Source organism: Acomys minous, assembly GCF_964271855.1.
Source record: "Acomys minous genome assembly, chromosome: 16".
Taxonomy (NCBI): domain Eukaryota; kingdom Metazoa; phylum Chordata; class Mammalia; order Rodentia; family Muridae; genus Acomys; species Acomys minous.
Window position 1 is genome coordinate 80,259,830 of NC_140498.1, and position 69,488 is coordinate 80,329,317.

General features: G+C 47.9%; 2 protein-coding genes across 6 annotated transcripts; one reads left to right on the forward strand and one right to left on the reverse strand.

Annotated features, from left to right (window-relative positions):
* Positions 1-20,203: 20,203 nt before the first annotated feature.
* Positions 20,204-23,307, reverse strand: RAN (RAN, member RAS oncogene family). 2 transcript variants are annotated; one of them, XM_084763636.1, is made up of 7 exons: positions 23,165-23,307; positions 22,888-22,933; positions 22,679-22,763; positions 22,470-22,595; positions 21,182-21,369; positions 20,848-21,018; positions 20,204-20,592 (listed from the first exon to the last, which is right to left on the reverse strand). In XM_084763636.1, the coding sequence occupies exons 2-7, from the start codon at positions 22,921-22,923 to the stop codon at positions 20,548-20,550; spliced, it is 651 nt and encodes a 216-aa protein (XP_084619762.1). In that variant the 5' UTR covers positions 22,924-22,933; positions 23,165-23,307; the 3' UTR covers positions 20,204-20,547. The 2 variants fall into 2 exon arrangements, with proteins under 2 accessions (XP_084619762.1, XP_084619763.1); XM_084763637.1 differs by having other exon boundaries at positions 22,888-22,949; positions 23,165-23,278.
* A 9,277-nt stretch (positions 23,308-32,584) lies between these two features.
* On the forward strand, positions 32,585-59,913 carry STX2 (syntaxin 2). Of its 4 annotated transcripts, XM_084761317.1 has the most exons (12): positions 32,585-32,773; positions 44,148-44,225; positions 45,482-45,553; positions 47,400-47,499; positions 49,017-49,091; positions 50,118-50,191; positions 51,395-51,503; positions 53,025-53,098; positions 53,203-53,340; positions 55,451-55,561; positions 56,581-56,705; positions 58,067-59,913. In XM_084761317.1, exons 1-11 carry the CDS (start codon positions 32,744-32,746, stop codon positions 56,659-56,661), a joined length of 942 nt encoding a protein of 313 aa, XP_084617443.1. In that variant the 5' UTR covers positions 32,585-32,743; the 3' UTR covers positions 56,662-56,705; positions 58,067-59,913. The 4 variants fall into 4 exon arrangements, with proteins under 4 accessions (XP_084617443.1, XP_084617444.1, XP_084617445.1 ...); XM_084761318.1 differs by lacking the exon at positions 56,581-56,705; XM_084761319.1 differs by lacking the exon at positions 45,482-45,553.
* Positions 59,914-69,488: the final 9,575 nt, after the last annotated feature.

Genomic DNA, 69,488 nt, shown 5'->3' on the forward strand with positions numbered 1-69,488 from the left:
GGACAGACAGGCAAGCGGAGGGGACAGAGAAAGGAGCAGCAGGGTCAGACAGGGCTTGAGTGCATGTGGATCAGAAGGAGGCTCAGCGAACAAGCCAGACCAGCTCGCAGACCAGAGACACCTAGGGACCTGTCCTGTGGAACAGATACCGGAAGGTTCACTCTTTTTTTCCCTTTAACCTTTTTTCCCTCTTGTGTAAGCTAGTTGGGTTGTATAATAAAGTTTAATTGTTAAGAAACAAAGCCAACACCAAAACTTCCACAACAATCTTGCTAGTTCCACCTCCCAGATGCTGGGACTACTATAGGCACACACCACCAAATCCAGCTGAAACTGGTTGTTTTTAATCACATGTATTGTCTTTTATTAGCTTCCCCACCAATCCATATCAATAATGCATGTCTTCTGTGGAGAACTGAGTTTAGCCACTGTTACAGTCTGATAGCCTTATAGGTGTCTGTTTCATTTTCTTTCTAATCTCTGTGTGTGCGCACGCCCCTGTGCATGCGTGTGTGTGTGTGTGTGTGTGTGTGTGTGTGTATGTGTGTGTGTGTGTGTGTGTGTGTGTGTGTGAAGTTAAGACAACCTTGTCCTTGGTTAGAAAAAGTGTCTCTTCTGGGTGACAGTGGTGCACACCTTTAATCCCAGCACTTGGGAGGCAGAGGCAGGCAGATCTCTATGAATTTGAGGCCAGCCTGGTCTACTGAGTGAGATCTAGGTCATCCAGGGCCACACAGAGAAACTCTGTCTTGAAAAACCAGAATGAAGAAAAGAAAGGAAGGAAGGAAGGAAGGAAGGAAGGAAGGAAGGAAGGAAGGAAGGACATAAAAAAGAAGAGAGTCTTTGCCCGGTGTGGTGGCACACACCTGTAATTCGAGCAGAGGCAATTGGATGTGTGTGAGTTAGAGGCCAGCCTAGTCTACAAAGTGAGTCCAGGACCGCCAAGGCTACACAGAAAAACTTTGTCTTGAAAACCTAAGAAAGAGAGAGAAAGAGAGTCAGTCCATTTGTTGTTTTTCCACCCAGGCGAGCTGGTTCACGCACTTCAGAAGTTGTCCTGTCTCCACCTCCCATCTTACCGTAAAACAAGAAGAACAGACTGTCCTGTCCTGCCTGCCTTTTTACACGGGTTTGGGGGATTGAACTTAAGCCCTCCTGGTTGTGTGGCAAATTCTTTATCCACTGAGCCATCTCCCCAGCCTCCACCTCGTTGCAAAAGGTCAGTGTTTTATGTTTACCATGTTCCAAGGCATCTCACATCCTGGCCCAATCCATTGTTGTTGTGTTGTTTGCTTGAGCTTAATGGAAGAAAACAAAATAAAACTATCAGAACTTGGCTGTGGCTCAGTGGTAGAATGCTTGCCTAGCATTCTAGATTCAGTCCCCAAAATGACAAAAAAAGAAAGGAAAAAGAAAAGAAGGGGCAGGAGAAGGAAAGAGAGAAGAAGGAAGGAAAGTCTGGAACAGTATGTAATAGATATTTTAATTATACGAAACAAAGAAATAGGCTGTATATTCAGGTCATGAGGCTTGAGTATGGTCAGCATGTACTGTCTCCATGTGAGAGGGTCATGAAACCTATCATTTTACACAATTAAGTTAAATATGCTAATAAAAACAAGGGGAAGGCATGAGAACCCTTTGAAATAGACCACACACTAAAGACTGTATATTTGTGCCTGTGTGTGTATGTTATATGCACATGTGTGTTATACATGCATGTGTGTATGTGTTATCTGTAGGTTTGTGTGTATGTGTGTGTGTGTGTGTGTGTGTGTGCATGTGTATGCCCATGCCTGTGCACCAGAGAACACTGAGTGCCCTGCTTTCTCACTCTCCACTTTATTTTCTTGCAACAAGGTCTCTCAGTGAACCTGGAGAGGCTGTCAGCCAGTAAACCCAGTTATCCAGCGTCTCTGCTCTGCACGATGTTGGGGTTACGGACCCACAGCTATACCCTCCTCTTTATACGGGTTCTAGGTATTCAAACTTGAATCCTAATGCCTGTACAGCAAGTACTCTTACCCACTGAGCCTCACCAGCCTCACATTCGAGACTTTTTGAAAAAGATTTATTTATTTGCCTATATGAGTACTCTATTTGCATTTATGCCTGCATGAGAGAAGAGGGCATCAGATCTCATTATAGATGGCTGTGAGCCATCATGTGGTTGCTGAGAATTGAACTCAGGACCTCAGGAGTCTCTAATGTGCCTGGTGTGATGGCCCACATCTTTAATCCCAACACTCAGGAGGCAGAGGCAGGTGGATTGATGAGAGTTCAAGTCCAGCCTGGTCTTCAAAGTGAGTCCAGGACAACCAAGGCTACACAGAGAAACCTTATCTCAAAACAAAACAAAACAAAAACAAAAGAGCAAACAGCCAACAGTGCAGCTCAGTGAGGATGTGCTTGTTACACACATGCACAAGTCCCTGGTTTCAATCATCAGCAACAAACAGGGAGGGGTGGGAGGGCTGTGAATAGTCCTTGTTGGAGCTACAGCAGGAGGCAGGAGGCAGAGAGAGGGCTGGTGACATTCCTCCAAGTCCCTCCTGCTCTTCATGCCTGTCCCACCCAAACCATAGTTGGACATCTCAAGGCTTCGCTCCTCCTGGCCTCCCTGACAGAACTGTAAAGAGCAAGGACAGTGCAAAGCCAAGAAAAGCAATGATGCTTGAAAATTGGGGTAGAAAGCCATCCCAAAGCACCATCCCAGACCCATAGCATCATCCCAGACCAGAGGCAACTGGAGTTGGGAAACCATCTCCCGTAATCAGTGAACAGACTAACTCAAGCACTTCAGACAGAGGAAGGCCCTCGAGGAGACTGATGAGGCTTGCAAATATTTCTACTCGAATCTCTTTTGACGATTGTGCTGTGAAAATCAAGTGTCTGTTGAAGAATAAGCTGCGGTTCTTCCGAACAAGGGACAAGCATCCCAGATTCATGGCGGTTCGCTTTGGACTGGTTCCAGGAATCGGCACGTCGTTCCATTTAATTCCATTTAGCAGCTCGATGGCATTCAATATACAGAACTTGTCACATCTCCCCTCTGAAATGCCAGTCCTTGTTTAAGTAGACACGAGTGATTACTCCTATTCCCAATTACCCTCCCATAACGAGGCGCTGAAAAGCTTCTCACACTGCAATTCTGTTAGCCTTGAATATTGTCAAATATTGGCTGATTTCCTGTTAAAAGGATGATGAGCAGAAAAATCTGCATCTCTCACAACCCGGTGGGGTTAGTATTGCTGCTGCAACCCTCCTACTAAGTCCGCCCTCATCAGGCAAAAGTATGGCGTGCACAGGAAAACGAAAACAAGCACCTCAAGAAGATACCTTCCCTCCCCAGTAGGCCTCAAATGAGGGTGAGATTAAGATCTCCCAGCGCCTCTCCCTGCTCTCTGCCCAAAATTTAGCTGTGAGTCTCCGCCTCTGCTTTGATCCCTTGCTGGGTGGAGCCTTTGAGAGGATATCTGTGGTTGGCTCCTGTTGGGTTCCCTTTCTTGAACGGCTTCCGGTTCCTACTCTATTTGTCCTCCTGAATGAGAATTAAGCATCCTCCCTAGGGACCTCCTTGTTACTTAGCTTCTTTAGGTCTATGTACTGTAGTGTGGTTACCCTGTATTATGTGGCTAATATCCGCTCATAAGTGAGTATATACCATGAATGTCCTGTGGGGGATAAAAGGACCCCGAGGGGACAGGAGCTCTGAAAGAAGACCAAGAGAGCCAACAAATCTGGTTCAGGAAGGGGTGCGGGGGTGGGTGGGGGGCTTTGGAAACTGAAGCATCAACCAAGGACAATGCATGGAGAGGACCTAGGCCCCCTAGGGCAGATGTAGCTGATAAGCAGTTCAGTCTCTATGTGGGTCCCTTAGAAAGGGGAGCAGGGGCTATCTCAGCCATGGACTCCGTTGCCTGCTATTTGATCACTCCCCCCCCCCTCCCCGGTGGGACAGCCTTGCCAGGCCACAGAGGAAGAGGATGCAGGCAGTCCTGATGAGGCTTGGCAGGCTGGAGTCCGTTAGTAGGGGAGGGGAGGGGACGGGGGTTGGGAGAAGAGAGAAGGAGGCTGGGACCAGGAGGAGACAAGGAAGGGGGAGCTACGATCAAGATGTAAAGTGGATAAATTTGTAAAAATAAAAGACCTTCCAGGGGCTGGAGAGATGGCTCAGAGGTTAAGGGCACCTCCTGCTCTTCCAAAGGTCATGAGTTCAATTCCCAGCAACCACATGGTGGCTCACAACCATCTATAACGAGATCTGGTGTTTTCTTCTGGTGCAGAGACAAATGCTGTATACATAATAAATAAATCTTAAAAAAAAAAAAAAAAAAGACCTTCCAACCAGGCACAGTGGCTCACGCCTGTAATCCCAGCACTCAGGGAGGCAGAGGGAAGCGAATCTCTGTGAGTTGAAGGGCAGTCTGATCTACAAAGCTAGTACAGGACAGCCAGGGCTGTTACACAGAGAAACCCTGTCTCGGAGCAGGGGTGGGGTTGGGGGACGGTGGAGATGGCTATTTTTTGTTTGTTTGTTTTCGGTTTTTTATTTTCGTTTTTGTTTGTTTGTTTTGTTTTTGTTTGTTTGCTTGTATCTAGCTAGGGTGAAATGGTGGCATGGTGGCAACTCGATGTTCTTCCAAAGGACCCAAGTTCTGCTCTCAATGCCCATAAGGCAGTTTAAATAGTAACTGTAGTCGCAGGGCATCTGATCCTCTTTTCTGTCTTTTCTCTAGATTCTGTGGGTACAACATGCACATGGCAGACACACACTCGGGTGCATATACACGCACATAAATATTTTGAAAGCCATAATAAATATAAAAGTCCTGGAGAACTACACAGGAAACAGGACGTTGGTGCTGGGCTCTTGGCGTGCACACGTGCACGTTCACACACAGGCTCGCAGCCGCGGGGACTCATAGTCAAACACACTCGTGCTCTCACGAACAGCACAAGCACACTCGGAGCTCGGAGGCCTGTGGCTCCTCATTCACTGACAGCGCGTGTCTGAAAGTACAATGTACAGCTCCAGGCCTATTACAGACGACGCTTCACAGAGGATGCCTGTGATGAGGTAAAGCCTGCCCCAGTGAAAATAAACCGCAGCCACCACCTCCCAGAGGTTAGAAGAAGTAGCCCAGAGAATTGGTCCAATCATGGAGCGGGGAATGCGCATGCGCACGGAATGGGGCGTGTAATATGGCAAAGCTTCACATTCTTCAAAAAAGTCTACGTTTTTGTTGGAAGTGTGTGTGTGTGTGTGTGTGTGTGTGTGTGTGTGTGTGTTGTTGTTGTTGTTGTTGTTGTTGTTGTTGTTTTGTTGTTGTTTTGTTGAGACAGAATCTCTTTCTATAGCCCTGGCTGACCTGGAGCTTGCTGTGTAGCCCATGCCAACCTCAAACTCACAGCAGTTTTGCCTCGTCCTCTCAACCACTGAGATTAAAGCTATGTGCCATCAGGACCGGCTAGAATTGTACACCTTTTAAAAAATCAACAACAACAAACAAGCTTGTTATAGCATAAACAGATTGTATTGCTGGGGAGAATGGAAGTTGACAAGGACCTCAAATGAAGGAATCAGGAAGCAATAAAACGAATTAGGCCTTCGCCCTTTGACAAGATTGGGCACATTCAGAGTAATATGGCTGTAAACAGGCCTTAGCCCTTTGAATTCTTTTCCCCCAATATGCACTCATATACTTGAGGTTTTTAATCAAAGAGAGACTAGATCAACGGGTAGAAATGCCACATGCACGCTAGACCCCTCTCCACCATTTGGAAATAGGCCCCATTTCACACAGGGTCCTGCAGTGTTACATATAAAATGTTCCCCTGGGAGGCTATGCAAATGAGTTCAAAGGTCCTAGGATGGCCGTGGTGTGTTAAAGATGGGCTATCTCAAGGAATGTACAAGGTGATGCCTACCTTATAAGAAAGGGAAGCTATGCCTATGTTCTCTACGCACATACGCACAAACATGTGTGCTCACATTTTTTTTAAAGAAAGGGAAGCTATGCCTATGTTCTCTACGCACATACGTACAAACATGTGTGCTCACATTTTTTTTTTTTTGCCCCCATCTTCTCTTCTTTTCTTCCTTTGAGTTCAATCCTCAGAACCAATGCAAGGAAAAAAACTGGCTCCCACAAGTTGTTCTCACATATGTACATACACAGCATATGCACATGTGGTTCTCAAGCTGTGGGTCATGACCCCTTTGGAAGTCAAAGGACCCTTTCACAGGGGTCACCTAAGACCATCAGAAAACACAGATATTAAAATTCGATTCACCACAGCAGTAAAATTACAGTTATGAAGTAGCAACAAAAATAATTATATAGTTGGGGGATATATATATATATATATATATATATATATATATATATATATATAGTAAAGAATTGTAAACATGTATATATAACTATAACCTCAAAAACATTAAGACCTGTGCATTCTTAATTTTCAGTTGGCAGTGGAGGATTAATTTTCCCTTTTAGAAAACAATACCCACTCATCTCTCTCAGTCAAGCAGGCTAGTAGCAGAGACAAACCAGGAACAAACACCCCTAGCACCGCAGGCTTCCTCCTCCATCTAAGCTGACACCAACTGTCTCTAACAAGGTCTGGAACCAGAGATGAAGACGATATCTGTCATGCCCGGAGGCAATATATATATATTTAAAGGGGGAAAGGGCCAGAGTGAAACGGCACAGGAACTAATTTGACAAGTCCCTGGTGGCTCAGGATAGAGCATTTGGCCATGGAAGAAGAAAATAATGACTTCGTTATATCAGAACACAAGCAATATGTAAGGATCTGTGCACCTCTAATGATGCCATAATGGAAAATGAGGCTCACTGGTCATCCTGGAAACTGAGTACCAAGTCATTCTTCTCACGATTGACATATTAGTGACTTCTGGCTGTGGTGACAAAATACCCAGCAGAGGCAACTTAAGGAATGTGGGGTTTATTTCAGTCATGATCTGAGTATGTTGTCCATGATGGTGGAGAAGGCTGACTGACCACATACTATCTACAGTCAGGAAGCAGAGAGATGCACGCCTGGAGCTCGGCTCACTGTCTCCTTTGTATTCCCTCCAATCTATGAGATGATGCCAACTACATCCTGGGTGATCTTCCCTCCTCAGTTAAACCTCTCTGGAGACACTGTCACAGGTGTGTCTCCCATATGACTCCAAACCCAGTCCAGTGAAGATGAGCCATCGCTATTGGTTGAGAAGGGACCGGTATCAACTATGCCTGTCCTATATGGGTTTGTGTCAGGGTTACCGAGTGGCTAGGGAGGAAAGCTGTTCTTTAGGAGAGTCACAGTTAACAAGCTCAAGAACCATAGACTCAGGAAATCACCACTGCGCCGTTGGGATTGAAGTGCTGGGTTTAAAAGCCATCTATGACTGTGAAAGCTGTCAGGAAAGACGGATGTGGGAATAAACAGATTTCTTACTGAAGTGTCCATACTTAAGAAAAGTAGACCTCAAAAAAAAATCTATCACACAGAAAAGTATAAATCTCGAGACTCATTAGTCAAGTGCCCTTTAAAAAAAAATATGCACCAAATACTTCCCTTAGGCTGTTACAATCAGGATGCTCTGCCCTCCTTCCAAGTGTGTGAGCACTAAGGTCACCCTTGTCCTTTCTTGTTTCACTCCAGACTGTTTTGTTGTGCTTCCGGAATTCTGGCTCTGACAGATGTGAAGGAGAGATTAAATCTGTTTTTTATGATCCCAACCGTCTTGTGAGAGAACAGGTGAGGTTAACCCACTAGAAGACCAACCACCTACTGCGGGAGCTTGATTGTTGCCAGCTGAAAAGATCCCGTGACCAGACTCTGGGAGAAGAGATATATAAATGAGCCCAGAACTGGAGGCGGGGCCTTTGGAAGACTTTGGATAGTTTCGGCTGTTCATTGATGCACTTCGAGATGCTCCTGAGAGAACCGCTTGAGGGAAGGCTTTGGGGCTCCGAGCTCCTGCTGAGGTTCTGGGTTCTGGTTACTCGAGGTGCCAACAGAAGAAATCCTGCTGATTACGCCAGAAGAATCATTCCTCAGAACCGATATCCTTATGGGTTTGCTGTTGTGTTCCTTAATCCTCGCTTCCTATTGTTTTGGTTAGTCGGGCTATAAGTGACGTATGCTCAGTTAATAAGTTGTAATAAAATATATTGGTTAAGAAAACTGAGACTACATGGATGCAGTTCAACGAGTCCTCAGACCCCGGGTGTCTATGAAGCCTGGGTGTCTAGGAAGTGGAAATTAAATGTGGGGATTGCTTAGAGTCAAATTCTACTGTCCAGCCAACATTAGAATTGCTGCTGAGCAATGTCAAATGTTGCCCAGAGGTTGAAGAGGTGGAGTTTGGGTGCTGACACCTCCTGGATACAGGAACCAACAAGCTGTGGAAGACTGATGTCTGTGTCCCCTACCTCTGTGTGCTGAGGTCCCAGCATACAGGGCTGGCTGTGTTTGGAGCGGGGAGAGGAGGGGGTCAGTAAGGTTAAACAAAGGTGGTCACAAGGCCAGGACCTGACTCGGCAAATTCACATAAGAGAAACTTGAATGTTTATCCTCTCAAACACCAAGGAATAAGCCACATAAGTCTGAGGCATTGGAGTGTCAGTGTCAGGTCGCCTGGAGAGCATCAGCACAGAATGGATGAGCCCAGCAGTGACCCGCACATATTTTGTCAGTCGATTTTTGACAAGGTGTCAAGGTAATACACTGCACAAAAGAACTTCAGCTAATCAATTGGCAGGCTATCTACAATGGAAGAAAAAAAAAAGACTCTTGCACTTGACCCTGTGTAAATTTAATCCAAAATACAGCACAGAGGGGCTGTATAAAAATCTAAAGTCCTCTAGAACAACGAAAAAAGAAAAAACCCACTGGAGGGTTTGAACTGTAAAAGACGAAAAGTTAGCTGGACTTCATATGAAAATGGCCTCTCCTTCAAATAACTTGCTGTGATGGTTCACCTTCACTGCCCCCTTGATGGGACTTGAAGCCACTGAGGAGACACATCTCTGGGCAGGTCTGTGAGGGCGGCAATGAGGTTTCACTGAAGAGGGAAGAGCTACCCTGAGTGTAGGTGGCACCATCCCATGGACTGGGGTCTGAATAAGAAGGAGACAATGAGCTGAGCCCCAGCATTCATCTCTCTCTGCTTCCTGACTGTGGTTACAATGTGAGCAGCTGCCTTGTGCTCCTACCGCCATGCCTTCCCCGCAGTGATGGATTGCACCCGCAAAGCAAGAGACCAAAGGAACCCTTTCTTCACAGGCCTGGAAAGACAGCTGATCAGTTAAGAGCACTCTTGCTCTTCCAGGGGACCCAGATCCGATTGCCAGCAACGATTTGTGACTCTGGTTCTAAGAAGTTCTACAACTAATCTCCTCTAATACCAGGCACACACACGGTGCACAGACATAAGTGATGATAAAGCATCCATATACGTAAGATAAAAATAAATAAACCTTAAATAGTAATAAGAAACAACAGGAAAGGGCCAGCAAGATGGCTCAGCAATAGTTGGCCGGTGGTGGCGCACACCTTTAGACCCAGCACTTGGGAGGCAGAGGCAGGTGAATCACTGTGAGTTCGAGGCCAGCCTGGTCTACAAAGCAAGTCCAGGACAGCCAAGGCTACACAGAGAAACCCTGTCTCAAAAAATGGAAGAAAAAAAAAAAGAAAAAGAAAACAACAACAATAACAAAGATGGCTCCACAAGTGAAGTGCTAAGCCTGACAGCCTCGGTTTAATACCCAGAACCCCCATATGATGGAAGGAGGGAATAGCTCCTGCAATTTGTCCTCTGATCTCTACGTGTATGCATTCACACACACACACACACACACACACACACACACACACTTTTTGATGAAATAATAGTAATTAGGTATGGAATTTACATAAGAAACAACCATCCCATCCCTATAGATATATATTTGTTTGTTTGTTTGTTTGTTTGTTTGTTTTTTGAAGTTTCTCTATGTAACCTTAGCTATCCTGGAACTCTGTAGACCAGGCTGGCCTCAAACTCAGAGATCCACCTGCCTCTGCCCCCCAGTTCTGGGACTAAAGGTGTGGGTGGGCCACAACCACCCAGCATCCTACCCAAATATCTTGAAGAATTTATAAGAGATTTTTTTTAAAAACAAACAACCCTCATATGAATGTTTGCAAATCACAGAGCCAACAGGTGGAAGCGGCCCAAAATGTCTCCCAGGTGATGAACGGATACAGTATCATTTAGCCACACAAGGGGATAGTATTCAGACATAAAAAGAAAAAAAAATTACCACAAGCCTTGGAAATGTAGCCAAGGAAAGACAGCAGACTCAAGGACATCCCCTGGGGTGGTTCCATGGTGACAAAGCACCCAGAAAAGGAGGGCCCCAGAGGCGTCAGGAGGAGAGGGTGACAGGGAGTAGTGACTTTGGGTAGAGGGATGTGTTTTGGGGTTGTCAGCTGTGCTTGCACAGTATGAGTTTACCACATGCCACTTTAGGGTGCGCTCTCTATATTGGCTCATTTCTAACAATATGCAGTAAATTTTGTTGACCCAGGCATCAACCATCCGTGCACCCCGAGGTAGCATGGCCTAGTAGCCCTCCCCTCAGGTGTTTGCCATAAACGTGTCTTTGCTTTTCACAAGTCAGTCTCTCTCTCTCTCTCTCTCTCTCTCTCTGTGTGTGTGTGTGTGTGTGTGTGTGTGTGTGTGTGTGTGTGTGTGTGTTCAGGCTAGAAGACGACCTCAGGCATCATTCTTCAGAAGCTGTCCACCTTGTTTGTTTCAATTGCATTTATGTATTTAGTGTGTGTGGAGGGGGTGCTGTGGGTATGGGGGAGGACACTGTGCACTGATGTACGTTCAGAGGTCAGGGGGCAACTGACCAGATTCGATTCTCTCTTCCCATCACAGGGATTCAACTCAGATTGTCAGTCTCTGCAGCAAGTGCTTTCATCTTCTAAAGCTATCTCTTTGGGCCCATTTTGTTTTTAAAGATTTACAATTATTGCCGGGCGTGGTGGCGCACGCCTTTAATCCCAGCACTTGGGAGGCAGAGGCAGGCAGATCCCTGTGAGTTCGAGGCCAGCCTGGTCTACAAAGCGAGTCCAGGACAGCCAAGGCTACACAGAGAGACCCTGTCTTGAAAAAAAAAAAAGATTTACAATTATTTTCATTTCTGTGTGTGTGTGTGTGTGTGTGTGTGTGTGTGTGTGTGTGTGTGTGTGAGTGCATGCATGCCACATGAGTGCAGTACCTGGGAAGGCCAGAAGAGGGAGTTGGAGTCCTTGGAGTTGGAGTTACAGGTACTTGTGAAAACCTGATGTGGGTGCTGGGATGAGACCTCCAGTTCTTTAGAAGCACAGAAAGTGTTCTTTAATGCTGAGAGATCTTTCCAGCATTATTATTGTTGTTATTTTTAATTTAATTTATTTACTATATTATTACAATATATATTATATAATATTATTATTGAGTCTCATGTAATCCAAGCTGCTTTTGGACTTCTGATCCTCATGCCTATGCCCTGATATATCATTATATGTTGTATAATATATATATTATCATATCATTATTGATTCTCATGTAGTCCAGGCTGCTTTTCAACTTCTACTTCTCCTGCCTATCTCCTGAGGCCTGGAATTGCACACATGCACCTGCACACCTGATATATGCCATACTGGGACTCAAACCCCGGGCCCTATGCACATGGACAAGCATTCTTACTGACTGAGCTATATTCCCAGGACCCCACACATATACTTTGTGTTCTGAGAGAAGCTCTCTCATCGGCTTGAAGCCCTACCAAGTTGCCTTTAATCTGGATGGCCGGTGAGCCTCTTGTATCCACCCTCCCACAACCAGGATTACAAATGTGTACACGACACTGGGCTGTTATACATGGGTTCTGGGGATCAGGCTAAGGCCCTCATGCTGGTGTGGCAAACACTTTGCCAACCAAACCATCTCCCCAGCCAGATTTCTTTTCTTCCAAGGGAGTGAACCAACACTTCTGCTCTCTCTTAATGAGAAATATGTCTTTCATGATCAACTAAGCTACCAGGTGCATCACCCTGCCTTCAGTCCTCTGCTGTAAATAGGTCCCTAAGCTCAGGAGAAAGCCCTGGACACCACCAGTATCACATTGCATAAGTTATAGCTCTCTCTCTCTCTCTCTCTCTCTCTCTCTCTCTCTCTCTCCCTCCCTCCCTCCCTCCCTCTCTCTCTCTCCCTCCTTTTCTTCTTTTCTTTTTTGTTTGTCTTTCAAGACAGGGTTTCTCTGTGGCCCTGGCTATCCTAGAACTCGCTCTGTAGACCAGGCTGGCCTCGAACTCAGAGATCTACTGGCCTCTGCCTCCTGAGTGCTAAGATTAAAAGCCTGTGCCACAACTGCCCAGCATTTAAAGTGTTCTTTATTGGGGCTGGAGGGATGGCTCAGAGGTTAAGAGCACTAGCTGTTCTTCCAAAGGTCCTAAGTTCAATTCCCGGCAACCAATCTCTATACATGCGATCCGGCGTCCTCTTCTGACATTCAGGCAGAATACTGAATAAATATAAATAATTTTTTTAAAAAAAGAAGTGCTCTTTGGTTCTTCTTAAAAAATATTTATTTTTAAAATATATTTTATTAATTTATTCATATTACATCTCAATTGTTATCCCATCCCTTGTATCCTCCCATTCCTCCCTCCCTCCCATTTTCCCCTTACTCCCCTCCCCTATGACTGTGACTGAGGGGGTCCTCTTCCCCCTGTGTATGCTCATAGGATATCAAGTCTTTTTTGGTAGCCTCCTATCCTTCCTCTGAGTGCCACCAAATATTTATTTTTAAAAGGTTTATTTATCATGTATTTTTGTACATGAGTGTTCTGTCTTCATAAGTACCAGAAGAGGAAATCAGTCACATTACAGATGGTTATAAACCACCATGTGGTTGCATTGAACTGGGAATTGAACTCAGGACCTCTGGAAGAGCAGCCAGTGCTCTTAACCACTAAGCCATCTTTCCAGCCCTGTCATTTATTTATTTTCACTTATGTCTATATGTCCACATGTGAGTTGCTATGTGAGTGCCCGGAATTTAGGGTCCTCTGGAAGAGCAACCAGTTTTCTCCACCCCTGCGCTATTGCTCCAGTGCCACCCAGAAGCATTTTCAAACTGCCTAAATTAATGCCCAAAAAGTGTTTAAAAAGGTGAGCTCCCCACCGGGTCTGGTAGCACACGCTGATAATGCCAACACTGGGGAGGATTTTGAGTCCAGTACCAGCCAACCCTGCTTCCCCTAATCTACCTTCTAAGGTCTTAGCTCTGAATCGAAACGCTGAGGCGTCCGGCTACTTCATCGGGACTCAGAACGTTTAACTATGCATGCTAGCGCTCAGATAATTGCTTCTGAGATGACCTGAACAAGCTTCAAAGAACCAATTTTGCAAGTCAATTTTACTAACAAATTGTTCAATAAAAGACGCTCGACTCTTTTCCATTGACAGTTGTCTCAGCAATAAATGTGCATTTAAAACTGCTTTATTATCTGGGATAGGCTTTATTTTTAGTAGAGTCTTGGGGGTCACAGGAAAACTGTGTGCAGAATACAGTACTCCTGCGTGCCCTGGCTTCCCACTACCGTGTGCACATCCATCGGCACCCCTCTCTCACAGGCACACTTGTTACATTGGCTGAACCTCCAGGGACGTTTCATCCTGCCCCTGTGTGCTCTGTGGTATGAGGGGACGTGGTCAACATGACAGCTTCCTACAGAGTTGTCCCCTGCCCCTGGGGTTCCTCTGTGTTCCACATGCTCACTCCTGACCTCCCTGACAGCTGCTCACACTTCCACTGTCTCTACAAAGCCTGCTGTTTCAGAGCATCGTTATGGGTGGAATGTGGCAGGGTTGGAATCAGATTCTTCACATTCGTTTCTTTTTCTTAGTAATGTCCACTCAAGGTTCCTTCCTGCTTTTTATGGCTTGATTGTTGAGTGGCTTTTGGTGTGTGTGTGTGTGTGTGTGTGTGTGTGTGTGTGTGTGTGTGTGTGTGGTGCATATATCTCTGCAAAGACTCAGAGGTCAGGGGAGGACAATGAGAGGCCTGCTGTATCACTCTCTCTACCTTGTTCTAGAGACAGGCTCCCTGAACCTGGACACATCGTTTTTCTACTGGCCACCTGTGAGCCCCAGAAATCTCTGTGTCTTGGCCCCACTGCACAGCCATCCCCAGATTTCTCTGTGGGAGCTTGGGATTTGAACTCATGTCCTCATGCTTGCACAGAAATTGTTCTTACCCCTGAGCAGTCGGTCCAACCCAGTTGCTCAGTTCTTTGCTTTGCTTACTAATATTGTATTTCCTAGGTAAACCACAGATTATCCTTTCATCTACTAAAGGACAGCTCAGTTTTTTATGTACTTGGACAGTTACAAGAAAGTTCCAGCAACCACATGGTGGCTCACAACCATCTGTAATGTAACATGATGCCCTCTTCTGGCCTGCAGATGTGCATGTAGACTACTGTATAAATAATAAATAAATCTTTTTGTAAAAAAGTTCCTAAAGCCAGGCATGGTGGCACATGCCTTTAATCCCAGCATTCGGGAGGCAGAGGCAGGAGGATATCTCTAAATTTGAGACCAGCCTGGTCTACAAAGTGAATCCAGGACAGCCAAGATTACACAGAGAAACCCTGTCTCAAAAAAACCAATTTTTTAAAAAGTTCCTATAAATATACACATGGAAGATTGTTTTTTAAAGAAAGAAGTAATTCCAACTCATTGGGGGTAAATACAAAGAAACATGACCGCTGAATCCATACAGTAAGACTATGCCTAGTTTAATGAGAAACCACTGAATTCTATTCCAAGTGATGAACGAGAATTCCTATTGCCTGCATCCTCTTTGGCATTTGACGTTGTCAGGGTTCTGGGCTCACACTACTCCAGTAAGCATATAGAGGAGTCTCTTTTTAACTTTTATTTAACTTATGTGTATGTGTGGCTGTGTGTATGCCACATGAGTGCAACACCTATAGAGGCCAGAAGAGGGCATCAGATCTTCCAGAGCTGGAGTGGAGGTGGTTGTGAGCCATCATGAGAAGGCTGGCAATCGAACGCAGATTCTCTGCAAGAGCAGCAAGCGCTCTTAACCACCAAGCCATCCATCTCTCCAGGCCCCTGATAGTCCCATGTGAAGAATGTTAACAGGAGTAGAACATTCTCTGGCCTAAATGTGGGCAAAGGGCAAAGAGGTCTGAACTGTCTCAAGGCTGCCCTAAATTAGCAAGTGGCCTCTGAAGAAAATACCCGAAAGTTTAGTTACCTGATTTTTTTTTTTTTTTAACTTTAGACAGTGGCTGGAGAGATGGCTCAGCACTTACCAACACTTACTGCCCTTGCAGAGGACCTTGGTTGGGTTCCAGTGGCTCATAAGCACATGTAACTTCAGCTCCAGGGGATCCGATACCCTCTTCTGGTTTCTGTGAGTATTGCATTCACACATGCACACACCACACACATACATGAAATCTTCCCCCCTCCCCCCATTTTTCAAGAGAGTCTCTCTGTATTAGCAGCCTTGGCTGTCCTGGACTCCCTTTGTAGACCAGGCTGGCCTCGAACTCACAGTGATCCACCTCCTCTGCCTCCTGAGTGCTAGGATTAAAGGGGTGCACTACCACATCCGGCTAGACCAAATCAGCTCTTAGAAGGGCAAGCCCTTAATTGGGGCTGGCTTACAGTTTCAGAGGTTTAGTCCCTTTTTCATGGCGGGGCCATGGCCGTGTGCAGGTAGACATGGTGATGGAGGAGTGAGAATTCTACATCTTGATCCTCAGGCAGTAGCAGGAAACTGTCTTCCACAGCCAGCTGGGAGGAGACTAGATTCCACAGTGGGCAGAGCTTGAATGTAGGAGACATCCCCACAGTGACACACTTCCTCCGCCAAGGCCATAGCTATTCCACCAAGGCCGTCTCTCCTAATAGTGCCACTCCTCATGGGCCAAGCATTCAAACACACGAGTTCATGGTGGCCAGACCTATTTAAACCATCACACCAGGTAATGGACTGCTTATGTAAGGATTAGAAAGTGTAGCCTTGTTGATCAAGGTGTGGCCTTGGTGGAGGAGGTATGTCACTGGGGTAGGATTTGAGATTTGAAAAGCCTGTGCCAGGTCCAGTGTCTCTTTTTCTGCTGCCTATGCATTAGCACACAAAGCTCTTAGCTACAGCTATAGCAACATGCCTGTCAGCTACCCACCAGGGTAACAGACATTATAAGAAACTACAAGTCCCCAGCTAAAGGCTTTCTTTTATAAGAGTTGCCTCAGTCTCATGGTGTGGCTTCAGAGGGAGAGAACAGTAATGAGGACGGTCACCAAGGATTATGGAGAGCTCCCAGGAACTCAGAGATGAGCATAGGACAGAGTCTGAGGCTCCCAGGAATCTGAAGCGTCCCGCCCTGCCTGGCCCTGTTTTTCTTGGATCTCAACCTCCAGAATGGCAAGAGTATCAGTGTGATGTTTTGTGGTATCTTTGTTCTGTAGAAACCTGTTATGGCAACCAGCTTCAGGAAGCCAACACAGAGTGGGCACTAGCACACTTGTGCAATGGTGTACCAGGGAGACAGACAAAATGGATGACTCCCAGCGGCATACACATCTACCAACAGCCTGGGCAGTTGTCACTGGGGAGGCCATGGCTTTCCATTTGAGTGCTGGCTTCCTGGCGCCAGTCACCTTATTAAACATTGGTGTATTATAAACTGGGTCACTGTTATGAAAGTAGTCCAGGTTCCGAAAGGATCATTTGACAATGTCTTTTAAAAGACGGTGATCTTTCTAAGTCCTGGCCAAACATTCCCACTGCTACTGGTAAAGGTTAACCGAAGAGGCTGGGGTGTAGCTGAAGGCAGTGTGCAAGAGACTCTGGCTGCCATCTCTACCAAAAAGGAAAACATTCACACCGTGGTGTGAATTGTGGTGGCACATTTACCGCACAGGCATTCAATCCCCATTACTCAATTTTCTTTGGATGTAGTGGGACACTTTGTAATCCCAGCACTTGGGAGGTACAGGCAGGAAAGTTAGTTCAAGGTAATCCTTGACTATACAGCAAGTTCGAGGCCAGACTGGGCTACATGAAACCTTACCTCAAAAGATTAACTTAAAACTCTCTATTTCATTAAGCAATGTGTATTTTTAAAAACAGATCGCTGACAGTTTGAGCGTCCCACAAAAGTAAAACATGGAAACTGCCCAACACTTCGAGATCATTCTCGGCTAAGCCAGAACTGGATTGCAGTCCAATGGTTGAACATCTGCCTAGCCCAGTGTTCCCAACCTTCCTAATGCTGCAACAACCCTTTAACGTAGTTCATGTTCATGTTGTGGAGATGCCCAACCAGAACTTCATACTGCAATTTTGCTAATGCTATGAACCGTACCATAAATATCCATGTTGCTCTGATGATCTCAGTGAAAGAAAGGGTCGTTTGGCCCCAAGGGGTCTCGACCCAGAGTGAAAACCAGAGGCCAACCAAGGTCCTCGGTTCATCAGAAGGCAGTGAGCTGCTGTGAAAGCTGCCCATGACAAAGCGGGACACAAACCGGGGCATGCCTTGGCCAGATCTAAAGAACATAGTCCATCCACACTATGACAAGGACTATGTAAAAAAAAAAAAAAAAGATGAACTGTGGTACAATTTCATCTCTTATGAAAAGCAGTTTTGTTAATACATTTACCTAAATATGTGCATGTGTTAGGGCACACACACTATAGCATGTGTGTAGAGGTCTGAGGGCAGCTTTCAGGAGCTGGTTCTCTTTCCACTTGTGGGATCTGAGGATTGCACGTGGGTTCTAAGGCTTGGCAGCATACACCTTTACCTGCTGAGCCATCTTGCTGGTCCCTTGACTTTTGCAAAGTCACAGCAAAGTATCAGCAAGTTATTCCTCACTGGTCAGGAAGCATCTGGGAAGGACTCAGACACGTTAGGGATGAAAAAGAGTCAATGTTATTCACAAACTGGCTACTGGCTTACTGGCCCGAGTAGACTCTAGGATCCTGGATTCTGTGCCTGGAGGATTGGCAGCAAGGCCTGGTCATCTACACATGACCACCTTACTTACGACATGACTCAGACAACTGCATCACCAAAGCTCACTCCAGCATGGGCAACAGCTCACAAAGCTGGGAACCTAGTGCACCCTGCCCAGCCTGCAGGCAGCTCAACAGACTGGAGTGTCCTTTCCAGGTGCCTGTTAAGCTAAAACCTCTTCCAGGCAGCTTGGCTGGTTTCTGCTTCTTCCAAACAGCTGGTGTGGTCTGAGCCTCTTCTTTGCAGCTCAGCTTTTGTTTACTGAGGCAAGGAGGAGCCTAGTGAATCTGATCAGTTTTAGGGACTGGGGGAAAATGCAGGGACAGGCTAAGATGGCGAGCTGGTAAGCCTTCAGGATGAAGAGGGGAGGGCACTTATCAGCTGCAGGTACCTCAGGAAGCCTGGGCTCGGCAGCTTGGTCCTACTAGTTATGAATAATTAGAGCCATTATCTAGATGGCTAGGTAATTCCCATCACCCGCCACCACCTCAAGCTTCAAGAGTAAATTTGCTGGGACAGTTCAGGACTGACTGTATCACACCCAGCAGTGAGGGCTTGACATGGTGCACCTTAACTGGGTGGAGCGACTGCCCTCCTCATGGCCCACTCAGTCATCACTCTGCCCACATCCACAAGCACCTAAAAGCAGTTGCCACCAGTTCCTAGCCTGTGTCCCTGGCTGTATCTACCAAAGCAAGCAGTTCTACTTAAGGTCCAGGATGCAGCTCTCTCCAAGTTCATGTTGGTTTAAGAACACCCTCAGCCCCCAAGAAAATGGTTTCTCAAATACTTGACTCTTCCCTTCCCAGCTTCCCTTGGTAACTTTGCTTCAGCCAGTTATAATCATCTATTCAAGGATGCTTTTATAAATGGGGGTGAACTTTCCCACTTACAAAAACTGGATAGGCTTGTACCCCCCAAATTAGACCATACCTCAAATCTTAAGCCATGCACTACTCCTACAGCAAGTACTAGAGATGACTCAGAAAACTGAGGGAAAGCAGAAGCAATATATATTTAACAGTTCTTCCAGTAAATAATGTAAATCCTTTGCACTCTGGCTAAACAAACATAAGCAGCCCCCAAATTTAACTGTTACAAAAATCATTAAGTCACAGGGTTCCATGTTCTACACCAGCTTTACACACATTGTATTAATTCAGGACAGCTTAATGAGGTTTCATCGCAGTCAGGGGAAGGGTCTTCACCTGACGGTAGCACAGCATTCAAGTCTGAGTCTGACATCAGTGCAGAAGCTAGCACACAGTACACCTCCCATTCACCCACTCCATTTTAAATGACTCTACCTTCTTTGCAGAAAAAAGTAAAAAGTACCCACTCTCTAAAGAACTTTGGTGGACTGGATCAACAGTGCCACAGAATGCATCTGAGCACAGCGTAGTTCTGATGGGACCACACACGTACTAAGAAAAAGACTCAATTGACAGTTTCCCACCCTACTATTTATTATTCAGTGGTAGTATTCCTTCCTATTCCATTTCCTTCCTTGCACAGCCTATAAAACCCCAGGGCCGGAGAACATCACCAGATGCTCTAACACTAGAACAGAGCCTACCATGATTTTTTTTTGAGACAGGTCTCAGGCCTGGCTAACCTGGAACTTGGTCTGTGGACCAAGTTGGCCTTAACTCAAAGAGAGCCTCCCACCACCTCTGACTCCTGAGTGCTGAGACCATTATGCAAAGCATGAGCCACCACTTGAAAGCAGTCAACATATTCAAGAACCAACATTACACATGGAAACCTACATTCTGAATCTTACAGAAACAGTCAATTGTGAGCCATAAACACCCAATGCCTACATATTTAAAATCTTTAAAGGAACCCTTAGGTGAAACCACCTGGCAAAATGCAGGTATTATCCTAGATGAAATCACAATATTTATACCTCTTTACAGGACAGTTAGGTCATGACTCAATCCAAATGTTTATGAAAGTAGGCACAAGAACATAACAGAATGGACCTCAGGCAACAGCATTTTAAACTATGAATATGGCACAAGCGCCCTTACGTTAGCAGCTTTAATAGGCTTGTAAGCAAGGGAGGATTCACTTGTTTAGATTATTTGAAATACAACTTTATTCTGATTCTAAACGAAAAGAATGGGAATGACAGTAACAAACAAGATTTCACCACTGAGTATTGTGATGCGACTATAGCAGTCTTATCTTTGAAATTCAGGAAGGAAACAACTCTGTTCCAAACAACTAAATATGCAAGTCCAAAAAAAATGAAAGTATGTTTTAACTGCCACATTCACTCCGAAGCCCATTCATCTCCTTCAGCATCCCAATGAGTACACGATCTGTTAGCTAAATAAGGTGGCACACACGCTGCACCGCTGACATCACAGGACAGTTGCCTATAAAACTAGACTTCTGACGCAGGGCTCCACCTTCACTTTCTCACAGGTCATCATCCTCATCCGGAAGGGCAGTCGTTTGAGCAACCTGGAGCAAGAAACAAAAGGATACAGTCCAGATCAAAACCACCACGACTAAGTCAGGCCTAAGCACTAACTGTAGGGACAAACGGGGCTGAAGACCACCCAGCACCAAGAGCACTGCCAACTCTTCCAGTGACCAGAGTTTGATTCTTAGCACCCACAGGGCTGGGAGGATCCAAAACCAGCAACTTCTGGTTTCGGCAGACACACATGAAGGTAAAAAACCCATACACAAGAAAAAAATTTAAAGAACAAATACCTCTAAATCATGCTCATACTGTGCTGCCAAAGCTGGGTCCATGACCACCTCAGGGGGGGCAAGCGCAGGCATGGCAACAAACTCCAAGTTAGGGTCTCCAATGAGCTTTCTGGCAAGCCAGAGGAAAGGCTTTTCAAAGTTGTAGTTACTTTTGGCAGAAATGTCATAGTACTGTTTAAGACACAAAGGAATGTATATTTGAGACATTCTTTTAATAATCACATTCCAAGACACTTTAAACTCAGACACAGAACATTGGTCAACTCTTAATAGAGAACACGTATGTGTACCTTACATACAATCTTTTCTAAAAATTATTCAACTATGAGCATACCTGAAGATTCTTCTTTCGGTGGAAGACAATAGATTTTGCCTTCACTTTCCTGTCCTTAATATCCACCTTGTTGCCACACAATACAATGGGGATATTTTCACACACGCGCACCAGGTCTCTGTGCCAGTTAGGTACGTTCTTGTAAGTAACTCTCGATGTTACATCAAACATTATAATGGCACACTGGGCTGAAAAACATTATAAAGGCATGGGAATGTTTCTTCAGTCTACTGCAGGATCCAGTCATCCACTATGTGAAGCCCCTCCCCAAATACTGAAAGGTTAATATTGTAATACATGGCACTGACTCCACTTCCTCTTCACATTAAAGTATCAAAATTCAAGACCAATTTATGCTATCAACTACATCTCCCTCAACACCCCTCAATCACCACCACTATCCAACTTTATCAAAAGTAGAATCCTACAGCAGCATTCTAGAGGACCTATCTCCTTTACACTGAGTAGGACCTATAAAAAAACTCTGCCACCACCTAGAAATGCATTCTTAAATAATTAAAGGATGCTATACCTTTAAGGATATCTGAGGTCCTTTCTACAACCTGCACTACAGGGATGGTGAAGATACAGTTAAAGAGCAGCAAATGTACAGTCCTGATTTTCTGGTTAAAATGTTTCAATTCAGAGGATAAACACGTTTGTGTCTTTACATACTAAAAGACAGCAAGAGACCAAAAAATTCTCAAGGATTTTCTCATCAGGCTAGTAAGATCACAAGAAACCTTTTTTCATTCATTTGTCCTGAACCACCAAACGAGCTTCTTTTCACCTTAAAAATGTCTGAATCACTTTCAAGGAGAAAAGTAAAAGTTAGTATGATTTACATGACACAGCTGCCTTTCACATGTGAGAGAGAGCCTGTCTCCAGGAGCTGGAGGTTTCTTTTGGCTATATTTAAATTTCTTAACGACGGAAATATTCACAGGTAAGCACTTCCTATGTACCTCAATGTAAGTTTTGAGAACCAAAAAAAGTTTTCAAAACCCAACAGCTTCCCTGCCCCCATCAAGTTGTAAAGCCACACAGTTTGCCCCAAACCATGCCTAGCATGACACAGCATGTGATCAAATGACACCCCTGGCGACACGTATTTAAAAAAAAAAAAAAAAGCATCTCCTATCCACTCAAACCAGGTCGTGACTTCCCTGGAAGCGACGTTTTCTCTATCCCTTATCTTCCTTCCTAGTCACCGAGCAACGGCTGGATCCCTGGCTCATCCCGGGGCACATGTCCGCCGCCGGCCAGGCCCACTTCCGCAGCCCCTCACCTTGAATGTAGTAGCCATCGCGAAGGCCCCCGAACTTCTCCTGGCCGGCTGTGTCCCACACGTTGAACTTGATGGGTCCTCTGTTGGTATGGAAGACGAGCGGGTGCACCTCCACGCCCAGGGTGGCTGCGGGGACAGGGCGGCAGGGTCAGCCACGCACAGCCCGCGCCTTCTCCGGGCCCAGGGTCGCGCAGCCCCGCCGCACCTACCTACATACTTCTTCTCGAACTCGCCCGTCAAGTGGCGTTTCACGAACGTCGTCTTCCCGGTGCCGCCGTCGCCCACCAGGACGAGCTGGGAAGAAGGTGGCGTGAGCGGCCCCGGGTCCCTCCCGCCATGCTGTCCTCCCGACCTCCCCCCTCTTGCCCGACCCGCCAAGTCCGCCCGTCCGCCTGTCCGTCCGTCCGCACACACACACCTTGAACTGGACCTGCGGCTCTCCCTGGGCGGCCATCGCGGCGATCCTGCGGGAGAGAGCGGCTGCGGCACGTGCGCCCCACAAAGGCCGCGGCCGGGAAGAGCGCGCGGGAAGGCGGGGACGCGGCGTGAGACGGTGGGGGAAGGGAAGCTGGCTGAGAAGCCCAGGGCGCTGCCCGTTCACTCTCCTCACCGCCGCCGCCCCGCGCCCACCCGAAGGAGAACCCAGCGTGTACCGCCACCCGCGCCCGGCCCAGCCCTCCCGGCCCCGCCGCTACCTTCCAGAAGAGTCTCCGCGCCCGTCCGACTGAAGCTGGAAAGATGGCGGAAGCGCGATTCAAATGCCGGAGACGCAGCGGACGCCGGCGCGCGGAGGGGGAGGAGCCTGGAGGGGGCGGAGCAACGGCGCCGCGCCCAACCACGCGGCTCACGCGCACGCGCACGTCCGCACGGCCCAGCCGACTCCGCTGGTCAGTCCCAGCGCAGAAGGCGGGAGAGGTGCGGCGGGTCACGTGGGGAGGGCGGGCGGGAACGCGCACGCACGCAGAGCTGGAGGTCCGCGTGGGCCAGCGCGGGCTCCCGCGCGCATGCGCTCACTGCGGGAGGCCGCGCGTCACGCGGGCGGCGGCCTAGCCCGGGCCTCGTGGGCGGGAAAGGCGGGTGCTGTCTCCCTGTCGCTTGCTGCTGCTCATCGGGCACCGCCCGACTTTCTTCCCCAAGTCCCGTCTCCACAGACACGAGAGATCTCGCGGGCGGGCGATAGCTGAGGGCGGGGCGGGGAGGAGGCGGCCGTCTGCAGAATGAATGGAGTGAATGAATGAGGGCGCGCGTGCCCGGGGCCTGGCTTGCGTCAGCCTGGCGTTCCGGGGGGTGAACGCGGCCTGGCCTTAGATGCGTGGAGTCCTGCTGGTCCTGGCTGTGGCACGGACTCTGAGAATGGGACGGGAACCCTCTGTTGCATGGCCCTTGTGGATAATCCATTTCTCAGAAGATTCCACCCCTGGCTCCCTCCTGAGCTCCAAGTGGCCAGGGAGGGCCTGGGGAGACCAACAGATTGGGCCTGCTGGGAGCCAGGTTCCACTCCCCAAAGCACCAACCAACAGATGCTGCTAGGAAAATGGAAAGTTTATCTCTGATGACCAGAGCTTGTGGCTCTGCTGTGACTTGGTGATATGCCATTTAAAAGGAGCCGGCACAGGCCTTAGGCTAGCCTGGGCAACTTAGGCAGGTAGCTTAATAGTAGACTGCTTGCCTACTGTGAAAAGTACAAGACGTTTATCGAATCCCCTGCAGAGATAAGGAAACAGATGGCACCCATTTCTTTATGGTTAGAAATGATAATGTTGGAGAAAAGATGAGAAGGTGGTAGTTTTGTGTGCCACAAAAACTTTGCGGATTAAGGCCTGGGGTGGGAGGTTCGAGACAGGGTTTTTCTATGTAGCCTTGGCTGTCCTGGACTTGCTTTGTAAACCAGGCTGCCCTGGAACTCACAGGTCCCGCCTGCCTCTGCCTCCCCAGGTGGAGGAATTACAAGCATGCGCCACCGCTCCCGGCTACACCACAAAAACTAGTACACGGTATGTATGTATGTATGTAATGTATTGTCAGTTGCCTATTTACATAAATATAAAATTACATTCTTGGGTATGTGTAATTTAAATCAGCCACGAGTGGCTACATCATTAGCTGTGTTTGATAGCGGATAGGAATGTGGCCACATGGAGAGTTTAGGAGAGAGCTATCAACCCTCCTAGTTCCGGGTCTTGCTTTAGGGTATTGATAAAAGCTTCACCGTGAGATCCCCCATGACTCTCTCCCGTGGAGAACTTATCAGGAGCTACCTGTCCTGGCATGCAGCTTGCTGAATGGCACCATCAGGTGGGCAGGCTTGCGTTACTAACTGGCCCAAGCTTGGAATTTACAAAGAGCTTCATCCTAGGAAGAAGCACACTCAAGTGGGCGTCCGCCATGCCATTCCCGGCCAGCACTGACCAGACTGCTGGCCGTCCGCTTCTGCCTGGATGACAGCTACTTGCTTTTGCCATCCAACGTGAACTGCAAACCTATTCTTAGCTTGAACTTTAAAACTTGGCAGCTGCTTAATATGTATGTGAACTGGGGGTGGGTAAGGGGTGGGGAGGGGGGAGGCTAAACAGGGTAATTTGTACAGCATTGGGGGGAAAATTGTGGCTGTTCAGGGGATTGTAGCATGTGATGGTTAGTCTACAGGACTTAGGGTTGCCTAGCAGACAACCTCTGGGCGTGTCTCTTGTGCTCACGGAGAGGTTTGACTGGAGCTCGGCTGTACCCCAGCCTGAATAAATAGGGGAGAGAGGGAGCAGAGCAGCCGCATTCGTCTCGCTCTGCTTCTTGGCTGTGGGCACAGTGTGACCAGCCACCTCACACGCACTCTTGTCATCACACTTCCCACCTTCCCCAGGTACAATCGATCATGCCATGGAATTGTGCCAAAGTAAACGCTTCCTCACCTAAACTTGCTTTTTGTCACAGCAGTGAACAAAATAGCTAGTTGTGTTTTTCTTCTGAGTCCCCGAATGCTATAGGATAATTTGAAGTTGAGATATCCCCTGCTGGCTCAGGTGGTGAACACCTCATTACACACACACACACACACACACACACACACACACACACTGGATGCTGTTTTAGACTCCCTCTGGATGGTGTCCAATAGTTTCTTGTAATTAACTTCTGGATGTGCAGCTTGGATAAGGGTACCAAAAGAGTTGATGGTGTGACCACCATCAAAACTTCAAGGACACAGAACAATCTTTTGAAACCCCACCCTACCCCCTCCTCCAGCCCTGCAGTCTTTTTGATTCCCTCTCACTGCCAGGTGGCCTAGCTTGTGCCTCCCTCTCCTGCCCTGTTCCTCCTCTCCCTGTAGCTCTTTGGAGTCCTCACAAACTTTTATAATCCCATTTCAGCCAAGATTGCTCCTGTTGCGGTCTTACTGGTCTCTCTGTGGAGAGGCTTTGCCCTGACGCTTTTGCCTGCCGCAGCCTGACTACCCTGTCTCGCCACTGCCTCACACCCAGGCTTTCGCCGTGAAAGCACCTGGTTGGAAATACTGAGCAGAATGACTCACAGGTTTGTTATTTCTCTGTCTCCTCACTAAAACGAAGTCACCTGTCTTTCATATTCAGCGTGGAGCATGGGGCACGGAGCCCCGAACATAACCCACACCCACTGAGTAGCCATTGAGCCGTCAACTGGACCTTCAGCTTTCTGAACACACAGCGAGCAATCAGAAACAGCAGTGGGAGTCATGGTGTTTCAGGGCTGGGAGGAACGCTGGGTCAATGTTCATGAGGATCAAAATAAAATACAATGATGGTGATCTAGATGCCAAGGCTATTGGAACTTTTATGGTGTGTGGAAGGAATCATTACACAGATAAACATTTAACAGATGTGCAGGACTAGTATTTTCTGTTCGTGCAGTCTCCATCAGAGTTGCTTTCTTTGCAAAGGAGTAAGGAACCTTCAGACACTTTCCTTCTCCTTTCCCTAGGGATGAATGTCAGTAACTTCTCAGATGCTCAGCTTTTCCTGAGGGGGAGAATGTGGCCCTCATGAAACATGACTGGTCAGCCTTGTCATAGAACCTCTTCACCTAAAAAGCCAAACGAAGAGATATCTGTGCATCTTGGCATCCTGGTTTCATCTCTCTTCTGTACTTTAGAATTGTGCAGAGGACACATTGTGCCCTGCACTGTAGCCAGCCTATGTGCTATGTGGCTTCTCCTGTACTGGATCCCAGCCTACTTTAGACCTAAGCTAGCCCCTGCTGGTTGTCTCTGATACTATTTTTACTGGCTTGAGTGGCTGTTACCTCCAAGCTGGCCCTCTCTGAGCTCATACAGATAATAAACACTAACAGAGAGGACACTCTTTAGCGGAACTGCCTGCACATTGTGCAGGGAGCTCTAGGGTTGGCTTTGTCAAAACAAGCAAGCAAACCAAAACAGGCTAGAAATGAACTAGGTAAGAAGGTAAACAGGTGTACAAGATGGTTCTGCATCTGTGGGTTTAGCCAACTGCATGCTAGAAGTATTAGGGGACATTGCATTCTTACTAACTGTATATGGAGCGTCTCTTGTTTCTGTGTCCCTAACAATACAGTTATGCTGGGCGTGGTGGCGCACGCCTTTAATCGCAGCGCTCGGGAGGCAGAGGCAGGCAGATTGCTGTGAGTTCGAGACCAGCCTGGTCTACAAAGTGAGTCCAGGACAGCCAGAACTACACAGAGAAACCATGTCTCAAGAAACCAGGCTAAACAAACAATACAGTTACTATGCAACTACTTACGTATTGTGTATATTGTGTGAGGTATAAGGGTTTAAAGTACTCAGGTTATAAGCATAGGTTATATTCAAATGTGGCATTGTTTTATATATATGAGACTTGACCATCTGCAGGCCTGCAGGTGGTTCCTAGACCCACTCCCCATGGATACAGAATGACAGCTGTCCTAAGCATGATGACTGCCAAATTGGAAAGGAGGAAGGAGGTGGCTGGGCAGGGGGTGACTCCAGACTGTCTCTCAGATAGCAAGGGAGGAACAGGACCACGGAAGGTGAGGGAAGGCATGCCAAGCAGACCAATTATGAAGAGATTCCAGAGAGACCACTGTGCAGCTGAGCTGAGGAGCTAGGGGGAGTAAGAGGTGGGCCAGAGAGACGAATAGACACAAGCTCTCTGATTGTTCTGATTTGTTTTATAGTAGTGCTGGAGATTAAACACAGGACCTCATGCAAGCCAACCTGGCTTATGTTTTGGCTTTCTGTGTCTACAGATGAGCACAGTACAGTGTGGATTGTTTATTCCCTACCCCATTCCCTATTGACTCTTCCCTCAAGAGTGACTTTATCAAGAGGTAGGGCCTTTGAGAAGTGATGAGGTCCCAGGTGGAGCTTCACAAACAGGGAAATGTCCTTATCAAAGTGTTCCCTGTGGTTCGGGATATAGGTCAATTGATAGAGTGCTTGTCTAGATGCAGGAAACCCTGGGTTCAATTCCTAGCACCAGATCAGAAGTTCAAGGTCATCTTTGTCTGCTTAGGGAGTTTGAGGACAGCTTGGGTCAGAGACTATCTTAAAAAAGAAAAGAAAGGCTGGAGAAATGGCTCAATGGTTAAAAGCGCCGCCTACTCTTCCAAAGGTCCTGAGTTCAATTCCCAGCAACCACATGGTGGCTCACAACCATGTATACTGTGATCTGATGCCCTCTTCTGCAGGTGTAGATGCAGGCAGAACACTGTATACATAATAATAAATAAATCTTTAAAAAAATAAAAAAGGAAAAAGGTGGACGTGGTGACGCATGCCTTTAATCCAAACGAAGGCTACACAGAAAACCCTGTCTTGAAAAAAGAAAGAAAAAGAGAAAAGAAAGGAAAAGTGTCCCCAGAAAGTTTGGTGTGTGTGTGTGTGTGTGTGTGTGTGTGTGTGTGTGTATATATATATACATACATACGTACATACACACATACATACACACATACATACATATATAATCTCAACATTTTCAGGGCAGAAGGAGGGAGATCAAAGCCAGCTTCAGCTACACAGTGAGCCCCTGGCCTTTCTGAGAGTGTGTCAACAACACAATAGTCCCTAGGGAGCTCCCTTGCCCTTCTCACCATGCCTGGACCCAAGAGAGGGAAGCAGCTTTTCCAGTCCCCCAACTCTGTAGGCCCCTGATCTCAGACTTTCTGCCTTTGGAAAGTGAGAGATGTCAGTCATACTGAGCTGGATTCCCAGATTAGGAGTCATGGCTGCTCCTCTAGCTAGAGGGGCCCTTATGAGCAGCATGCTGGGATGCTCCTAGGTGAAGGATGCAGTATGTGTGTATGTGGATATATAGTGTCCCGTTATATATTCTTTCTAGCATATGATCAATTGGATATTTATATCAAACATTGGCCCTTTTTTTTTTTTTTTAGTTTAAAATGTGGGATGCATTTTAAATGCTTGATTTCAGGCGGCGGTAGTGGCACACGCCTTTAATCTTAGCGCTTGGGAGGCAGAGACAGGCGGATCACTGTCAGTTCAAGGACAGCTTGGTTTACAAAGCAAGTAAAAAAAAAAAGGCTTGATTTTAAAAGTGAACTTTTGTAAGCTCTGTCAACAGCCAATGTGTGCAGCATAGCAGTCCTATTTATAAGATAATTACAAGATGACATTGGCTTAACAAAATACTGCAAACTGGGTCCCTTAATAGGGCAGAATGGATTCCTTACCCGTCCCTGGTATTAGACCCAAGGCCTCAGGGTTAGACAAACACTAGTATGAGGTACACCCTTCAGGCATCCTTTTACTTCTCACTTGGAGACAAACGCCTCACTGAGTTGCCTAGACTATCCTTGAATCCACTCTGCAGTTCAGGTTGGACTTGAATTCGGGGTTCTTCTTTGTCTTCTGATATGCCTGCACCACCAAACCCTCCCAGGGAAGTTTCTGAAAGTCTGAAACGCAGGAGTGGGCAGGCCACGCTGTCCCTGAAGGCTCCCCCTTGAGCTTTTGAGTGCTGGCATTCATTTGTGGCCATCCCTTGGTTTGTAGCCACGGGGCTTCAGTGACATGATCATCGCATCCTAGTTGTATCGTCCCCCTCTGCATGTCTGTCTCTGACTCTTCTCTCCTGGGAATACTAGTCACTGAAGTAGAGCCCTGAGTCATGACGTCATCTCACATTAAGCTGAACTGCAAAAGGTCCTTTCTTCTAAAAGGTCCCATTCATAGGGAGAGGAGGTCACAATCCAACACCACTGTCAGTGAATATAATACAACCATTAATACAGATTTCCTGAACGACTCATCCAGGCCTGTAATACCAGGAGGGTCACAAGTTCAAGGCCAGTGTGGGCTACAGAGAGAATTTAAGGCCAGCCTGAGCAACTGATGAGACCTTGTTTAAAAACTGAAAAACATAAAAAGTGTGCTCAGTGGCAAAGTGTTTGCCTAGCATGGTCAGGGACCTGGGTTTAAATCCCAGCTCTGGGAAAGAAAACAATAATGTGCAATATGCGTGGCTCAGAAGTGGGGCCCAACTTTAAAGTCACTTAGTGGTTATTTCATTCTCTTGGTCCCCATGCTACCTGCATGCTTTTAGCATAGACTTTGTTGTTGTTGTAACAGGGTCTCACTGTAACCTCTGCTGGTTCAAATTGTATCCGTCTTTCAGCCTCAACCTCTGCTGGTTCAACTTGTATCTGTCTTTCAGCCTCAGCCTCCTGTGAATACAGGTACAAGCCACCATGCAGAATAGAACTGCAGCCAGGCTGTTGGTGCACACCTTTAATCCCAGCACTCGGGAGGCAGAGGCAGGCAGATCTCTATGAGTTCGAGGCCAGCCTGGCCTACAAAGCGAGTCTAGGACAGCCAAGGCTACACAGAGAAACCCTGTCTTGAAAAACAAAAACAAACAAAAAAAGAACTACAGCCGGGCATGGTGGTGCACACCTGTAATCCCAGCACTTGGGAGGCAGAGGCAGGCGGATCTCTGAGTTCAAGGCCAGCCAGGTCTACAAAGTGAGTCCAGGAAAGCCAGGACTATAAGAGAAACCCTGTCTCAGGGAAGAAGAAAAAAAAAAAAAAAAAAAAAAAAAAAGAACTGCAACCTTAAACCTGTTTTTGTTCCTGGGCTTATTGTCATATACCTGTGATCCCAGCATTTAGGAGGCCAAGACAGGAGGATCAGAAGTTCGTGGGCACCCTCAGCTACACAGGGAGTGTGAGGCCAGCCTCAGCTCCAGGAGACTTTGTCTCAAAACAAACAAAGCAAAGCAAGACTGCCCGCACAACCTAAAGGATTCTATCTTTAGAGTTTGAATGTTTTTATAAATAAAAAGTATGCTCTCTCCTTATCTTCTCCCGTCCATCTCTCCCTCCTTCCTTCCTTCCTTTTTCCCCCCTCAGCTCTGCCTTGCTGCCGGAAGCCTTAGTCCTAGACAGAGGGTGCCCAGCTGGGTATATATTTGGGGAATACAAACTCACTGTGGCATGTTTCTGGTAAGTGCACGCCATCCTGAAGAGACTTAGCTTGAATGCCAGCGCACTTACAAATGAAAGGTACAAGGCTCCACAGAGAAACCCTGTCTGGGGTGTGGGGGTACGAAAGCTTCTGGCTGGTGAGATGGCTTAGAAGTTAGAGGCATTTCCCATCAAGCCTGAGTTCTGTCTCAGAAGAGAACCAAGTCCTGAAAGTTGTTCTTGAGCATCTACATGTGTGCTAACCCTCTGCCATAAATAAATGTTTAAAGAGACAGTAAAGAAGGAAAGCTGCTGTGCACAGCCATCTTGAGGCCTACACAGGGAAGTAGGGTTTACTGTGGTTTACAGTTCGAGGCGGGTACAGTCCATCCTGGTGGGGCCAGCAGGTTGAGGTAGTGGTCACATGGCATCCACAGTCACAAAGCAGAGAGACGTGAATGCTGGGGCTCAGCTCACTTCCTCCTTTTTATTGGGTTCCGGACCCCCAGACCACAGTTAAGAAGGGTTTCCCCTGTCATTGCCCTAATCTAGATAAGCCCTCATAAAGGAGGCTTGTCTCCTTGGAGATTCTGTATCCTGCTAATACCTACGGGCACAGGGGGTCTTGGCTCCACAAGAGGGATGCAGAAATTCAGAGGAAGCTCCACCCTCTTTGCTGGTGTTAACCTATCTCCTTTCCCTGTGTTGTGGTTTCCATAGACCCCTGTGTTTGAACATTTGTTTCTCAGCTGGTGAGAGGTTGTGGAACTTCCTCTTTTTAAAAGATTTATTTATGTATACGAACACTATTTGCATATATGCCTGCATGAGGAAAGAGATCAGAAGAGGGCATCAGATGCCATTATAGATGATTGTGAGCCACCATGAGGGTGCTGGGTATTGAACTCAGAACCTCTGGAAGAGCAACTGGTGCTCTTAACCACTGAGCCATCTCTCCAGTCTGGTTGTGGAACTTCTAGGAAGTGAGGCCTAGGTGGAGAAAGTGAGTGGCTGGTGACCAAACCTTGAGGGCTATAGCCTGGACCACTTTCAGTCATTTCCACCTTAGCCTTCTGTTCCTCCCAAATGTAAAGGGTTAGGGCTAATGCTCCCACCAACATGGGCCATCTGCAGCCATAACGTTCCCCCTGACATAAGGGACTTTAGCCCCTGAAGCCATGGGCCAAGATAAATCCTCCCTCCCTCTCTTGGCTTTTGATGGGTACACTGCCACAGTGATCAGGAAAAAACAAAAACTGCTCTGCTTGATTCTCCCACCAGAACTGCCTCCAGGGTGGGACCTGCAGGTGTTCTTTGTCTGAGGACCCAAGTGTGGCGCTCTCAGGGTGAGACGAGGTGGTAGGTGTGCCTCCTTTATTCTTACTGCTTTGCCATCAATGTGTGCTGTAATAGTGAATTTAGAATTTTGTTTTTTCGCTGTTGTACATTAAATCTAGGGCATGGTAGGCAAATGCTAGCCACTGACTTACAGCCCCAGCTCTTGAAGTTTTTTTGAGTAAACAAAACGAGAAAAAGTGAAGAAATCAGCAAGGGTGGACAGCGTGTTAAACAGTCTAGCCATGCAGCCAGAGGACTTAGGCCAGGCCCCGCCCCCAGATGGAACCACACCCACTTCCCCACCCCTCGCGATGACCCGCCCAGGCGCCCGGGGTCCCGCGGGAGGGGGTGGGGCAGGCGCAAGCGCAGAGAGCGCGGGCGCGGTTGCCGTGGCAGCGCCTGCCCGAAGGAGGGCGGCGGCGCGGGGCTAGGACCCGGGCGGGCAAAGGCGGCGACGGGGCCACCAGAGAGTGTGCGGCGGGGCAGCTGAGCGGCGGGCGCCCCGCCTTGCTGGCCGGTGGTGATGCGGGACCGGTTGCCTGACCTCACGGCGGTGAGCGGAAACCCGGATAGCGGTCCTGGCCGGCGGGCGAACTGCTGTCGGTCCGGGGCAAAGACCCTAGGAAGAACTCCGGGAAAAGGATGGGGGAGGGACTCACGGAGGGGAGTCCAGGAGCAAGACCCCTAGGAGGAGCCTGAGTAAGAAGGCTGGGAGGGGGACCAAGGAAGGGAACTGCGGGGAGAGGAACACCCGTGGAGGGACTTGGATAGTGTCTCTAGGAGGAGTCTAATAGGATGGTTCCAGGTGTCCCAGGGCCTCCAGAGGCTCCGGGGTCTCTAGGGGTGGCAGGGCGTAGTCTACAGGAAGGGGCTGTAGGGACTCCAAGACTCACGGGATGCGCAGGAGGGACCGGAGCGGTGTTTCTGATCAGGGTCTTAGGGGAAGGGCACTAGGGCTCCTGTGGGTCTTCAAGGGTGTTAGGGTGGAGTTTCGGTAGGATTCCTGGGAGGTCTCCACACGGGTCCCTGGGCAAGGCTGCAAGTGGGTTCTTGGGACAGGGCTCCTGGGTTCCAAGTGTCTCAGGTTGTTGGGATTCCAGGGGTGGGCTATGGAAAAGATTCAGGGTCTGTGCTAGCAGCATCCTAGTGTGCGGGGAGCGCCTCAGGGCACAGGCCCCCTGACAGGGCTGACTGATTTCAGTGGGTGAGAGTGTGGCTTGGTGTTTTAGGCAAGGAGCAAGGGCTAGGCTAGGACCCCCTCCCTGGCTTGGGCTGGTGTTGGTTGCCTGCTTGGAACTCACCATGGTAGTGCCTGCCTGATCTTTTTGCTAGGCTCTTATCACACGCTCTCCAACTGCTTGCCCCACCCTGGAGGGTCCACTTTCCCACTGCTTTTTTTCATGGCCAGATACAGAATGCTGTACTAAGAATCCCTCAACGACACTCCACACAAACTTGGAGCTGAGGGGCTAGGTGCCTGGTGAGGTAAGCACCATCCACAGCTGGCTTAGGTATTTTCCCAATGCACCTGGGACCAGAAATGTGTTTACGCTTTAACACGGGGCTTTAGTCACTAGTGAGTGTTACAGCAAGAGAAAGGCTGAGCTTTTTAAAGGGGATAGATAGATATTTTACAACATATATCCACATTTGCGATGGATGCAGTTACTGTACCTAGCTTGGAGTATGACGTTCGGGACATATATGCAGTGCAGGACCAGTCAAGGTGGCTGGCCATACCCTTTCAGATGCTTGTAATTTCTTTGGGATGAAAACCTTATGATCAGCTAGGCTGTGGTGGCACACACACTTTTAATCCCAGCACTTAAGAGGCAGAGGCAGGTGGATCTCTGTGAGTTCAAGGCCAGCCTGGTCCACAGAGGGAGTTCCAGGACAGCCAGGGCTACACAGGCAAACCCTGTCTTGAAAAACAAAAGCAGAGAAAGAGAGACAGAGAGAACCACAAGACCCCCCTCAGAGGCTACTTGTGGGCATCAAACACAGTCACCCAATGCGATGCAGAATATTGGAAGGCTTTCTTCTCTCCAGCTGGGCCTCAGAGCCACCTGTGTACACTGTTCCCTGACACCCTTCCAGTACCTTGTAACCATTCTGTTCTCTGTTCCCTCGCGTGCAGCTTTTTAACATCTACACATGCAGCATTTGTGTTCCTGTGCTGATGTGCTTTGTGACCTTTCTCCGATCAGGGGGTTCTTTGCTAGAAATCTGGGAAGGAGAGAAATTGCTTCCAGCGCTGGACTGGACTCCTGGCTGGTTTTGTTGACAGCCTGGAGGAGCAGCAGCAGATGGTGCCCTCTAGCGTCACAGCTCTAGGCACTAGGAGTGGGACCCTGAGCAAGTGTGGCTCCCTCAGACCTTGACAGCTGCTGGGGCTGAGGTCTGAGACCCTGGGCCCTAAAGACTGACAGCTCCCTGGAACTGTTCCAATGACTTTTCTTTTCTTTCTTTTACCCCTGGAACTCACTCTGTACGAGTGTCTCTGCCTCCTGAGTGCTGCGATTAAAGGCATGTGCCACCCAGCGTCCCCGCCCTTTTAAATAGTTTAGTTTTATTTAATGTACATTGGTGTCTTTGCTTGCTCCTATGTCTATGTGAGGGTGTTGAAACCTGGAGTTAAAATTATGAGCTGTCATGTGAGTGCTGGGAATTAAACCCTGGTCCTCTGGAAGAGCAGTCAGTGCTCTTAACCACTGAGCCATCATCTCTCCAGTTCCCTTTTCTCTCTCTGGCTCTTAAAGGCTTCTGTGGCTATGCAGCCTCAGCTCCTTCCTGTCACTCCCTAGAACTGTCGAGCTGTTTCCTATGGACACTTGTACAGCCCCTGCTGCTGCTGCTGCTGCTGCTTGTGGCTCCTCCTCCCATGGCTGGTGTGATTCAGTGTGCCGTCAGGCTGTCTGCTGCACTGTCAGAGCTTGCTGCAAGTCTGCCTTTCTCCAAGCTACCAGTCCCCTCCAGCACCACTGGAAGTGGGTGGGGCAAGCCCACTCCAAAGAAGCTTGTATGGGGCAGGGCTAGCAATGCCCACTCACCAGATGAGCACTGAATGAGCTAGACAGCCTGGTTGTATAGATGAGGAAAACGTGTGTACCAATCCTAGACCTCCTTTGCAAATGAAGGTTTGTGTTCTCATCTATCTTAGCGTTGCCTCGTTAGCATCCCTCCTGTTGATTTAGGGGGACCGGTTACAGGGTCATCCAGAGTTCACAGAGGCTTGTGACATCAAACAGTTGAGTGTAGACTGAAAACCCTGGCAGAGGCCGTGCCTTTAGGAGCTGGGGCAGCCAGCCGCTGGCATTGCGTAGGTCACTCAAGGCAGGCAGTGTTCAGCATGGCTGGTGCTCGCTTAGGGCCTTGTCTAGCTGTTTGACCGAGTTAGTCCTTTTGCTTGCTTAAGGTAGTTGGAGCATCAAAGGGAAGACAGTTGCCTCATCCACCAGTGTCTTTGCTTGCTGACAGGAAGCTGACCGTTAGAAAGAAAGCTTACGATAAAAGACTGTAAGAGCCTGTCATTGTCTCTGATGCTGATTTAACAGTACTTTCCCTGTGTGCATCGCTTTTCCAGGGCCCTAGGAGAGGTCCTCCTTGTTTGTCTCAACATTCACTATAATCAGCTTCTAGGTCAGTCTATACAGCTGCACATGAAGTGTTGTAAAAATAACTAAAAATAACTTTTATTCACCTGATTTAACCGTCGTCTCGGAGGCTTACTGCCTCTGTCTGCTAACCTAGGCCTAGTCCTGGAAGCTTCTAGCCTCTGTATAATCTAGGCCTAGAATGTTTTCAGCCTCTGAGACTTACTGCTGGTTAAGCTTACCCTTTCTAGTTCTTTCTGAACTCTGGCTGGCCTGTTCAACCCAGCTGTTCTGGTTCAAACTCCTTTCCAAGCTGACTGATTCAAACTGGCTTCTCTTGGCCTCTGACTGAATTGTTCTGCTTGGCCTCAACTAACTGTGGCAATCTGTTCTAATCTCCTGGCTCCTTCTCATTCTCTGGTTCATTCTGTCTTCACCTGTCTCTGTAAAACTCCCTCGGTAAACTGCCTCTGAATTCTACAACTGAACTTCCACGATTTTTCCTCCACTCACTGCCTCTCAACTCACTCTCAACTGAACTGCCTGAACAGCGCTGACTAGAACTCAGAGATATGCATGCTTCTGTCTCCTGAGTGCTAGGATTAAAGGCATGCACCAGCTAAGCTTTTCTTTACCTGAAACTTGCTCTATAACAGGCTGGCCTTGAACTCAAGAGATCTGCTTGCCTCTGTCTCCTGGATTAAAGGTGTGTCTGTATTCCAGCTGGATCACATGGACCTAGAAGGTCCTTGGATGTGATCTCTTGCCAGAGCAGCCATGATCTGAATTAAAATTCCTCTACAAAAGTGTCAGTCTTTTCAGGGATAAACCACATTAAAAGTGGATTGACTTTTTTATGCATTCCATTGGTATAAAGATGCCTCCACAACAAATGTGGTGGTCACCGTGAAACTGGAGTTTGTGTTGATAGAGTGGGCAAGAGATGAGACTGTCAAGGCCCCCAGAATCAATTAGTTTTCTTCCCTCTTGAAAATACAAGAGTGATGACTACCGGCTTTGCTGGGTTTGCTGTTGCAGAGCAAACATGGTCTCTGTTCTTGGAATGGTTGCAGCCTCTCAGCAGGGTGTGAGGCCCACCACCCAAAGCCTGGGTTTTTGAATATTTCCACTAGCGTGACCCCCTTTTCACTTCAGAAGTTTTTACATGGCCCTGCAAGTATGTAAAATAGTTGTACAAATACAGCATTAACTGATGCTGATAAATCACAGATGTATCTTTAAAGACTTCCATAACTTATCATTTATCAAGGATGACGGCAAATAAGATGGATGTGCTTGTTTTTACGCAAAGAATTAAATCTTGGCTGAATATTTGACACTGTGGGATCCAGAGCACAGCACTGATATTTTGATTTTATAATAGCCAATGCCAAAAAGGTCCCTCCATATAAACAGATGAGTATTACAAAGTGACAGAAGTATGCTGAGGGCATTTCAGAAGTTGTTAGGAATTCTGTCCTGATCCCAAACTGAATTCATCCTTTTTTTTTTTTTTTTTTTTTTTGGAGACAGAGTTTCTCTGTGTAGCCTTGGCTGCCCTAGACTTGCTTTGTAGACAAGGCTAGCCTGGAACTCACAGTGATCCACCTGCCTCTGCCTCCTGAGTGCTGGAGTTAAAGGCGTGCACCACCACTGTCCGGCCTCAAACAACAATTTTTTAAAAAGCATAAACTTTATTTATTTGCACAAGCGCATGCACCAAAGTGCACATGTGGAGGTCAGAGGGCAACTTGTGGGAGTTACTTCTTTCTCTGTGTGAGTCTTGGAGTCAAACTGAGGTGGTCAAGCTCGGCGGCAGGCACACTGACCTGCTGAGCCATCACGCTGGCCCCGGTAGGTCATTATGCCAGGACTTGAGAAATAGGGAGAATATGGGAACGGGGCGGGGGGGGGGCTGGGAGGGATGACTTAATCGCTAAAGTGCTCTCTTTGCAAGTATGAGGATGTGGGTTCAATCCTAAGAGCCCACGTTTGGAAAGGCACCCTGGCATACACTGTAATTCAATCGCTGGGGAGGTGGAGATAGGCAGATCCTTGGGGTTCACTGGCCAGCCAGCCTAGCCTACTTGTGGAGTTCAGGGCAGTGAGAGACCTTGTTTGAAAAAGCAAGGAGGACAGCGCCTGAGAAATGACAGCTGATGTTGTCCCCCGGTCTCCACATACATAGATAGTAGTATGTGTCACACACAACAAATACGTGGCTTGGTTTTATTATAGGATTCTGGACTTAGAAGTGACCTTATCTAGGCCTGTGCCCTGTCATCCCCGTTCAAGGACTGGGCAATTAGAAAGCAGTGTAGTGAAAGCTGCCACCGTGGAGCTCAGGCTCAGCTGTCTTCTCCAGGGCTTGCGGACACAACTGAAGGCTTTGTGGCAGTGTGGCAGTGTGGTCCCACCGAGCCCCATCCTCGGCCCAAGTAAATTGTAGACAAACCTCTAGGTACTTTGCTTTTCTTGTTTGCAAAATGGAGCGCTAACAGTCTTTCTGCTTCAGAGAGACAGGTGTGTACCTGACACAGGAACCTCTGGGACAAGAAGTGAGGAGGCAAGTGCCATGGGCTTACACTGTTGATACATACTAGGTTTTATGTTTTCAGGAAGTTAGGAAAAAACAACTTCCCCCTTACATGCATCTAAATGCTGCTTTTTTTGTCGATAAGATCTAGGGTTTAATTTTGTGGTTAAAATGGCTGAACTGTACCGACCAAAGTGACCCCGAGTTTGAGAGTTCCCAGAAAGATTCCTCATTAGCTATGTATGCATCCACCTGAGAAAAAGGTGCCCGTGCTAATCACCTGTGAAGGACTTAGAAAATAGCTTGTTTGAAAGGCCATGATTTCGTTGTTTGGGAGGTTGAGGCAGGAAGAGCCTGGGTTCCAGGTTAGCTTGGGTGGTGAAGTTAAGACCTCACTTCAAAAGAAAGTTGACTGTGGAAAGCGGTTTGCATTCACAGATTTTGTACAGGCCGACTAGCTGCGCCCAGGGTTACGTCCCACTCGCACCCACTGGCCATTTAACACAGAACCTGGAGCAACTTGCCTGGGATTGCCCAGACTCTATGCCACGAGTGATTCTGTCTCCCGCAGCCAGAATGCACACAGGGATAGAGTGCAAGGTCTGAGCTAGGTGCGGCACTAGAGGCCGACGTGAAGTGGATTGGCTGCATGCCAAGGATTCCCGAGGGTGACGGAGGAAGAGTATGGAGGAACCATGAGCTGCGTTTTAGGATGTTATTAAATCAGAATGGAACAGGTTGCAGCCAAGAGTCTGGATTTTTCCATAGACCAATTATTTCCTGTTTTTGCTCAAGCTATATCTGAACTCTATGGCCCGGAGAGCATCTGCCACGGCCAGACTTCCTCTTGGCTCCTTGGCAGCAGGATGAGCCCGCTTCCTGACAGCTACCCTAGCCTCTGTGGCCGGCCTGCCTTGGTCTCTGCCTCCCTCACACCTTCACCACCAGGAAGTCCCTGTCTGGTTCCCTGGCAATGGTCACCTTATGTCCCAGCGGCCTGTACAAAGGTGCAGTTTGCTTTCTCTCCCTGGCCCAGTGATTCCTCAAGGCACTGCCTGTGCCTTCGAGACTCTGGGCGCATTTACAGGCCATGGCTCATGCTCAGAGAGGATTGTTAGAAATGGGCCACATTACAGCCCCACAGCAGTGTGTGGTACCTGCTGGCAGCCCCTTTTCTCCCTCCCTCCCTCCCTTCCTTATCTTTGACTTGCTATGTATCCCAGGTAGGCTCAGAGTTTACTATGTAGCCCAGTCTGGCCCCAAACTCAGGATTGTCCTACCTCGCAATGCTATACTGGGTAGCTTCAAGTTGTTGTTTTTTGTTTGTTTGTTTTGGTTTTTCAAAACAGAGTTTCTCTGTGTAGCCCTGGCTGTCCTGGACTTGCTCTGTAGGCCAGGCTGCCCCTGCCTCTCAAGTGCTGGGATTAAAGGCACGTGCCACCACAGATGGCTTCAAGTTGTTTTTTATATGAGACAGGGTCTCTCTATGTAGCCTTGACTGTCCTGGAACTTGTTATGTTGACCAGGCTGGCCTTGAACTCACAGATAACCACCTATCTCTGCCTCTGGAGTGCTGGGATTAAAGGCATGTGGCTGCATAGCCTGGCTTGCTGGCTTCAAAGTTGAGACCCTTCTGGCCCAGTTTCCAAAGGCATTTGAGGCTTCAGGTGTGAAATGAGGTGTTAGCGCCTCTGAAAGCTATGGTCAACATTTCTCCTTGCATCTTGTAGATTCTGAGATCCCTGTCTTTGATAATCCATTCTCAAGGGTGCAGAGGCCTTGTGTGTTGTCTTAAGAGAAAATCCCAATTGTTTTATTTTACCAACAAAGACTCAGGAGCCAGATGCTGAAGTGAAAAGCTGCTAGCTCAGAGAGGCCAAGAAAGCACCCAGCTGACCTTCCTACTAAGCTTACATCCCTGATGGAAAAGGCTCAAAGGCTCACTAGCTCAGCTCACAGCCCAGGAGGAAAAAGCCACCCCCTCTCCCCTAAAAAGCCAAAAGCCAAGGAGCTGAAGAGCTAAAGAGCTAAAAGTCCCTTCTACTTCTACACGCTGTCCTAAGTACTCTTCAACTCAAAGTCCCTCCTATTCTTTAATTCCTGTCAGCTGGTTTCTTGCTCTGCCTCTTGACCTAGGGTTAACTTTATTAAATCTGTGTACAGAAAGTTCTTGGATTAAAGGTGTGTGTTAGGATTCAACCACACCAAGCAAAATACAGATTTTTACAGTTCACAATCTCAGGGATCACAATGGAATCAAATATCCTGCAACACTTGTGCCAACCTCTATTTTACCCTCACAGTTATCTTTCTTGGTTGTGACTGTTGCAGAGGAATTTTCATTCAGAACATGGCTGCTCTGGCAAGAGACCACATCCAAAGACCTTCTAGGTTTGTGTGATCCAGCTGGAATACAAACATACCTTTAATCCAGGAGACAGAGGCAAGCAGGCAAGAGTTCAAGGCCAGCCTGTTATAGAGCAAGTTTCAGGTAAAGAAAAGCTTATGTCCAGGTGTGGTGGCACATGCCTTTAATCCCAAACAATGAAGGTAAAGTTAGTTTGTAGAAGGAAGCACCCATGTTTGAAAGTGATGCACTCAGGTTTGAAAAGGTGACAAATCAGAGAAAGATTTGGGGAACAGAGAGGAAAGGGAAGCTACTTAAGGGGCGATGTAGTTTTACCAGCAGAGTTTTACAGAGAGAGGTTGAAGAGAGAACAAGGACCCAGAAGATGAGAGCAGATCGCTGGAGTTAGTTTGAGGCCAAGAAGAGCAATTCAGGGGCAGAGAGAGAAGCCAGATTGACTGAGTCAGCTGGGAGAGGAGTTTGAGCCAGAACACCTGAGTTGATCCAGCCAGCCCAGAGCTCAGAAAGAACAAGAAAGGGGGAACTTACTCAGTAGTAAGTCTCAGAGGCTGAAAACATTCTAGGCCTAGGTTAGCTTGTGCAGAGGCTAGAATCTTCCAGGACTAGGCCTAGGTTAGCAGGCAGAGGCAGTCAGCCTCTGAGATAACTGAAACAGGCGAATAAAAGTTCCTTTCACAGACTATCTCAGTTTAATGATTGCAGCCCACCCCTCTCTAGAGTGAGCCATCCTAACCAGACAAGTCAGTGTCCCTATCCCAAATGTGGCTCCCTTGCTGAGGGCTGTTGGGACAGCCTGCCACACTTCAGCACTGTCCTTCGTTCTAGGAGAGCAGTGTATTGACTGGCAGTGTGACGTGGGGTCTAGGGGAAAGTCACACAGAAGTTACATCCCTGGGCTGGGAAGACAGACTGCAGGTGTGTGGTGGCCCTGAGAAGCCAGTGGGGCTGTGTTAGACTTCAAGAATATATGGATGTTTTCATGTATGTATTCATATGTACACATGGTACCCTCTTAGGTGATGTTCCTTTTTTTATTAATCTGGTCCTGGTTATATGGCATCATCTCCCTGGTGACAAAGGTTCCTCTCATATTCTTGGTCTGTATCTTAGAGTAGCACTCTCAGCCTTAACTAACCAGCCATCTTGTCTATGCAAGTAGCATAAGAGGAGGTTACGTAAGATACTGGAAGAGCGGATTGTGCCTTGGTGAGCATCCTGCGGTGGTATAAGAGGGAGGCAGAATTTGTGGTGCTTTCATGACCCCGTTGACCTCAGACTCACAGGGACCCCAGCTTCTACATCTTCAGTGTTAGGGTTAAAAAAGAAAAAGGGTGCCCCACCACACCAGCTTTGAAGACATTTCTTACCTCTGTAGATTTTTTTCTGAGCCGAGAATTGAAGCAGAATCTAGTCTGCAAGGCTCCCAAGGTAGTAAAAGAGCCCTGCTGTGTGTTGTCAGGCCCGCAGGGTAAAGGCTCCATTTTCCCCAAGCAGTGGAGGTTCCTAAGATGCCTCACCTGCTGGGCTCCAGGAAAGGAGGCTTAGGTAGTGCTGACTCACGGGGCTGCCCTGGGGAGAAACAGCTCAGCAGGCCCCTCCCCTGTGCCTCTTGGAAGGCAGGGCTCAGCAGGGGCATTTAGAGACCCGCTTCTGTGGGGGGCTTAATAGCTGTTGACAAAAGCTGCCTCTGGCTAATTTGGACTTGTTTGTTCTGCTAGTGGCCTTGACCTCCTGGAAGGGTGGCTTCCAGGTAGGTTACTGTAACAAGGCCCCAGGCAGGCCTCAAAGGCAGCAGTGGCTGGGATATTGGTGTGTCATCCAGCATCTTCAGGATCCAAGGCCATGCAGCAGGCTCAGGAAGTGCCTGGTGCTGTGCATCTCTGATCCTGTCTTATGTTTCTGGCAAGTGGCTCCATGCTAGCTGTGTCTGCGATGTCACTTTCTTTTTTCTTTTTTTAAATTTTATTTTTAATTTATTATTAGTTTGGGTTTTTGAGACAGGGTTTCTCTGTGTAACCTTGGCTGTCCTGGGTTTACTTTGTAGACCAGGCTGCCCTGGAACTCACAGAGATCCCCCTGCTTTTGCCTCCCGAGTGCTGGGATTAGAGGCCTGCACCACCATACCTGGTGCGATGTCACCTTTTTCTTCTCCACTGTTACTTGATTGTCTTTCTCAGCTCCTCTTGTCAGAATGTGGTGGTCATTACCCTCGTAGAACATAAGGGTGACATACTCTGGGAGTTTCTATGCACTCTACAAACGTTTCCTGCTGCTGTCAGCAGCTTTGTTTGTTCTTAAATAAGATCTCCTGTTTCCCAGGCTGGCTTTGAACTCACTATGTAGCTGGGTGGTGGTAGCGCACGCCTTTAATCTCAGCTCTGGGGAAGCAGAGGCAGGTGGATCCTTGTGAGTTCGAGGCCAGCCTGGTCTACAGTGTGAGTCCAGGACAACCAAGGCTACACAGAGAAATCCTGTCTTGAAAAACAAAACAAAAAAAAGAACTCACTATGTAGCAGGTTGACCTGGGTCTTCTGGTCATTCTGCCTCTACCTCTCAACGGCAACGGCTGGGATTACAAGGGGCGCACCACCAAACCCTGTAGCATTCATTTTATTTTAGTTTTTTCTATTTTATTTTATTTTGTGTGAGTGTTTTGCCTGCCTGTATGACTGTGAACTACATGCATGCTTGGTACCCAAGGAGGTGGGGAGCCTCCATGTGGATGCTGGGAATCAAACCTGGATCCTTTCCGAGAACAAAACAAGTACTCTTAACTACTGAGCCAATTCTCAGACAAAAATTTTAAAAGAATTTATTTGTTTATGTGTCTTATGTATATGGATGTTTTACCTGCATGTTCATCTGCACACCAGAAGAGGGTATTTCATGGGACTGCAGTTAGAGAAGTTGTGAGCCACCATGTGAGTGCTGGGAATTGAACTCAAGACCTCTGGAAGAGCAGCCAGTGCTCTTAACCACTGAGCCATCTCTCAAGCCCCCACTGCCAGTAGCATTTTATTTTATTTTTAAAAGATTTATTTTATGTATGAGTGTTCCATCTACATATACACCTATATGTTAGAAGAGGGCATCAGATTCCAGTATAGATGGTTGTGAGCTACCATTTGGTTGCTGGGGATTAAACTCAGGACCTTTGGAAGAGCAGACAGTGCTCTTATCCGCAGTGTTAGAGTAGTTGCCTAGCGTGCTCAGAGCCTAAAGTCAAGGCCCAGGATGCATGGGATTCTGGCTTTTGTTTTCTTCTCAGGCTTCCGCACCTTCCCCTGCCCATGCTGCTGTCACACGAAGAGGCTGCAGACTTAGGTGGTCGCCGCCTGTGGAGTGTGGCTGTTCTGCTGCACTTGAGGTGCTAGGGGCCCTGAGTTGCTTTTCGGCCTGTGTAACACTTTGAAAATGTTTTCTGTTCCAGTGTAGGAAAAATGATGATGGAGACACTGCCGTCGTTGTCGTTGAAAAGGACCATTTTATGGATGATTTCTTCCATCAGGTCAGTATTTAATGTAGGCTTTACCTTTGCCTGAAGTTACCTTATTACAGCAGTGTTTGTGGGCACATGTAAAACAGCATACATATGCACCCTGCAACTGCGTTTTGGTTAATGGTGGACCCTCTATCTGACTGAGATCCCATGAGGTCATGCCACTAGTGCCATCGAAGAGGCATCTGTGCTCCGTGTCACTCCCACAGGGAAGTCACCCAGCCACTATGCCCTCATGGTATTCCTATCATGATTGACATATGACTATATTTTTGCTTGCATTGATTTTGGAATTTCCAGATAGTGTCTTACAGTGTGGCCCAGGTTAGCTTTGGACTTGCCATCCTCCTGCCTCAGTCTTCTGAGCATGGGTGTTTTTTAAAGTTGTTTGAAATATGTAAACTCTTGGGAACTTTCAGTGTCATCTCAGTAGTGGTTAATATTGAGACAGCTTTAAGTGACTATTCTTGTAAGCAGCCTGGAGGGGAGGGGTGGATATACACAGGGGAGGGAGACGCTGTGGCGCATGGGACCAGTGTACCTGGGTGGCTGGGTCAGTGTCCTGTTCTTGCTGCTCTCTCTATGACTTGGAACTGCAAGGTCCCAAGTAGTACTCCCTCCCTTGGGAGGCCAACCACACCTCTGGAGTGGGTCTTTAGAAGGTCTCACCGTGAGACTTGTGGCCTCTCAGGAACCCAGGCTCTTTGGTCCCTTGGAAGCAGGAACCCTGGCTTCAGAAGCTCAATGTCTGAGGCCCCTTTGCTGTTGGTGTTGCTCACCAATTGTCTTCGTTTGGGTCTCTATTGTTGTGAAGAGACACCATGACCAAGGCAACTCCTGTAAAGGCAGACATTTAACTGGGGCTGCCTCACAGTTTCAGAGGCTCGGTCTATTATCATCATGGCAAGAAGCAATGGCAGCATGCAGACAGACATGGTGCTCGAGGCCAGAAGAAGGTATTGGGCTTCCTGGAATTGTAGTTATAAATAGTTGTGAGCTGCCATGTGGTTGCTGGGAATTGAACTCAGGTCCTCTGGAAGAGAAACCAGTGTTCTAACTGCTGAGCCATCTTTCCAGTCCTGAGCACCGGCCTTTACTGTCCCATGGTTAACATAACTACATGCCTGAGTAGGTGATGTCTCTGCTTCTCCAGTAGCAGTGGTGAGCCACATGGCCCTGTGCCATCCAGGCCTAGTGGTAGCCCTACTCCGCCCTGCAATAGTGGATTTCTTGTTGGATTTCTCTTTTAATACCTCGATTTCCAGGTTGTCTCTAAGCCTTGGGCCATGATTTCCTGGGTCCCCACCACCCTTCAGGAGGGTCTCGTTTACACTGAGGTATGTGCCTCTTCCCTTTTTTTTTTTTTTTTTTTTTTTTTTAAGGAGACAGTTTCTCTGTGCAGCCTTGGCTGTCCTAGACTCACTTTGTAGACCAGGCTGGCCTCAAACTCATAGTGAACTTCCTGCCTCTGCCTTCCGAGTGCTGGGATTAAAGGCGTGCACCACCACGCCCAGCCTGCCTCTTGACTCTTGCGCCCCAGGAAGGTTCAGAGACAAAGTTGTTCAGAGGAAACTTGGGCACAGGACCATGCTACCTCGATAGACTAGAAAGCCAGTCTTTATAGAACCCGCCTCCTTCTGTATAGTTTCACTGATCTAAAGGTTTAGTCATTACTTTTTTGTTGCTGTGATCTATTGCCATGACCAAGGTGACTAATGGAGGAAAGAGTTTATTGGGGCTTATGGTTCCCGAGGCCCAGGAGTCATGGCAGGGAGGCGTGGCAGGTGGAGCAGCAGGCAGGCTCATGGCTCTCATCTTAAACTGCAAGCACAAATCAGAGAGCTTGCTGCTGGGAATGACGCGAGGCTGTGAAACCCACTGGCTGGCTACCAAACACACCACCAGCTGGGTACCACGTGTTCAAATACGGGAGCCTGTGGAGGACATTCCCATCCAAACCACAAGCAGGAGGGTACTTTTTCATAAAAACATGCAAATGTATGCTTTGCTGTGACAAGTGACTGAAGACTAGAGGCTTTAAGTAGCACGTATTGTCTCCCAGCCCCTTGAGCGCTCTGTCTCCAGGGCTGAGATTAAGCTAAAGCAGTGGTCCTCAGTGTGTGGTCACGACCCCTTTGGCAAACCTCTGTCTCCAAGAATATTTATACCACAATTCAGAACAGTAGCAAAATTACAGTTGTGGGGTAGCAACAAAGATAATATTATGGTTGGGGGTCACCACAACATGAGGAACTGTGTTAGAGGGTCGCAGCATTAGGAAGGCAGAGAACTGCTGATAAATGCTGCAGTGGGATGGGGCCCACTCTTCTTTCCTGACTTGTGGCCTCTCCGTCTTGAAAGCACAGTACCCATCTCTCACCAAAACAACCCCCTTTCTGACATTATTTCTTTGGTCTCTGTTGTGTAGGGACCAGCTAGATCACTCAGGGTCTTAGATAGGGCTTCTGTTGCTGGGAAGAGACACCATGACCACAGCTACTCTTACATTTAATTGGGGCTGGCTTACAGGTTCAGAGGTTTAGCCCGTTGTTGTCATAGCAGGAAGCACGGTGACACACGGGCAGACATGGTGCTGGGAATGTAGCTCAGAGTTCTACATCTGGATTGGCAGGCAACAAGAGAGAGTGACACTGGGCCTGGCTTGAGCATCTGAAACCTCAAAGCCCACCGCAGTGACACATTTCCTCCAACAAGGCCATAGGTCCTAACCCTTTCACATAGTGCCACTCCCTAGGGGCCCTTTTCATTCAAACCACCACAGCCAGGATAATTTCCCAGCTCAAGTTTTATACCTGTGTGTGCCACTGCGCCCAACATGGATTTTAATTTTTATATTTTAAGTGTGTGTGTGTGTGTGTGTGTGTGTATGTGTGTATGTACACACTCACGTGCATGCTACCAGACAATGTGCAAGTGGAAGTCAGGACAAGTTTTAGGAGTTTCCACAATACGGGTTCCAGGTATCAGACTCAGGTTGTTCGTTTTGGTGGCGAGCACCTTTATCCTCTGCACTGTCTTGCTGGTGCCTATTTTTTAAGCACAGTGAGAGAAGAAGACATACCTATTCCTTACGGAGGTCACATCTCCCTCCCCAGGCTCCCTCTGTACGGGGTGGACGGCAGTGGGCAGCCACTTTGTCCTTACATGGTGTCTCTCTCCTAGGTGGAGGAGATTCGCAGCAACATAGCCAGAATTGCTCAGTATGTGGAAGACGTGAAAAAGAACCACAGCATCATCCTTTCTGCCCCAAACCCAGAAGGAAGTAAGTCTGTCGCTGTCTGTCTGTCCTCTGGTTTTCTCTTAGATGGTGCAGTATGGTCATGCAGGTGACCACAAGTAGGCCCCCTTGGCATTCCAGGATGTCTGTCTGTCTGTTTGTTTGTTTGTCTGTTTGTTTGTTTGTTATTTTGAGACAGGGTTTCTCTGTGTAGCCCCAGCTGTCCTGGAACTCATTCTGTAGACCAGGCTGCCCTCGAACGCACAGATCCGCCTGCCTCTGCCTCCCGGGTGCTGGGATTAAAGCTATACACCACCACGGGTGTTCAGAGGCCCCTAAATAGCCCCAGTGTCCAGCTGGGGAAGGCCCAGTATCCACTGCTAGGCAGGATCCAAAGGATATGTGAGTGTGCCCAATAGGACTCTGGCCGTGATGGGCTCAGCCAGGTGGTCTACACTGTGCCCACAGTTGAGGGGTGGTGGTGGTGTTTGGGGACAGTAACAACAGGCGGATTTGGAAAGCGGTGGCTGCTTGCTGGAGCTGGGTTAGTACTGGATGCTGGAAGGAGAGCCTGAGCCTGGAGGCCAGCTGTGTGGCACCTGCTGACAGAGTGGGGAGGGAGGGCCTCAGAGAGCATCTCAAAGCACTTTAAATTCCCCTTTCCCCATGGTTTAGGTATCTGAGAAATCTCTCTAAACCCCCATTGAATGCCTTTGCTTAGAAACTTTCAGTGTTGGCTACCACTTATAGAAAAAACTGGAAACTGAGGCACAGCCTGTGGGGCCTTCCCCAGTGTCTGGTTACCTCTACATGTCTGTTATTTTGGACCAGGTCACTCACCTCTGGCCACTCCACTGCCCGAAAGCTAATCTGCCTGTTTCCTGGCTTCATGTTCTTCCTGGGGAACCTCACAGGAGCTCTGGTTTCTGGCCATACTGGGCTTTGTAGGGCTTCCCTCACATCTGTCAGGCTCTGGTGTGCTTCAGCTCCTTGGGAGTTCTAATGACATCACATCCAATTGCAAGAAAGACCCTGGGTGGGGTCCCTTAGAGCCCCCTTAGTTGCTGTGGGACTGCCCTTGTCAGTTAGCTGCAGTAAGGTGACCTTTCACCCTGAGGATATCTGGAGCACCAGAGTTGCCTCTGACGGTCTAGAGCCAGGTCTGCTGCAGAGTGGCGTGCATGCTGTGCCCAATGGAGCAACAAGGCCTCAGAAGATGGCAACAACAGAAAGGACCTCTGGTGCCAGGGCAGGCTTCTTCCCAACTGTGGTCGTATGCACCCCTTGTCCCGGTGAAGGTCAGCATTAGAGTCAGTCAGGTGTTTATTCCCTGCTTGGGGTGAGCTTACAGTTCTGGCTCCCCACCAGCTGTGTCTGATGGCACAGTTCAGGGTCTACCAGGAGCTGGCCTGGGCGTGGCAGTGGTGACGGGGAAGGGGGGGGAAGCACACTTGGGGAGACGCTGGGGAAAGCAGGCTGGGCGCTTCTGTACTTGGCCTGCATGCATAGATGTTCAAGCGTCTAATGTTGTAGCTCATGTGCTTTACTTTAACCTTTGAAAGAAATAAAAGACGAGCTGGAAGACCTGAACAAAGAGATCAAGAAAACCGCCAACAGGATTCGAGGCCGGCTGAAGTGTGAGTCTGCCTTTTGGCTACTGGTGTGCTGTGGACGTTGGTGCCTTTTCCCTCAGGGTTTTATTATTCTTATATTTCCCAAAATGAAAATCAAGACTACTTCTTCTAAGTAGGTTGGATATCTGTATTTCGTACTATGAAGGGAGAATAGCCCTTATAGTGTCTCACAGAGATCTCAAATGGGTCGCTTAGCTAGAATATACTTTCCGTCTGCTGGCGGCTCAGCAGAGACCATGTCTTCAGCATGACACCTGGCATGGGGGAGGGTTGTGGCTTTTTGCGCAGTGTTTAAGTAGAAGTTGCCTTCCTTGATCTGTGAGGAAGACACATTTAAATCAGAGACACATCAGAAGGAAGGAACTTCATCTCTGCATGTCATACCCTCTTCTCAGGAGAAGCGGCTTCATGATGGCAGACACGTTGCCTAGGTGCTAGTGCACTGCCCACTGGTCTCAAGGCACACCCCAGAGAGTGGACACCTCACAAACAGTGTTGTTCCCAAGAGCACAACTACTTTATGTCTAATTCAGACTCGTGACTAGATGTTTAAAAACACATGGCACCCCTCCCAGATATGCACACCAAATACTTACAAACAGAAATGCACACACACGAAATCAACCAGAGCAACACAGAACAACACAGAGTCAAACATGTGGATACGCAGACACATACATACAAACACAAGCAGACAAATGCATGAATACAAACACACAAGACTCATACAAAAATCACATACCTGTGCCTGTTTGTGCATGACTTTGTGTGTGTGTGTGTGTGTGTGTGTGTGTGTGTGTATTTTTCTGTATGCACGTGTTAGTGCTCTTGGTGTGTATGCATACATAAAGCATGACTGGCATGTCCGTCTACATGGCCATCATTGTTCACACATGTGTGCTCAGTGTCAAGAGCATCTCTCTTGGTGTCTAGGACATTACCAGAGGTCACCTATTTAGTTTTAGGGGAAGTTGAGGCCGTCCCTGAGACAGCTGTCACACCTGGCGACTCTCTCCTGCTTCCTTCCAGCTATTGAGCAGAGTTGCGATCAGGATGAGAGCGGGAACCGGACGTCCGTGGATCTGCGGATACGAAGGACCCAGGTCAGCCCTCCAGCCTCAGTTAGACTGAAGCAATGTGGAAGAATCTTACTTTGTCCAAATTTAAAGCAATTCATTCACTCATTCATTCATTCATTCATTCACTCACTCATTGTGCTGGGAATCAGAGCTGCTTACCTTGACATGCTCAGCAAGAGCTTTGTCACTGAGCCACCTGAAACCTCTTTTTTCATCCTTACGGTCATGGTTGCTCTCACTGGCTGCATCTCTTCCCTGTGAAGAGATGCCTTAGTTACCCACATGGTCTGTGCCACAGAGCAGATGACCAGCCAAACTGGCTGCATGTCAGGGGTTTGGTTTTTAATCATTGGTTCTCAACCTTCCTAACGCTGCGACCCTTTAATACAGTTCCTCATGTTGTGGTGACCCCCCCAACCCTAAAATTATTCTCAATCCTATTTCATAACTGTAATATTGTTAGTTATGAATTTTAATATAAATATATGATATTCAGGGTATTTGATATTCAACCCCAAAGTTGTTGTGACCTACAGGTTGAGAAATTGGTCTTAACTGTTCAAGGTTTATGAGTGAGACCTGGCAAGTTCAACCCTGTTTGACCAAGCCAGCCAGCTCAAGCCAGTCCATGAACCTCCCAACTGGATTCAACCTCCAATGATGCCCACTAACCAGAGGTCAATTAAGTGCCCTAGGCCCGAGCTTATTTGTTATTGTTGGTGATGGTTGGTTGTTTTGATTTTTGAGATGGGGGTCTCACTATGTAACCCTGGCTGGCCTGCAGCTTGCTATGTAGACCAGGCTGAGCTTGAACTCACAGAGATCCACCTACCTCTACCTCCTGAGTATTGGAATTGAAGGCGCGCACCACCATGCCTGGTGGCCCAGGTCATGCAGCTCCCATTGCTGCTTTTGCTTCTATTTTTTTTCTGGAACAGAGTAATGGTCTATGAGCTTTTTAAAAAATATATTTATTTATTTACTATGTATACAGTGTTCTGTCTGCTTGTACTCCTGTATACCGGAAAAGGCCACCAGATCTCATCATAAATGGTTGTGAGCCACCATGTGGTTGATGAGAATTGAACTTAAGACCTTTGGAAGAGCAGCCAATGTAACCTCTGAGCCATCCTTCCAGCCCAGTCTGAGCTTCTTAGTCATAAGTTTTGCCTCCTTCAAAGGAAAGAATGGCTGTCATCCAGTAACACAGTGCTTTTCATGCTCTAGCACTCGGTGCTGTCACGGAAGTTTGTGGACGTCATGACAGAATACAACGAAGCACAGATCCTGTTTCGGGAGCGCAGCAAAGGCCGCATCCAGCGCCAGCTAGAGATCAGTGAGTAGGAGTGTATGGGAGACACACTTCACAGAACTTTTCCATCAGATGAGTGGACCCACTTCTTTTTTTAAAAAGATTTATTTATTTTTATGTGTACAGTGCTCTGTATATATACCTGCAGGCCAGAAGAGGGCACCAGATCTCATTATAGATGGGTGTGAGCCATTATGTAGTTGCTGGGAGTTGAACACAGGACTTTTGGAAGAACAGCCAGTGCTATTAACCTCTGAGCCATCTCTCTAGCTCCGGACCCACTTCTTAACTGCACCATATACTGAAAAACTTTTTCCAATACCTGTGCCTAGAGTCAGCCAGATGTGTTATGTGCTGTAGGCTTCACAGTTCTGAATGAGGGGCTCTAAGTGACTCGTACCTGCTGGTGCTTTTATTTCAGTCACATCTGGAAAGCTTGCAGTTCTGATTTCTGATTGCAATTTACATTTCTGTGTACAGCCCCTCCTACCTGGCTGGGAGATGACCTCCCATGTGTTCACTCATCCAGTTGTCACATGTCACCTTCAGCTTAACTCCCTCTGGCCAGAAGCTGGTGGCGCAGCTGCTCCTTTGTAACACCAGGGCGGATTTGTGATGCATTGCAGCCACATTTCTGCTACATTAACCTGCCCAGGAAAGTATCTTAGAAAGGGTAGGGAAGCCGGGCATGGTGGTGCACCCCTTTAATCCCAGCACTCGGGAGGCAGAGGTAGGCGGATCACTGTGAGTTTGAGGCTAGCCTGGTCTAAAAAGTGAATTCAGGACAGCCAAGGCTACACAGAGAAACCCGGTCTTAAAAAAAAGAAAAAAGAAAAAAAGAAAAGAAAAGAAAAAAAGAAAGGGCAGGGAAACAGTATAGATAATGTTAATGGCTCGATTAAGTCTTAGTGAGGCCCTGTCTTAGGGTTTTATTGCTGTGAAGAGAAGCCATGACCACAGAAACTCTTATAAAGGAAAACATATAATTGGGCTGTCTGCTTGTTTGTTTGTTTGTTTTGTTTTGTTTTTAGAGACAGGATTTCTCTGTGTAGCCTTGGCTGTCCTGGACTCGCTTTGTAGATCAGGTTGGCCTGGAACTCACAGAGATTCACCTGCCTCCTCCTCCTCCTCCTCCAGAGTGCTAGGACTAAAGGCGTGCACCACCGTGTAATTGGGCTGTCTTATACTTCAGAGTTTATGTTCATTGTTGTCACAGGAGGAAGCATGGTGGCACACAGACAGACAGACAGACAGACATAGTGCTGGAGAGGTAGCTGAGAGTTCTATATCTGGATCTACAGGCTGCAGGAAGAGAGAGTGACACTGGGTCTGGTTTGAGCACCCGAGACCTCAAAGTCTGCCCCCAGTGACACACTTCCTCCACCAAGGCCACACCTACTCCAACAAGGCCACACTTCCTAATAGTCATACTCCCTTTGGGCGTATGGGGGCCATTTTCATTCAAACCATCCACATGCCCTTAGTTGACCAGCCCTGGCTGTTGAGCGATGCTGCATCCTCAGTGCAGTTCCTGTTATCCCTTAGCTGGGAGGACCACCACTGATGACGAGCTGGAGGAGATGCTGGAGAGCGGGAAGCCTTCCATCTTCATCTCAGATGTGAGTGCCACGGCTGTGAATGCACACACTTCCCTAGCTGGGCATTTTTGCCTTTAACATGCTGGCCAGTCCGGTCAGTAACACTTTTCCTTTTCCTTTCAAAGATTATATCAGATTCACAAATTACTAAGCAAGCCCTCAACGAGATCGAGTCACGCCACAAAGACATCATGAAGCTAGAGACCAGCATCCGAGAGCTGCACGAGATGTTCATGGATATGGCCATGTTTGTGGAGACTCAGGTAATGAGGCGTCTTCCACACAGGCCGGTTGTGGAGAGGCTTGTACTCAGCCTGCTCTGGCGAAGAAAGCCATGACTAGGTACCCAACCTCGAAGTCCAGGAGTTGTCTGCTGGGTGAATGCTGAACTCAAACCCAGGCTTACACTTCCTCATAGGACACTGGTTAATGCAGGAGCCACAGCATGCTCACAGGCAGCTACTTAGGTAGACAGCCATCATCAGGAATTTGTTCATGGAGAACAATGAAGTCTTCAAACATCTATGGTGGATTTTAGTTAAAATAAGAGGATTGGGCTGGAGAGATGGCTCAGTGGTTAAGAGCGCCATCTGCTCTTCCAAAGGTCCTGAGTTCAATTCCCAGCAACCACATGGTGGCTCATAACCATCTGTAATATGATATGGCGCCCTCTTCTGGCGTGCAGGAGGCTTGCAAGCAGAGCACTGTATACATAATAATAAATTTAAAAATTTATTAAAAAAATAAATAAAATAAGAGTATATAAAGAAGCAACCTTACTTTAGCCATGGATACAAATAAGTGTAAATATATGTGAGCACACATCATGTGACTTCTTCTACATAGAACAGTGCTCCCAGAGGAAGGAGGTCCAGCCAAGGACCCTGAAAAACAGCAGAACTGGGGGTGGGTATTGGTCTTCCTCTCTTGGGGCCATTTTCCTCAGGAGTGACTGAGGAAGGCACAGTGCCTAAAAGCTAATCTCGAGGGTAAGTCAGTGAGGCTGACCTGAGCCCCTGCTCACTCTGTGGTGTTCCCTCCTGCCCTGCAGCTCAGGCAGGGAGGACCAGAGTGTGCGTGCAGGTACAAAGACATGAGGTTATATATGTGTACTGATCAGTTGCAGTGGGAACCTGCAGAGTCTGAGCTGGTCTTCCCAGGGTTTTCAAATCCCTCAGGAGAGTCTGGGGCAGGATAGAGTGCCGCTGGCTTCCAGTGAGACAAGCTTTGGTTCCCGCCCCGAGGCAGCTGTCAGTGTGCTTTGCGTATAGCTAGTGAGGTTCTGTGGTGACCTGGATACATAAAAGGGTTTAGAACGCCCATCCCCACGTGCCCTGCCAGCCTTGTGAAGAATGGTGTTTATTTTGGTGACCTTTACCATTAAAATGTGAAGATCTCAAGTACCGTACACCTGTGGGCGATACTAACAGTTCAGTGGAGCCATAGATAGGCACTGATGTGTTGGAATTATGTACCTGTGGCCACGGTGGGCACTGCTGCTCAGGAGTGGACATGTGTGTTACTCTTCGATCTGGGATGGGCCAGTTGCCACTTGGTCTAAGAACTGAGCAGTGGGATATCTGGTGACTTTCCATAAGGGTTCAGATGGAAAGTATTTGTGTGATCAGAGTGGTAGATTGATTTTGAATCACAGAACTTTGTAACAGCTCAGGCTTTATCATGCCATATCTAGAGTGTAGTGTGGAGCATCATGAGACAAGCCCCCATTCATGGCCTCACTTCCCTTTTAGACGTCTGTCATTGTGTTACACTGGTAATTGAGAATCAGGACTTGCTAATGCATTTGTCTGTGAATGATAAGTTACCTGTCCATCCTTCTCCAATGCTTTGCTATTGGCTGCCACAGACTCTGTCTCCTCCCGGACAGGACCCAGGTAACGTGCCCCTCCCCCAGCACGCTGTGGCATCTGTTTCATTTTCATCTCTGATCATCAGTTCATTGTCATCCCAAGGCTGTACTTAGTTTGCTGATATTGTAAAGATAAATAGTGGTGAAAAGACATCATCCTTTGCGTGTGGAATGTTTTACACAGTAGTAAAACATGAGACTACCTGAGCTTGCGGCCCTCCCTTCACCACGTATCCATGAAGAGCTTACATGGCAGGTCACATCTCATCTGTGGATGGTCACCACTCACCTGTCACTGTTGCTACCACCCCTTTCGGCTGCTTCTAAAACATGAATTAAATGGGATTGCTTTTGCTGGCACATCTGCACCAGCCGCGCCCTCCCGTGCAGCTGTGAGGGATCCTGTCTCCATCTCTCCCTCTCATGCCGGCCTTCCATGAGAGCTGTCCCGGGAGACAGGACAGAGTCATTGGAAGTTTGCTGAGTTGGAAACTTGTTTTCAGGGTGAAATGGTCAACAACATCGAGAGAAACGTGATGAATGCTGCAGACTACGTCGAACACGCTAAGGAGGAAACCAAGAAGGCCATCAAGTACCAGAGCAAAGCCAGGCGGGTGAGTTCTCCACTGAGGACCAAGCCTGGGGTGGCTTCTCTTGTCTTGGCTTCTAGCTGTGGAAGGAACAAAATGCCTTAAATACATGTTTTGTTTTTAAATGGAAATAATTCTTTTCACTTAAGTTTCCTAAGTTGATTAGCTTATTTGTATACCAGTCATTTAGTGTTGTAATTAAAACCCTTCAGAACCTCAGCTCAAGATGAGCTTGCCTTTTTTGAGCCCTATTCCCTCTGACGGACATCATCTGGAGGGAGGAACAAGTTGATAGGATTTGGGTTTTGCCTCAGAATGAATTGAATGTGAGAGCTATTTGCTCAATTAGGGAGCTGGCTGGCTGAGGCTGTAGGTGGGCCTGGTGTCTTGTGTCAGGGCCCCTTGGAGCCCTGGGAGGCAGTCTCTGTTTCCTTAGGCATCTGCCTTATACCCAGACTGTTTCAAGGCAATTGTGGAGCAATGGATGTTCCTAATGCAGAGCACTGGATGTACTCTGCTAACTTGAGTATCTCCCATAGCATCCCTGAAGCTTGAGGGAGTTCAGGTTCCATGCTGGCTGCCTGCAGAGGGACGAGTTGTTAACCCCTTTGTCTAAATCTTCAGATGTAGACACATGACATAAGCATGCAAGCTCTTCCAGGACAGCTGAGGGCATGCGGAGGGCATCACAACCTGCTGCAGGTGGGAGGCAGAAGCGAGCTGGGTTTCCTGTCAGAGCTCTGACTTCCAGGGCTCCTGAGAGAATGCCCTGTGTTTCAGTCCAGCAAAAACCAGTATGAACCTGTCATGTGCCCAGGTAAAAGCTAGTGTTACCAGGTTACATAGCAGGCCTACTCTTAAGAAAACTGACCTCGTAGATGGAGATGCTCAGGAAGTTAACAACTGCTCTAGGCTTCAGAAGAGAGCCTGTAACTTAGAGTTCAAATCGAGTTCTGGCAATTGCTTTACTCCCAGTGAAGGCTGCCCTTGACCGTGGCAGTGTACAATCAGCGTGGTGTAATCAGCCTGCTTTTCTTTGACAGAAAAAGTGGATAATTGCTGCTGTGGCGGTGGCTGTCATTGCTGTCCTGGCTCTAATCATTGGCTTGTCGGTTGGCAAATGATTGCGTAGATGGCGCTGGGTGCTTGCCTCTCCCTCAGGGTGGCAGTAAGTGACTGATCAACTAATTTACTTATTAACCTTTTCAACCAGCCAGCAGTGTTGTTTGCCCAGCGTTAATATGCTTAAAAGTCACAGGGGCTTGTACCCCGAGCGCTTTGCTTCAGGTCTCAGTGGTCTCTGTTTACTGAGGTGACACAGGCTGAGAGGCCACTCAGCTCTGCACAAGATGGCCATTGCCCCACAGAGCCGGTCCTCAGGGAAATGCAAGTGTTGCCATTTCTTTCTTACATCAAAACTTTCAGAAAAATGGCTGTAAAATAGTCTTTTAACTGCTCCGCTCACAGTGGATTGAGAGAACGGCGCTTAAGCTATGGGCAACCACAACAGAGTAAACCCTTCTCAGGCCCCTGCCTGGCAGTATCTGTCTTGTCATCGGATGACAAGCCCCTACTAAAATGAAAACCCTGACATGTAGTTAGCCCCCTGCTAACTCGTGCAGGACCATGAGGGTCCTACGGTCAGTCTGGAAAGTTCTGTGTTGTGGCTCATGGTCGTCTGTCCCCTAGTTCTGCCGATGTACTTCCACACTGGGCCATCCTTGTGAACATGGCCAGTCAGTGGTGTTTCTTAACGATAATTTCCCCCTACGGCAGAAAGGAGGGTCTCGCAGGCTGCAGTCCTTCCTGCCTTTCCACCCACGAGGCTTCTCTCACGGTCCGAGTTCTTGTCCAGCATGGCTGCCAGCAGCAGCCACTCTCTGTGGTCATTGCAGGCTGTGGAGTTACACAGAGCATTTGTCCTGGGACAAGAAGGACTTGCAGCCCCATGTCTGCTGGACAGGAGGTTACCCACCTTTCCTGGTGCTGCCCTCTTAGTCTTCTGAAAAAGATGGCAGATTGATTTTGTCTACTAAAAAAAATGGTATTTTTCAACATTTTCATCAGTCTTTGTAAAACCATGCATTTTCCCCCCTTAGCACAACAAGGTCAGTTGAACATGGTCACAAAGTCCCTGTGGTGGCTCTCAGCATGATCAGAGAAGCATGTGCTTTTTGTGGTGCCCATGAACTGCTCTTGCTAGGACCTGGGAGAGCAGGTGTGAGTCTCTACCTTGGGCCAGCTGGCCATTTGCTGTAGTGCCTGCGTATAACACTCATACATACTTACACACACACACACACACACACACACACACACACACACACTCATTCACTCATTCCTTCCTTACTTCATTCATGAAACTAGACCAGACAGCTGGGCCCCATCTAGAAAGGTGGTTTTGTGTTCCCTCCTCCCTCACCTGGAGTGCATTTCCTAACGGTGGACAAACGCCTCAGACAGCAGGGCATCATGGGGACAGTGCTTGCTTTCTCTCTGCACTGCAGACTCCTGTCTCTTTTCTTGCAGAAGGTGATGTTCGTCCTCATTTGTGTAGTCACTTTGCTTGTGATCCTTGGAATTATCCTAGCAACGGCATTGTCATAGCAACCGCACCCCAAGAGCTCTTTGTCCTCAGAGACTCGGACCCCACGTGCAGCAGAGTCAGTGTCCTGTCCTTCCACTTGTGAAGCTCCAACCCTGGGGCAAGTGCTGGCGCTGATGTTCTTACTGGTGATGAAGAATAAAGCACCACAGAGGCTTCAATACCATGAGACCCCATGAGCTGAGTGGATGCAACATGCCAGCCCAGATAGCCTCGGTCTCGCTGAAGGACACCACCAAGATTTCACAATGGTGGCCTTCTCTTGGTAGCTTTGAAATAGGAATGATCGGGGGAAGGGGGAAATCTAACTTTAAAAAAGATGTCAGTGTTAAAAATGTGTGTGCAGTTTAATTAGGGTGTGCTCTGTGCTCTCAGCAGACAATGCGAATGAAGAGACTGCGTCCTGGGCCCAGTTGCTCTTCATGGCTTGCTTGCAGAATCATCACAGCACTGTTTTGTAAGGTATCTGTAATTTTAAATATCTATAAGTTAAATCCCTTAATATATTAACATCGAAACCCCCCCTTTTCTAAGCTAGACACTGCCTTGTGAAGGACAATGGGCCAGCCCTCGGCAGCCTTGTAACAGTTTGCTACTGTCACTGAAAACATGGCCTTACAGCCCCCCAGGGCCCTTGTTCAGTGCCTTTAGTGACTCTGACCTCGGATCGTAAGGGTCTAAAAAGTCTTGTCAATAGCCTGTTTCTACCTGCTTCATCATGGATGAGGTGACAAGTGGTCACGTGCCGCGCTCATGTTGCGCTCCTCCTTGTCCACTCGTGACAGTGGAGTCTCAAGGCGAGGTGACAATGGAACCAAGACATGGTGCACACCAAAGTCAAGGGAATGGTTCCAGGCACAAAGCCGTTCTTGGACAGCATCTGAGGGCCCAGATTCTCAGCTGAACACCCTCTAATGCCCAGAGTTCCTAGGATGCTGTGACATAAGGTATAAAGATGTGGGCTGTTGGACACCTGTGAATAGGTGGCCCAGTGACTGCTTATCTGTTGAGACCAAGTATGAGAAGGACACCAAGCCTAGTGAACTCTGCCAACTGCTGACTGTGGGTGTGACTGCTCACCCTATCCCAGCCTCATGTGGTCAGGTCTGATGTAGCTGTGCTGAGTCCGCACACTAAGTGTGAGAGATGCTGAACGACCTAGAAATCATCATCCTTAGAGTGGATCAACCTCACACACCCCAAGCCTGACACGCATGTGCTGAGAGCTACTGCAGGAGGCGGGGCTGTGTGTCCTGGTGCAGAGCTGGCCTGCAGCAGAGACTCTCCCTCTTGGATGCTCCCACTTCCCGCCTGGATGCTTACACTTCCTGTCTGGACACTCACACTTCCTGTCTGGAAGCTCCCTGAAAGCTCTGAAGATGAAGCTGTGCTTGTGCAGCCCCCCGTCCTCTCTGCTTCAGTGCCATCTGATTTAGCTGCAGAAGACCCGCATACCACCAAGGAGGTTGCCATCACTCACAGCCAGGTTCCTTCAAGGTCAGCCTGAGTCCTTGGCCTGCAGTGTACTCCTCGTTATATGCTCGGGTGGCCTCTTGACCAGGCCAATGGCTGAATCTGGTTTTCTAGCAAAGCAGGGGTGTGTGGGCAAGTGAGTCAGCACTAAGGATGTGTTTCTATGCTGACTTCATAGTTTACTTAAAAATAACATTGACAGATCCTCTTGTTACTTTTTCCAACAATCTCTCCAAACATTTTGTGTTTACATTAAAATGATCCCAGAGAAGCAAACAAGAATATGTTTTCTGCCTCATCATTATAGAAGGACTTCTGGGGAGGTTGCCATTGTATAAGACCCCATGTGTGATACTTTCTGAGGAAACATGAGCACTTGTAAGTAAGTCTAGACACACCTTCCATGAAGCTATGTCCCAGACAGGACATGGCCGTCATGTCCGGTGCAGAGCAGCTGAGCCGATCATAGGAGACCTTTAAAGGTACATTAGTGGGGGCACAGGCTGCCTGGGGCTCAGCACTCTGGCAGTGTAACTGCCTGTAAATTGCCTGGAGACTGGTCCATGGAGCAGCTTTTCCTGAGTCTTCATGCAGCAGGCTGCCCAGGAGCAGCACACATGTTATAAGTGACCACAGTAAATCCACTGGTTCACCAACTGAGACTGGATGGAACCTTTTCTTGGATCTCTTGGTACCTGCCCTTTCCCCCTCCCCTCTCCCCCACCTGAGGTCAAAAGACATTTTTTATGGCTTCCCAGGACTCACCATGACTGGAGGGAATGTGAGGACATGGGAGAGGGGCCAGGAACCTGGCATCCTGTGGATGCCTCAGCCCAGTCATGGGTGAAGACCTGCATGGGACCAGGGGCCAGATATGGACGCAGTGAAGTGCAGGGCCCTGTGTGTGCTGGGGGCTTGTGTAGTACCAGCAGCTGGAGTTTACTTTGGCCTTACCCTACCTTGCCTTCCTAATGTCTTCAAAGAACGATGCCACGGGGCTTGTTATTCCCTGGAGCTCTATGGCTTGGCCCCAGGTCTTCTGCAGGGGCATGGCCTTTCTTGGTCCAGGGGTAGAAGGAAGAGAACAATGCCATCTCATTACTCCATTTCATAGACCAGGGTCTTCCATCCCTTTTCATCTGGATGGGTGTTACAGACTTGGCCTCCTTACCAAAGCTTCACTGGCTTTACTGTGCAGCTACACACACGCACACACACACACACACACACCCCACCACCACCACCACCAAGAACAACAATACTACCCTTCCACAAAGAAGCATGCATCTCCATTCTCCTTTCTATGAAGCAAGCAGCTCTTGCTCCATAAATGCCTGTACACCACCAGCTGGGAGCCTGCCAGGTCCACCCTGCTGGGGACACCAGAAAGCACCCAATAAGGTCCCAGGCCCTTAGGGCCTGTGGTCCAGAGGAGCAGGGCGGGGAGCCAGACAACTCAAAGGTGTTGATGTGTGAAAAAAGGAAATGGGTGAAGGGTGTGATGCTACAGACTCAGGCAACATGTGGAAAGGTTCAGGGTGGATGTGGACTTGCCTGATGGGCTCAGTCACACAAGGAGAAGGCTTTATGAGTGCTGGGCAGCAGGGGTCAGGAGAGAGACACCATGAATGTGTGTGGTGGAGGGTGAGTAGTCGCAGGGCCTGGAGCTATTCCTTCTGACAGTTAGTTCACTAGTTTTGTTGTTTGTCAACTTGACACAAGCTAGCATCATCTGAGAAGAAAGAGATTTAATTGAGAAAATGTCTCCATAACATTAAAATGTGTAATAAGCCTGTGGGCATTTTCTTGATTGACGAGTCGTTGGATGGTGCCACCTCCATGCAGGTGGTCCTGGGTGCTGTAAGAAAGCCAGCTGAGCAAGCCATTGGGGAGCAAGCCAGTAAGCAGCACCCCTCTGCTTCAGTTTGTGCCCCAGATTCCTGCCTTGAGTTCCTACCCTGCCTTTGCTCAGTGATGGACTGCGAGCTGTACCCTGAAATAAACCCTTTCCTCCCCACATTGCTTCTAGCCACAGTGTTTCCCCGAGCAATAGAAAAGTAACAGACAGGCCCGTTTCCTCCCAGAAGCACACTGATAAAGCTAAGACTCTCGTGATCGTCTCACAGTTGAGACCAAGCCTTCTATACGGAAGACTTTAGGAGGATGCTTCTTATCAGAACCACAGTATGGCAGAAGGCCACGGAGGTAAGTGGGGTAGCCTGGGGAGGAGGGCTGCACTCTTATCAGCAGGACTTTTTTCAGGGCAGGGATTGCAGAAAACAGCTTGGTGATTCCTTTAAAAGTCTGGTGGGAGCAGAGGTCCCCCTCTTTCCGGGTATGTCAGGCTGACAAGACCAAGAACGGCCACTAGAGGGAGCTATCCTGTTTCTCCCACTGAAGCTGTTTGCAAAATTGCAATTGCCTTTCTCGGTGCAAGGGGTGGGAATGTGTGGTCTTCCTGGATAGTGGATCTGGAGGCTGACTGCATCTTACCTCTGCGTGGTGTCTCGGTTTTGTTTTGGGTTTTTTTCCCTCATCATTTGTTCTCACAGCCTGAGGGCAGGAGAGGGCGCCCTGCTCACAGCATGCTAGTCCAGACCTTGGCCCAGCCGGCTCTGTGTCAATCAAATCCTATTTTCCCCCTGACCTGTGTGACCCTTTAAGAGCTGCTTATTGTCGCTTCTGAAGAGGGGACCCCCTTCCAACTGGAGGTCTCAGAGCCATCGGAACATGAATGACCCACAAACAATGACTTATCTGGGGGATGTAGCCTCCTCCGGACCCCCTGCTCTGGATGCTTCTGTCCTGCAGAGACAACGGGTGCCTGTGGGGGGACCTCAGGGTGACAGGGCCAGACTATGGGAACCCACAAGGGACCTCAGCGGGGAAGGGGTTCTGTCCAATCAATAGTAGGAAGGAAACACTGGCCTGAGCTTTAATAATAGAACGGGAGTCTCCCACAATGCTTAGCAGCTCCAAGTCAGCCTGAGGAGTGACTATATTGGTGACCCTAAGGAGATGGCACAACGGCATTGTGAGCTCTGAGCCACATTGGCTCTGGTTGGAGAGGTTTTTGTTTTGGTTTTTTTTTTTTTAAGTTGAAGTGTCAAGGAGTCCCAGTCATTGGGTGTTTTAGAAGCTTTATTTATTGTGTGTCTGCATATACCCACACATGCATGCCATTGTCAAAGTGCAGCGGTCAGGGGACAACTTGCAGGGATCCGTTTTTTCCTTCCACTGAGGTCAGCCTTGGCAGCAAGTACCTTTACCTGCTGAGCCATCTCACCAGCCCATGGCTGGGATGATTTTCATTTGAAGGCTTTTAAAATTCTGTTTCGTATTCTGAGGCTGGGTCTTGCTATGTCAGGTGGTTGTAAGTCACCTGACGGTGGTGTGGAGAACCAAACTGATCCTATGACATGCCCTTCACCACAGAACCACCCCTCCAGCCCCAAAACTTGTGTTTGATGAGGGGAACAAGGCCATTGGCTTTGAGCTACTAGCCCTTAGGTGCTGTGGGATGCTCTGCTCCATGTATACAGGTACCTCTGAAGAAGACTGAGCACTGTGGGCAGAGAAGCCTAGCCAGGACAGAGGTGGATGAAGACACTCCACGCCCACTCCCCCCCCCCCCAACAGTTCTGGTCTCCTGGAAGATGCCAAGCTGAAAAGGGTCACCATACAGTCACAATTGAAAATCTGTCAAGCTCAGCAGGTCTCAAGGAAAAAAACAAATACGGAAGTGGCCTGGGTGGGAAATGAAACTGTGGTTGAAAGCAGTTTACTCAATAACTATTTTGTCTTTTGAGATAAGATCTGATTATGTAGCCCAGGCTGGCCTCAAACTCTCAGCAATCCTCCTGCCTTAGCCTCCCAAGTACTGGCGTAATAGCAATGTGCCACCACATATGACCAATGATATTTTTAATTTAAAAATACACATTTATAATATTTTAAAATATAATCAAATTCTATATTTATAATTGACACAGCATAATTGCATTCTGGAGTACAGTGTGTTCATAGTATGAAATGGTCACATCAAGGTAATACACAACTGCCTCCTTAATATGTTACTTCTTTGTGTTGGGGGCTTTGGGTACCTCTTTTCTAGATCATTCCAGAGTAGCTAGCTAGCGGCTGTGCTTTGAGTCAGCTTTCTGACCATGTGGGACACCATGTCCACTTTCTCTCCCCGACTTCTCCCCGGTGGCCCCTTTGTATTCTTTATCTGTGTGTGACTGACATATTTTCCTCCTATATGCAAATGTGTGACACTTGTCTTTCTATGTAGGGCTGATGTCACATAGCACAACATCCCCCAGCCATGACCTTGCTGGTGACTTTCATGGCAATTTCCAAACTGAAGAGAAGGAAAAGTTGCAGTGAATGTGTGCTTTAGGATCCTGCATTCAGTGTTGATGTCTGCGTTACTGAGCCCTTGTCCGTCCCTCCTGGTGCCTGCATGAAAATTCATCTCTCTCCTTCCCTCCCTCCCTTCTTCTCTTTCTCCCCCTCTTCCTCCCCCTCCCTCTCTCTCTCCCTCCCTTCTTCTCTCCCTCCCTCCATCTCTCCCTCCCACCCTTCTTTTTCTCCCCCTTCTCTCTCTATCCCTCTATCCCTCCCTCCCTCCTTTCTCTCTCTCCTTCTCTTTATCTTTACCTTTATCTCTATCTCTATCTCTCAGTTCTATAAAGCTTTGCAGTGAGTGTTGCCAGCTCATACCAGCCTCCTGACATCTTTTTCACCAAGTCTTTATCACAGTGCTGCCATGGGAACCAATACAGCTGATGGATAAACACTGTCAATTCAGGAGCATCACAACACCCTGTCCATTAGAGTGCATGGCAGAAGATCATGCTTAGTATGTCACCAAGGGACCAGAGACAGTAGGGTTGGTGCCACGCTGCCTGTGCACATAGCCCATCACAGCCTTTTTTGCATCATAACTCACTCCAGGCATCAGTGCTATTCTCACACCTTGTGTACAGAGGGGAAAACACAATAGGCCAAGGTGACTCTCCTCAAGTCCTGCTAGTGTTTTGCCATGTAGGAGTGTCACGCAGGTGGCAGTCCCCACCATTTGGGCCCCCAACCAGGCCTATGTATCAGAAGTACCACTTTTTAAAAACATAGTTTATGTCTGATCCAGGATTTCATGTAGTCCAGGATGGCCTCCAATTTGCTATGTGGCCAAGGATAACCTTGAACTTCTGATCCCTGGGATAACCAGATGTACAGCACTGTGCCTGGTGTGTTCATGCTGGGGATCAAACCCAGGGCTCTGCGCATGCTCAGTAAGCACTCTACCTACTCAGTGGCAAGCCCAACCCTAGAGATGCTGCTTCTAACATGCCAAGCAGGTGATGCCTCCTGCACACCTACAGTTGGCAGAGGCAGGAAAGAGCCACTTTTCATGGCTGGACAGACACACCTAGAAAGCAGTTTACAGCATGGGTTGGTGACTCTAGACCTAATGTAAAGTGCTACACAGCAGAAGATGAAACTCACATAGGTTCTAGAATGTTCACAGTGTTCAGGTGTCACTACTTACAAGAACAGTTGATATTATAGCAGAGTGTTTATTCAGCACAATAAATCAGTCGCGCGCGCGTGTGTATGTGTGTGTGTGTGTGTGTGTGAGAGAGAGAGAGAGAGAGAGAGAGAGAGAGAAACAGTGACCTTCCCCCAGGTGCAAAAAACACAAATGCAATGTTATATAGACTGCGTAATTAACAGGGGCCAAAACTCCAGGTGTAGTCACTTAGGAAGGGGACAGAAGGACAGGACATTTTTGTGCCTCAGGAGTCTGTGTGACCTCACTCCATGGCCTTCGTGAGTGTAGAAGAGATCACCCTGGGAAGGTGGGATGGCTCAGTGGGGAAAGGCACTTTTTGTAAGAGACAAGTTTTTACTGTGTAGCCCTACCTGACCTCAAACTTGCAGTGTAGACCAGGCTGGCCTCAAACTCAGAGAGATCCCCCTGCCTCTGCCTCCTCAGTGCTGTGTTTAAAAATGTGGGCCACCATATTTGGCTTTAAGAACTCTTTTTTTTCCCCCAAGACCTCAAGGTTTCTTTGTGCAGCTTTGGCTATCCTGGATCTCCCTTTGTTAGACCAGGCTGGCCTCGAACTCAGAGAGATTTCCTCTGCCTCTTCCTCTGGAGTGTTGAGATTAAAGGCATGTGCCACCACCACTGGGTTTAACAGCTCTTCTTGTTGCCAAGCCTGATGACCTGGGTTTGATCCCCAGAATCCATGTGGTGGACAGACAGCTGACTCCTGAGAGCTGTCCTTTGGCCTCCACACAAATGTGGTGCACGTGTGTGCGTGCACATACACACAAACAACAATAAAATAAATGTAATGGAGATGGAGCAGGAGGAGGAGGAGGAAGAGAAGAAGAAGAAGAAGAAGAAGAAGAAGAAGAAGAAGAAGAAGAAGCAGAAGAAGAAGAAGAAGAAGCAGAAGCAGAAGAAGAAGAAGAAGAAGAAGAAGAAGAAGAAGAAGAAGAAGAAGAAGAAGAAGAAATCAGTTACCTTCACTTTCTGTCTTATTTTGAGTTCACAGAAGGAACCTCTAGGTGGCACCAGAGAGCAATTAATTTTTCTACGTGAGCCAGCCTGGCCCAAGGCCGGTTCCTGGACTACTCACAGTTGATGGTTGGGGCCACTATGGAAAAAGGAACATGTCACGTGAGACACTGACAAATCACGGCTGAGGGTTGAAGGTGCACTTTGAATCTGAAAAAGCAACCAGAGCCAAGGCGACAACAAGTCCCTAAAGAGTCATCGTCAGGTCATCCAGGGCTGCTGCTTTTCTGGATCCTGTGCTAAGCCCCAGCATCCAGGCTTTGAGGCTTTCCTCTCTCTCCCCGGGGCTGGATCTGGCATTCCACTGAGGACCTATGTGGGTAGAGGATCTATGTGGGCAGAGGACCCCCAGGCAAGGTTTCTTGGTCCACATCAGTCAATGTCTTCAGCTCCGAAGAGCCCTGTTGCTTTTGTAACTCTGAGAGTCTTTCTTGTTCCTGGAGGCCTACCACATAGATGGCAGGATGAAAAGAGCCACCAGCAAGCTTGTTGGCGTGAGCCGCTGAGCACAACCAGGGGCAGGCAGTGGGCACAATGCAGCCGTCTCTAACCAGTGTAGTGGCCACACTCTGTATGTATTTGCAGCATATCAGCAGTTGAATAGAACAGGCAAGTGTCCAGTTTGAGAAAGGAATGCAGGGCCATGTGCACAGTTGAGAACCCTACCCAGGCCCAGTCCTGCCTGGAGCAGAGTTTAGTTCAGTCTCTTTTATTATTAGAGCTGCTAGATCCGGGCCTGACCCCTGGCAGCCCGAACAAGACAAACTTAGTTCTGGGACATCTGTTGAAGAATCCAGGTTTGTGTGTCCTAAAGCAAAGAATTGGACCAGGGACACAGGCTTAGCAATAGAAATGAAGACACTTTATTAACAAAGAAAAAACATTCTAAAGAATAGTATAGGCCAGTGATGGAAAGAAAGAAAAGAACCCAAAGTACCAGGCCTCAGGTCATGTAATGCTTTATAAGACAGTTACGTAGTTCTGGTCCTTAGTACTTGTGTCTCAAGGTTTTGTTTCTGCTCAGATTAAGTTGTGGTAGGCGAGGGTTTCCACTGTTTCTCTGCCAATGGACTTATGCTAATCTTTAACATTTTTTATTTTTAGATTTATTTATTTTTATTTTATTTTTGGGGGATACGATTTCTCCATGTAGCACTGGCTGTCCTGGAACTCACTCAGGCTGTCCTCAAACTCAAAGATCTGCCTGCCTCTGCCTCCCAAATGCTGTGCTTAAAAGTGAGCGCCAGCACCATCTGCTAGGTTTATTTATTTTATATGTGTGTGTGTATCCAAGTGTGTATGTACATTCATTCTGTGCATGCAGTACCTGAAGAGACCAGAAGAGGGCACCAGGGCTCAGTAACTGGAGTTAAAGATGGTTTTGAGTCACTATGCAAGTGCTGAGTGGAAAGGAACACTGAGCCATCTCTCCAGGCCCCCTCTTATGTTAATGCTGCCATCTAGGGTCCATACTCTCCTGCCACCACAAGAGCTCCACCGAGAGACTTCTGGGAAGATTCCAATTTCTTGGGGTCAAGTGTTTCAGTATCTGAGGCAAAGGGAGGGGCACAGTGAGTAGGTATCTTCATTAGAGCAGGAAGAATGAGGGGAAGGGGTCCTAAGCCGATGTGTTGGTGCAGATTTAACCACAGCTGTTCTCTGTAGCCTAAGGCAGAGAAGGGTAGAAAACAAAACAAAACAAAAAAACCCCAAACAACAACAATGTTGTGTGTGTGTGTGTGTGTGTGTGTGTGTGTGTGTTTAAAATGAGTCACACAGGAGCAGGACAACACACATCCAACAATTACTCAAATGGAGATCTATTTTTCTCCAATGAGAAGAGGTTTGAATGTAGGCATCTGCTGCCTAGGGGCTAGTGGTTTGAGTACATTGGGGCTACCACACTCAACGTTTTTAGCCTCTTAGTCACAGTTGCAATGTGGCTGTCATGGCTCCAGCTCTCACATCTGTATTTAGGATGGGAGCTAGAAGCGGAAATGAAGAATATGGTTCACATCACTTGTCCCTCTTTGTAAGGAAAAGCAAAACCTAGCTTCTACTTTCCCTGCTCACCAACCTACAATACCACTCGGCTCCCACCATATCCTGAGTGCATTGCTGTCCTGGGGTAACTGGTGTTCTGCTTATAGGAGGAAGAGCTGGCTGGTATCAGGGCTTAGCCTAATAGGCTTCCTTTAGCGTTGGGGAGCAGTGCCTTCTCTGCAGAGAAGAGGATGACTCCCTCCATGGAAGTGGAGAAAAGACCACAGGCTACACAAAGAAGGCCTGCCACCACCCCAAGCAGGCACCTAGATACCAGACTGTCTGGGAATGGGGCTACTGGGCAGAGAGGGACCTGGTGCCCAGCCAGGGGTTTGGGAGTGAGTACCCTGAGCCAGAAGAACGCGACAACAGACAGGAGTGTCCCGTCTTTAGGGTGGCTTGCAGGGTTTCTACAGTGTTGGAGAGGTCTTTCTGTTTTAATATAATAATGCAGCATTTAAAAACAAGAAGGGACCCAGTAAATGCTCCCTTAAGTCTTATACCAGATGCACTTACTCACACCTTGCCCCAAATTCTTTATACTTTCTTTGCTTTATGTAAAAATGTCCACCACCCATAGCCTGGCAGTGGTGGCACACTCCTTTAACCCCAGCACTTGGGAGGCAGAGGCAGGAGGATCTCTGAGTTTGAGGCCAACCTAGTCAAAGAGTGAGTGCCAGGACAGCCAGGGTTACACAGAGAAACCTTGCCTCAAAAACCAAAAAAAAAAAAACAAAAAAAAAAAAAAAAAAAAAACAAAAATAAAACAAAACAAAAAACCTTCCACCTCCCACTGTCATCTACCATCTGTCTGCCACCTGCTTATTTGCATTTCTATCATTTACTTCTCAATCATCTGCCCATTATTTATCTATCACCTATCTGTCTCCAGCTACCAATCATTCATCATCTATCCATCCATCATCTATTGTTTATATACCTTTGATCTATCATATTCACCTATCAGTCATCTACCAGCTGTATATTATCTATCTAATCACCTATCAGGCATGTGTCATTTGTTTCTATCAGCAGGAGTTTATCATCTATCTACCTATCAATTATCCATCTCTGTGTGTCTCTCTTTATGAATCTGTTACCTGTCCAGCCGCCTTTTTTTCTGTCCTATTTGCCTCTGTCTGTCCACAGAGAGAGAGGGAGATGGAGGAGTTGTGGAGGGAGGAAGATCCGGGATTTTACACTTAATGCTTAGATTAACCCGTCTCCCCAAACAAGCC

Bases quoted from the DNA above. Each gene is read 5' to 3' on its own strand.
- RAN (XM_084763636.1), bottom strand. From the start codon at position 22,923: ATGGCCGCCCAGGGAGAGCCGCAGGTCCAGTTCAAG. The intron at 22,764-22,887 runs GTGTGTGTGTGC...CCTTCTTCCCAG, and splicing joins AGCCGCAGGTCCAGTTCAAG to CTCGTCCTGGTGGGCGACGG. The intron at 21,019-21,181 runs GTATGCTCATAG...TGTCTTAAACAG, and splicing joins ACCGAAAGAAGAATCTTCAG to TACTATGACATTTCTGCCAA.
- STX2 (XM_084761317.1), top strand. From the start codon at position 32,744: ATGCGGGACCGGTTGCCTGACCTCACGGCG. The intron at 47,500-49,016 runs GTAAGTCTGTCG...AACCTTTGAAAG, and splicing joins TGCCCCAAACCCAGAAGGAA to AAATAAAAGACGAGCTGGAA. The intron at 53,099-53,202 runs GTGAGTGCCACG...TTCCTTTCAAAG, and splicing joins CTTCCATCTTCATCTCAGAT to ATTATATCAGATTCACAAAT.